Source organism: Natrix helvetica (assembly GCF_964273705.1).
Source record: "Natrix helvetica genome assembly, chromosome: 2".
NCBI lineage: Eukaryota > Metazoa > Chordata > Lepidosauria > Squamata > Natricidae > Natrix > Natrix helvetica.
In genome coordinates, this window is record NC_138552.1 from 129,222,698 (window position 1) to 129,284,864 (window position 62,167).

Here is a 62,167-nt window from a genome sequence, read left to right on the forward strand (position 1 = left end):
TGTCTAATGATGTTTCCCAATGCAGTGAATCATGCTCATCTGCTTCTTCTAATCTTTTAATCACTTACTTAAAATAATGCCTCCAAGATCCTGAAGAGCCACTTCTCATGTACTACTCGAGAACAGCACAGCCAGTTCTTGGTTTGTAAAACCTGATTCATCTACAAAATGGAGATGAACAGAGGAAAACATGAAATCCTACTTTATTAATCTTATTTTATGACTTTTGGGGTGTTATTTATCACCTTTAAGTTTAAAGGTGATCGATAACATTGTCATTGATCACCTTTAAACTTCTACAAATCATAGGATTGGTTTAGACTTGTGGGTCTGTCTTCTGCCGAGAACTTTTCCCACCTGCATGCAGTTCCATCTTTTAAACTTTGCTACCTTGTGGGATCTAGGAAGCAAGACTTCTCAGTGGCTGCCTCTATAGATCCTAACTCTACTTGTCTTTAATGAAGTCATAATGACCTGGATTTTCTCCCATGCTTTTGGGTCCAATTGATTGTTTGGTTGTTTGGTGGTCATTTTACATTTTACATTTTATATACATTTTTTAAAATGTTGAATGGTCATCTTGTTTGTTTACAGGTAGTGTTCAATCTACAGTTACTCTGTCAGCAACCGTTCCAAGCAGAGATGGGATCCTACTGATTTAACAAGCAATTCGCTGAGTGCACGCTTCATTTGCGCAATTTAGAGAATGCTTACCTTCCAGATTACTGTTTGGTAAGGAAAACAGCTGAGGCATGGCAATCAGGTAAAGCCTGGGGCGGGCAAGTGGGCCCTCTTGCCCACTGGGAACTGGTTCACTCCCAGCTGATCTTTGGAGCTACCAGTTTGCCTGAACCAGTCCAAACCAGTAGAATACCACCCCTGGTTCCAAGTTACAATGGTGCTGAACACATGGTGACATCAATCCTCCTGGGCGAACCAGCCAAGAAACTTGACTGGCTGAGCTTAATCTACTTTATTGTAACACTACATTAACAGAATCATGTAAAGATGAAATTACAAATTTCCTGCTTCCACTTTTAACCATTTGATTAATTAGGGTGGGTCCTTCCTAAGTTTGTTTCTCTGACCCTTAAGTCCTTGGAGGCTCCTCCCCCTCTTGTCTGATTGTTTCCTAGGCAGCATATCTTTCTTCCCCCAAAGTCAGCCACGCATTCCACTACAGGTGGTTGTTAACAGTCCTTGCAGTTCCAGCTGTCTCAGCACCCCTGAGGTCAAGGGATCATCATGATCTGGATGTTTACCAACTTAATCACACCTATGAACAGTTTCCAAGCTCCCCACCATCACATGATCACTATTTGCAACATTTTCTGCTCGCTCCCCCAGAAAGTCAATGAAGAAGCAGTAAGGTTGCTGGAACAAATCTCCTTTATCTGCACAGCCTCCACCAGCTCCTCTGTGCTCATGCTGTGCCAGCCACTCACACACGCTTTCACCCCTTCACCTCAAGCATCCCTCCTATCCTTGCACTCTCATGTACCTTCCCAGCCCACACCTCTTGCACGACACTTTATACCCTTGCACATCTCCTTGCACTGCACCTCTCATGCACCCTCCCTTACCTTGTCCTGTTCCCCCTCACTCCCTCTCTCCTTTGGTAGCAGCCACTTACCTGCCTGTGAGCCTAGGACTTTCAACTTCCTGTGGGTTTCTCCACTGACTTTGGTTATCTGAAGCCTGCAGGAAGTTGGCTAACCATAATGGGATTCAGTTAATGGCAGCAATGGGGATTTTAGAGATGGCCATTATTAAGCAATGCAATCATGCTCTGCAACCACATCATTTAGAGGTGAAAATTCCAGTCATAATTGCTGTCATAAGTCAAGGATTATCTGTATTCTATACTCAGGGTCACGTTGTTTGAGTTTAGTGGTGCTGTAAATCCATTAAATAAACAAACAAATACAGGTACAATTTTCATATGGGAGATTGTAATATTCCCTGGTTGTTGCCCTGATGAATAATGCAGTAACAGGGACCAGAGGACAAAGCCTCTTATATGAAGAATGCACAAATTTGGGGGGTAAATAGTAAGAAAGAGCCCTAGGAGGGGGGAAGTGATTCTATTAGAATAAAATTTAGCCCTATCCACCAGAATATTTTAAGTCGCCTACTCTCTGCTTAAATTTTGCTATGATTTTATTGGCACTTAGAATACTGTAAGTAAAGCTGGTTTTGACAATCCAGAATATATCAGGACTCGGTCAATTGATCTTCACAGAATGGGTTCAAATCAGTAAGATGGACCAAAGAAGTCTCCCAAAGGCTTTGCTTACACACACACACACACACACACATATATGCATATACATACATACATACATACATATGATTAAACAATTGTAAACTTTACATGTGTGTGTATGGATTTGCTACCTCTGATTTGGTTAGACATGTTTTCTGAGGACAGACTATAGTTCATTCTAGTAGGAAAGGCAAGCATCGGCTTCCCTTCTGAATTTGCAGTTGATAAGCATCTTCAAAGTTTATTTGTTCCCTCTTCTTGTGATTCTTCAATTTTAAAACTAGATTGGACTGAAAAGCTCTTAAAATGGAAGATTGTTTTCAGACAGTTATCATTCCCCTTGATTAGAATATTGTAGTACACTCTGCAGGGGGTTATCATTAAAGGCCCTTTAGAAACTAAAATGCAGCTGTGAACTGGAAGTGGGCTATACTTTATTTCAGTTGTTCTTATTTCAGCTTCAACTGGTTAATGGTTCTTTCCGAGTTCAGTTCAAGATGGCTTGGGATCAAATTCCATAAACAACAACCCCAGCCTCCATGAGTCTATTACAGGGTTGTTAAACTCACGGTCTGTGGGCCAGATGTGTCACCGCATTGGCCACACCCACGCCCAGTTTAGCGAAAGGGGGGGGGACTCACAATATGTCATGTGATGATGCTGTGACAACATGGGTTTGACCCCCCTGATCTATCAGATTCATAAGAATTGCTACAGAGGCATGACTTTAAATTTTCCTTCCTCTGAAGTGAAATGAGTGCCCCCCAAAAAACTTAGGGAAGGTCACTCCTGAGCTTCTTGCTCCTCCCACTGTGTTGCTTCAGGCTATGTTGTCTCTTATCTGACAATTCCCTAGATAGTATCACTTCAACCATCTCCAAAATGTTTCCTACATATCATCATAGGAGGAAAAAATCTTTGTTTTGGTCATCAGAGGTATGTTTTCGGAACACAAGAATGTATTTTTGGTCATTGTTCCCAACTTTTGAATTCTCTGTCAAGGCAAGTGTAGAGAAATGAGTGGCAGAATTTGGGGGCAAAGAGGAATCAGCTTAGAATCTCTATGTAGCTTGAATTCAGTTGACCCTTATCTAACTCCTAGCAGGTGCTATTAGTTGAGAATATTGCTGTGCATAGGCATGAACACCAATAAATCAGTTTAATTGGACTTTCAAGTGTAGACCAAATCTTTTGCACCTGACAGCAAGTCAAGCTACCCCCTCCCCCTTCTTGTTATTCTTCCACCAGCAGGCAAATATGTATGTATGTATGTGTGTGTGTGTGTGTGCGTGCGTGCGTGCGTGCATGCATGCATGCATGCATGTATGTATGTATGTATGTATGTATATTATTCTGGCAGTTCTTTATTAGATATGCTTGGTGGTTGTTGCTGCAGAGAGTTTGAGTTTGATCTGCTTTACTGATAACATCTCGGGAAACAGTTGCAACACTGTGGAAAGTATGCTTTGGGTTGTGTTTAAATAATTCAGGATTTTTGGTGGTGGTAGTGGATATTCTATGCTACCATTTATGGTTAGCCACCTTGGGCACCATCTTTTCATGGAAAGTGATGAGTGATGAATTTGCTAAATGAATAGTAAACACCCAACACCATTTACAACAGCTGCAGCTGCTACCTATTCACTGACCTGCTGGCAGTGCAAATGTGCCACTCTCCTTTCTTGAGGCTTGGTTCCTGTGGAGGAATCAAATGTTCGGAATTTAAAAGCTAAAGCCTGGTGGGGATGAACAAATGCCTATCAAAAGCATTAAGCTCTTGCCCTGTAATGTATTTGATTTCACATGGACTGATGATATTGGCCCTGAATGGATTACAGCAGGGGGCTGCCCATTGTCACATTCAACCACACAGGCGAAAGAATACTTTTGAGTCTAAAGCTGTTCTACGAGCATGTTGGCTAACAGATGAAACAACTACTCGACTTTTCTCTGCAAGAACTTTCAGTTACATCAAAGAAATACTGGATGGGATCTAATTTACAGTGCAAAGTTTATTTATGCAGAAAGGGGCATTCAGTTCTCTTCCTGCACTTGCTTTTTGCAATATAGAACGTTGCTTCTGACTTTGAAAAAGAGTGAATTGCTACTTTTGACTCTTGCACAGTTTAACAGTTGCTGGCATGTCTCTTCTCCAAGACCAGGCTGAACTTTTATAAACTTATGATCCTTTCCTGGGGAGAAAAGTGAACTAAAAGACAATTTTTTAAGCAAAAAAAATTAAACCATATTAACATAGGCATATTTTGCTTTTGAATTTATCTAATTTTGTTTATTTCTGAATATCTATTTAAAGTCAAATATCCTCAGATTTTCAAGGAATGATGCTGATCAACCTTATTTTAAAAATGTCCTTCCTAAGTTCCTACAGTATTCTTTGAACATCAACTTTTTCTCTTCTTGGTTATCCATTTACATTATGTTGTAAAACCATATCTTCTTCTATCATTTCCACGTCTACTTTACTTCAAAATAATTACATGTACACACACATACAGACGTACATACATTATATTGTTATTTTGTCCCATCTTTATACCCATTAAGTCAAAACAGCTTAACACAATGGAATGCTGGTACAGTTCTGAAACAACTCATTTCTGCTCAAAAATAATTTAAGACAAGCATTACTGGTCACAATTATATAGCACCTTCCCATGATGTTGTTGACTAGATTTCAGAAAATGGAAGAGATGAAGTAACATTTGGATTCATGATGTAACATGACCTAGAAATGTGGCTCCAAACATTTTCATAAACAGATATCTACATATATTTTAGTTCCCATTCATGACATCACCTCCAGAAATTATGAACAATTTTTAAAATAAACCTTAGACTCTGATGGTCAGTCAAATTCTCACAAAATAGTTTGAAAAAAGACAATATGATCATTTAATACTATGTCAGAAACAGCAATAGTTTCATTTTGAGTACCTCACTATTAGCAGTGAAGTCAACTATCAAGACAATGTATTTTAGATCAAAATACAAATAATTAAAATAATTCGTAAAAGAGGCTTACTACTTGAGTGTTTTCTATTTTAGGCTACAATGTATTGGACCCTCAGCTTAAGTGTGAAATTCCTCCGCAATCACCTTCCACCTTTATTCTTCATATATATGACTTCTACATATTTTCGTAGTTGAGGAATTCTGAAAAAATGGCTGATTACATCCAGAAATGTCTCCATGCTAGACCATGCTTTCTTCTTCATTCAAAAACTAAACAGATTCCTAAACAGAAAGCTACAAACAATTATAGGCACTGGAGCACATAACTAGAAGTAACCCAAGCGCTCTTTCACACAATTGATAAAACACAAGAAACTGCATTTTGATGCAAATGAAATTGCAAGCCCATGAGGGGTGTGTGTGTGTGTGTGTGTTCGTAGATTTTCACAGGTGTAGGTATGCTGGTCTTGTTGCATTCGGGTCTTTTCCCATGTAAGATTGAGATTGTCTTGGAAACGTTTCGGCAAGGTCTCACTCGCATCCTCAGGCTGGTGTTTTTGGCTTAAAGGGTGGCCAGAGCTGCCATCTTTCTATAAATCTTGGTGGGTGGGTGTGTGGAGTGCTGGCTTTGTTTCAGTAAGTGGTTGTGTGGTTGTATCATGATTGGTAGATTGGTGCTGATTCGTGCTGGCTGTGGGTCCATTGTTGTTTTGTGTTGTAACGGCCTGGGTGGTAGGTGGGGCTCATTTGTTTACCAGGGCTGGTTTCCAGATGTCTGGTAGGTGGGAGGTATCATCACATTTATGCATGTTGTGGGAGTGTTTTTCTATTTCGATAGCTTCCATAATTATTCTCTTGTTGAAGTGTTCAGTTCTGGAGATTAACCTAGTTCCTTCAAAATTAATTTCATGTCCTGTAGCATTAAGGTGCTGGAAAAGGGAGGACTTTTTTTTTCTTTTTTTCTTACTGCGTTCTTGTGTTCTGCGATGCGTGCATTTATTCTCCTGTTTGTTTGTCCTATGTATGTTGCAGGGCAGATTTTGCATGGTATTTCGTAGACTCCCTGGTTTTCTAGCTGGATTTTGTCTTTGGGGTTTCTTAAGATGTTGGCTATTTTCCAGAACCAAACGCCTAGCTGACAAAGACTACCTGAAACCTGAATTACACGGTCTCACAAATTTATTAATCTCCAACGGATTCCAAAGAAAAACAATTACCAACCTAATCAAAGGGAGAGTCCCCTCAAAAAACCGAGACACAGAACATGACAATGGCATCACCCTCTTCCCTTACATCAAAGGCACCACAGATAAAATCAGCAAAATTATCCACAAACACCATATCAAGACAGCCTTCAACACTGACCAAAAAATAGCCAACATCTTAAGAAACCCCTGACAAAATCCAGCTAGAAAACCAAAGAGTCTATGAAATACCATGCAAAATCTGCCCTGCAACATACATAGGACAAACGAACAGGAGAATAAATGCACACATCGTAGAACACAAGAACGCAGTAAGAAAAAAAGAAAAAAATTCCTCCCTTTAGTTAATTTTGAAGGAACCAGGTTAAGCTCCAAAACTGAACACTTCAACAAGAGAATAATTATGGAAGCTATCGAAATAGAGAAACACCCCCACAGCACGAATAAACGTTGTGTGTGTGTGTATATGTATATGTATATGTGTTACAACCCCTGGTATGCCCAAATATGGGAGGGAGCTCACTACTCCCCCTTTCTGTCCTTCGGCTCATTACAGAAAACCATCCAGGCAGAAAACCATATTTTTATTTTTAATGTTGCCTTTTTATATTTGTGTTGTATTTGTGCTGATAAATAAATAAAGGGAGACTAGTATAGATCTATTTCAAGCTATTTAGTCTCATCAGCTAGCCATACCCTTACTGGGATTTGAACCTAGGCTGTATTACATATTAGGCAGGAGTCTTAGCCACTAAGTCACAGGCTCTCTTCCTTATCAGCTGAGCCAGGGAAATAGGTATGTATTTGTGTTACAACCCCTGGTATGCCCAAATTTATTTATCAGCACAAATACAACACAAATATAAAAAGGCAACATTAAAAATAAAAATATGGTTTTCTGACTGGATGGTTTTCTGCAATGAGCCAAAGGACAGAAAGGGGGAGTAGTGAGCTCCCTCCCATATTTGGGCATTTAATTTGTAATGGTATTTTAAGAGTGAACAGGTACTGTGTAGGTGTATAAAAGTAAAACCAGAGTTCTGATGCTATATCCAATCACAGTAGGAGAAATCAGTCTTCCCCTCCCCAGCCATGAACATACCCAGACACATACTTTTTTTCATAGAGGGAGAATGTACGTATGTATTCATTTCAAGCTGATATAAAATAGGACACTGGTCAACACTTGCCCATTTATATATGCATTGATTTTTTTCAAAGCTTAACAGACTGATAGAATTAGAACTCACTTATTGCATATCAAGTCTTTCAGTGAAAATGTGAGATTAATGTGTAGTTGTCTAACAAACATTATCTCCAATGTCCTAGGGGTTGTAACTGTTAGTCTCTTTACTTCCTTAGTGATCTTGCTGCATAGTTATGTTCCCTTATCCTTTTTTGTTGCTTAGATACTTAATTGCATTTTAGAATTAAATTTCAAGTTTAAATACATTATTTATTACCATGGTTGTCTATGGAACCCTAGATAATAAGCTGGATATCAATGGCTCAAAATGGAGTTATTAACCACTTTACATATGTACTCCTAATCTTTTTGCTCCTCCTGAGGTTATTTTTGCACCTGGATTTTTTCTGGTAAGTAGATATTTTCTCTGAGTAATTATTTCCTTTTCAGATTATAGAGACTTTTAATACCAAAAGTACATATGACTCTGAGTTTCCCACCAGACCCAGAGAACAAAATTGGTAACTATTTTCAGTCCCCATTTCCCAATGTTTTCAATGAGAGATAGTATTTCAACAGGTTATAGAGGAACTATTTCCAACAATCTGACTTGTACAAGATTCTAAGAACCATGCCTCAAAAGCCTTGGCTATGCTGTATACTTTCAATTAACTCTCATCAACCTCTAGCCAGTACTGATACATTTGTAACAAAATCAAATTATCTATTGATTTCTCTAGTCATGTGCAATGAAGAATTTGAATCCAAAACCATGTCTTATTGGCTACTGATCCATCTTGAATGGTGAGTGTCTGAATTTGTAGCAAGGGAATTGGCTTTTAAGGTAGTTTTGCAAAGCTTTGGTTATTTGTAAATTTATTACAGCATCAGTCTTCTTCAAATCAAGCTTGATTCCTGGCAACTTTCTAGACACAGTCATGCCATTTTCTTGGCAACAGTATGGAAGGGTCCTAAGACTTGTGGATTCTATAATTCTGGAATTCATTATCAACAAATTTATCAACACTGGCTAGAGATTGATGATCACAGTTCATTTAAGTACTGCCTGAGGCTAGTCCTGCTCAACTTCTTTTGGACTAGGACTAGGCCTTTCCTAGCTCTCCTTAACTTCTGAGATACTTTTGAAATCTCACCTTGGCTATGAACCTCTTTAACAGGGACCCTTAGATAAAAACCTATTTATTTAATTTGGTCCACTAATGGCATTATGTGATGTGGCTGCAATGCAGTGCTTCAGATTCAGTTTGAAAGAAGGGTTTCTGAACAGGTAGAAGCAGAAACACAGTGCCTGTCTAAAGCAGAAGCATCTCATTTCAGGTTTGTGTGACTACAGCTAGAGCCTCCCAAGAACAGCCATATGGGTCTGGAAGAGAAAATGGAGCTTTAATTATCTGCCAACAATTTCTGTCTTCCAAAGCATATTTTTCACAAAGCATTACTAGCCTTAACGCACAATGGATAACAATGCCGTTCTTGGGAAGTTTATTGAAAAGGATTGCTAAAACGAAACATATGATGCTTCCTAGGAAAATCAAATGCAGTCATTTTAAGTTTGATGACAAAAGCAGAAGTACATATCCCCACACATCCAAACTATGGGTCAAGATTTGAACTGATTAAGTAGAGGGAGGCTTTTCACTCAGTGTAATAAAATCTACCTCTTAAAATACAATCCCCAAACTTTTTTTTTCAATATTTGGGCTATCCCAAAATACAGATGCATTGTTTTTAAAGGGGCTGGGGGGGAGAGAGATTATAGAGTTGAAGTAGCAAAACTCAGTTGAAGAATTCTTTCCTTAACTTTTTTTAAACATCGCTCTGGGATAAAACCTTTGATTTCATTATAGTTAGGATTGTCCCCTAAAACACACACTTTTTCTGGCCCCACCAGCAAGTGTGTAGCTCTGTCATAGGGGAGGGACTATAGGTCACCTTGAAATGTGCTGCAGTAGAGGGCAACCTTTATCATTTAAAGGCTTTTGTAGTGCCCCTTTGTCTTAAAAAGCCTATCTCAGTGAGAAGTTGAAAACTCTTTTCTCTCTCTTTTAAATCACTATGGAAAAGGTTAAGGAAGTGGCAAAGCTTTGCAGGTTGCCTACCCCACCTCCAGCCCCACTTCAGCTTCAGAGGCCAAGAAGAATATTGGAACTCATCAGAGGCCTGGTTGGATATAGAGAGTGTTAATTCTTCCATATCTAAGCCTCTTTGTAGAAATTCCCTTTGTCTCTTGCCCCAAGTCATTAAGCGCTAATCCCATCACTCTTCCTAATCCGCTGCAGTGGAGCCGGAGTTCAGTTTCCGAAACTGTCTTTGTTGCATCCCTAATAGACAGCTTGCTCTGGATTTCAGTGGATTCACTCACATTACAGCTTCCTTTTGCTGCTCTTTAATGAAGTGCCATTAATGAATCTTTTCCTCCTTCGTGCGGTGTCCAGGGGCATCACTTGGTTTCATGTTAAAGAGGGGTAGGTGCCTAGTCCTCTTAGCAGCCATTTAGCCAAAAAAGGTAGGGGGGGAGTGGAGGGAGAGAGGGGAAAGGACCGTCAAAGGCAAAACCTAGGAAACAGGCCCATTGAAGGCCGATACCACTGAAGTACTCATTTAATTACAGAGGATTTACAAAAGAAAATCTCTCCTTTGTGACTGACAAAAGACAACAAACTAAGAAGTGATAGGGAAGGGTTCTCCAGCAAATCATAGAAGAGGAAACATGGCTGAGGAAAGCTATCTCCAACAATGTCGTAAACTCTCTATAATTTGATGTGAGTTCTAAATATTAGTAAGCACTTAGTTGTTGAAATACCTAATTTTTGGTATTGGCAAGTGAGATAAGCAAGGCAGCTGGTTCTGGGGGAAGTCAAACCCACCCTCAGGAAAGTAATATAAGAGATAGTGTGCAATGCAAAATTATTTACTGGCCAATAAATGTATTGTGCCTAAAATGTTCTTTTTTGGTGTGAGTATATTTGCTTTTGCTTTAATGTAATTGCCTGCAGGCAATTTTTTTCTTATTTCTTTTGTTTCAGGGAATGCTGATGGGTATTTCATTCATCTGATCTTAATCAGATTGGAAACATTGACAGACCTGATTCAAGTAATGGATAAAAAAAAGTGTTGAAATATGTTACTAGAGATATTTTCAGCATAATCTGCTTAGTTTGTTGAAAGTTGAAACATGGCATTGTTAAACCCAGAAAGTGACTATGTTCCTAATTTATATTGTGCTTTGGTTTATACCATGCTGTCCAATCTCCAAAAATTATTTCGAGCTTAGAAGAAAGACAGTTAAACACTAACTTTAATTACAATTTATTCATTGTAACCGATGTTGATTGTGGCATGGTATGTCATCCAATCCTAGAATGTTAGCTTATGTTAAGCCTCATTAGACCTCCAGGAAATTAATGTCAAGTACAATCATTTCTGCAGTTGTGTCTCTATTATTCCATTTTAGTCTTTCTTCCCCTGTGAGTGCATCAAAGTTTTGTTCTGTAAATAAGGGCCAAGAGGAATGATTAGCCTTTGACCACTCTGTGCACAGTAATTCTGACATTGATCTCACAAGGAAGGGCTTTCCTTTGTTACAATTTTTAAAATTAACCAGCACAAGTGCCAGATAGTACAAAAGAGGCTGAGATATGAATTTGAAAGGAATAGCAAAACATGGTCCACTATGTTATTCAAGTTTTGTTCATCTGGATCGCCTGTTTTTTTTATTCCCTTCCCTCACTATCCCACATACACACTTAAAAAGAAAGATTTTAAATTCCAGTGAAGTAAACTGGGTTCCATTATCAGAGATTAACTGATTAACAAATAAAAACAGTGGGAAGAAATTAACAGCAGCTGAGTTAATTTCTGATATAAAAGCTAATTTAGAAATCAATTAAGAGCAACAACAAAAGGCCTGTAAGTAACAATTGCTACTTTTTCCTGTGCAGAATCTTGAGGTGAAACAACTGCAGTGATGAGTCATGTCCAGGGGTGGGTTCCTGCCAGTTCTAACTTCTTCTATAGAAGAGGTTCCACAAATCTACAGTGCCGTTTAGAACCGGTTCCAGCTCCCTCCCCCTGCCTGTCCGCACATCATCAAGATGAAGAGCGAGAGGAGGAATTCTGGGAGTTGAAGTCCACAAGTCTTAAAGCTGCCAAGTTTGAACACCCCTGGGGTTTTTTTTCTAAAGGGTTAGGGGTGCATGGGTCTTGTAACTTGACAGCTTTAAGACTTGCACACTTCAACGCCAGAGTTCCTGAGCCAACATGACTGGAGGAGGAATTCTGGGAGTTGAAGTCCATAAGTCTTAAAGCTGCCAAGTTTGAACACCCCTGGGTTTTTTTTCTAAAGGGTTAGGGATGCAAGGGTCTTGTAACTTGACAGCTTTAAGACTTGCGTGCTTCAAATGCCAGAGTTTCTTAACCAACATTTTGGTTGCTAAGCAAGAGCGTTGTTAAGTGAGTTTCCCCACATTTTACAAGTTTGCCACACCCAGTCACATGACTGCCAAGCCACTCCCACCCAGTCACATGACTGCCAAGCCACTCCCACTCAGTCACATGGCTGGCAAGCCACTCCCACCCTGTCACATGGCCAACAAGCCATTCCCACAAAGCAGGCAACACCTACAGAAGAGGTTGTAAAAAAATTTGAAACCCACCACTGGTCATGTCCTACTTTTTATCTAATAATATATATCACATAATATATTAGTAAATATGTGCTTCAGAAGTCACTTTCTACTTAGATTACAGGTGGTGATGTACAAAGTCACAGAAAGACTATACAATAAACCATAGCAATCAAAAGGTATAAGCAGCAGAACAATAATAATAATTTATTAAATGTATTATTTAATAAATTATTAAATTACTCCCAGCAACTCTGGACAGTAACACTGAAAATGAAAATATTAAATGGTAAAACCAATGGGAAACTATCACAAAGTTAACATCAGATAAATGGAGTTTTGGAAGGCTCCTGAAAATCCAGAATTCTTTGTGTGGGACTTGGACGGTTGCCAAGAAAGCCTATCTGGCAATAGTCCTTGACATATTGGACATCTTCAGTTGGTAGAATGACATGAAGAAGAACCTGTGATGACTCATATAACAATCCATCAGGTTTTGGAGGAAAACAAAAACATTCTCAATGGACATTTGCTAATAGTATAGTAACGTATGAGGAAGAGGACTGAAGGATTTTTTAATGTGTTGCTAAATGAAGTAATTGTCAGCTTATAAATCTCATTTATACTTTTAATTTACTTGTGGGCAAGCAAGACACAGATCAACATTATGAATAAGGATCTAATAAATAATCATTACCAAATGAGTTTCTACTGTTTCACCAGCTCTTCTAATAATGGTTTATTACCATTTTACACATGTATTTTATTGTACAGTATAATTATTTTAATGCAAGTCAGTTAAACATTGCTTTTAGTGAAAAACAATATATAGAATCCATAAATAATCAATAAATGTGATCACTTACAACAGGATGGGCATCTGATGATCTACAAACTGTATATATATTCCATAATAAACACTTTGGGAAAGTCTCCAGCCATTGCCCCCTCCCTCACTGCTACGGCCACCAAAGAACTGGGAACTACTACTGCAAGCAGTTGATTCCTGTATGATATGGACTGTTTGCTTTTAACTAGTAGGAAAAAATAAGCTACTTATCATCTTATCATGCAAAGAGAAGAAAAACATTATTAAAATTAAATCACTAAACAGAATCCCTAAATTAACACAGAGAACAATAGCAAAATAATAACATTTTAATACTAGCACAACTTGATGCAATTTCTCCTCTTTGATTGAATGATGTGCCATCAAATCATTTTCAGTTCCTAATTTCATTTTCTGCATGATGATTTGTCCTAAATCTAAGATACAAGTTTTGATACAATTTTCTCTCTAATCTCCTTTGATTTTGTGTGTACAAATAGATACCAATAAACTGTTGTTATATATAGCAAATGAACATCCAGTTTAATTTTCATTAAGCATTTCACACTAGTTTTATTCCTTTCCCTTTCCATTCAACTGTTATCCTGAATGAAAATCTTTCAACCCTCCAATGAAAACAAAAAGGAGCTCCATTTACAAATTGAATTGAATCAGAACAATTCATTTCCAAATGGAAGCAACAACCATTCTTTGTTGTTGTTGTTGTTTTAAAAAAGCAGCCGTGCAATTTGGCAACTATGGGTCCTTACAAATTTGTATGCAGATTTATAAAAAAGTTATGTGCAGATTTTTTTAAAAAAAATGCTTATATGCTTTATTTCTACTTCTTTTGATATAACTAGCTAACTAAAGATATAACTAACTTGTTATATCTTTCTTTGGGGATCTGAGAAGCTTTCAAATGTAATGATAATGTCTTTACAAGATCACGTCCATCTCCTAGAAACACTTCTATTTTAAAGATGCCATACCCATGCTCTAAAATCATCGTGCTCTTCTGTATGGGCCTTCCTGCCTTAAGTGAAGGAAGTGGCAACTCAAATATAGAATGCCTTCTTTTCACTGATGGTTTTGCTTGCATTCCTTTCTTGTAGAATAAAGCAAAAAAAATCCTTGACTGCAACAAATTTACCTGCATTTGAAGGACGGCAGAGAGGATATCCATCGATGGAAGACAGCTAGAGTTGTTATTCCATTTGGTCTGAAGGAGTCATATCATTCTCTCTCTCTCTCTCTCTCTCTCTCTCTCTCTCTCTCTCTCTCTCTCTCTCTCTCTCTCTCTCTCTCACACACACACACACACACACACACACACACACACACACATTCATTAATTCATTCTGACTTATTGTAGTGGGAAATAATATATAATTGTAGATCTATGTCTGGCGCAGAATACAGACGTTATGTGAAAGTAACAGCAGCCCGGGGCAAATCCCCATAGATGGTCAAAAAAAGCAAGATAGCAACAATGACTTTGAATTGAAGTCCTGACCCTTTTTATGTGTGTCATACTTCAATCATAGGATTGTGGCCATCTTCTTGACTTTTGGGTACATTCATGGAAATGCCCCAAAGATCTTAAGATGTGACATCACTCCATCTGTCTCCAGCATGATCCATGCATTCCTCATTTCCCTCTCCACTCCACTAGAACATTGGTGGCCAGGATATAAGACTACCTGTATCTCTTTGAACAGAACAATGCTAATTCTGACTTCTCACTAAAATTTGGCTGAATCCTTGTTGGTTTTAACATTTTATGATACATGTTATTGTGTATTCTCATTCCCTGCCTTTATTTGCAATTTGAAGCCTATCTAAGCTCCTCAAACAAATATTGTCCCTGTACGCTTTATATTCAAGTAGCTTATGGGTGACATGTTAGACACTTTGGAAGATTGCTGTATAGTCATTTCATGTCAATAGAAGCTTGGGAAAACAACTGTAAACCTACAAATGAAGTATAAAAGTGTCTCTACCATGTCTACCATTTTGTAAATAGCAACCTTACTTTTTATTATTTACTAGCTGATAACCTGGCATTGCCCAGGTATTTTTTTATAGGGGGAAAATGTCCAGACCAAACATAATTTCTAATGTTGGATTTTCCCCCTTACCAGAGGAAACCCCCTTGTAGAGTACTGTGAAACCATTACCATGGCAATTCCACTGTGCTGTACAATAGAAATCATTTTACGGCAGTACAGTAGAATCCATTTTAAGACACAACAGGCTGCATCTTTACAGAACACACGCCACGGGGGTTTTATCCCCACAATATTTTTTTCCAGAGAGTGAGTCATCTGTGTACCAAGTTTGGTTGATATTGTTTGAAGTGTTCCAGAGTTATGCTGGAGCATACATACATGTACACACACACACACTTTTAATTTCTGCCTTCACCCAATTAATTGTAGTAACTGCTTCTCACTTGAGGAACAAGAGATCTCAGGATCAGTTGCCAGACAAAGTGTTCAGTGGCAAAGCACATGACCAGGCAACATTCATCCTATGACTTCCTAGGTCAGAACATGCAAAGGCTTGATCTGCAATTCTATAACCTGTCATTTAATTATGCAGCCACCTAAAATGAAATAGAATGATGGTTATTATAAAGGAAAACATAGTCCTTAGTAAGGCGGTAATGGATATTAATGCAATAGCTGAATAACTAATAGTAAGCAAATGTTATTTGATAAGATACTAGATTTCAGAGTTGAAATCTATAGATTCTCTTCCTAAAAGCTATCCATGCTCTTGGTTTTCTCTGGAACAATCATCCGATGTTGACTGCATGCTTTTCTTTCCTGAGATACTTAATCAAAATTGACTATAGAAATTGGGACAATTTGGGATCCTCAGCAGAGGTGGGTTGCTCCCAGTTTTACTACCTGTTTGCTTTGCACATGCTTTGTGCCCTGCACACATGTGCACAAGTCAATTTAAATTGTTCTTTGTGCACGCGCAGAACAATTTATAGTGAACTGTGCATGCACGTGCACTATAGTGGTGGGTTGCAGGCGGTACGCCCCGGTACCAGCGTACTGGAGCCTGCCCAGAGCACCGGGTACCATTCCGGTATGGTGCTCCGGAGGGCCCACCCTTCCGCCTGAGCTCCTTACCTGTCCTTTAAGCCTTTGGTGCTTCTGCGCATGCACATGGCACGTACGATACCTGAACAATGCTCCCCCAAGCAGCTGGAGCATTGCAGAGGCTTGCGGAAGTGTCGCAGGCAAGTACTACACATGTGCACGTCACACATGTGCATGTGCGCTATGCGCATCCATGTGGGTGACGCCAGGGCCGTTCCAACTGTACCAGTTGGAATGGAATCCGGAACCCACTACTGGTGCACTACTAAACAACATGCCGGCAACATCAGCGATGACTGGGGAACCGGTTCAGGGGCATGGCCAACCTGGGTACCTGCCGGTTCTGCGACCCAGGCCCGAATACCACTACCGGTTTGCTCGAACCAGGCCGAACCAAGAGCAACCCACCTCTGGTCCTCAGTATAACTTTGTGCAGCATTAATATTAGATGTGAAGCCCAGAGTATCATAATAAGAGTAGCAAACGTCCATTACATAAGCCCCAAAGGTTGATTTTCAGCTCTGTGTGTCAATTCCAAATGCAAGTAATCCTTGGTTTGTTTAGTGACTGTTCGAAATTACGGTGACTGAAAAAAAGTGAACATTATGACGGTTGCAGGGCTTGCATACAATCAATCCAAATATTTTATATCAAAGTGATAATGATATTGGTCAATCTGAGAATTTATAAAGTTACAACAGCACTGGGGGAAAAATAGCATAACCATTTTTCACATTTACAACCACTGCAGCATGCCCAGGGTTGGTCATGTGATCAGAATTCAGATGCTTGGTAAGTGGCATGTATTTATGATGATTGCAATGCCCGGGGTTCATGTGATCATCTTTTGCGTCCATCTGATGAGCAAAGTCAATTGGGAAGCCAGATTCACTTAACAACCATGTCACTAACTTAAAAAAAACTGCAATGATTCACTTAACAACTGTGACAAGAAAGGTAGTAAAATGGAGCAAAACTCACTTAACAGATGTCTCACTTAACAACAGAAATGTTGGACTCAATTGTGGTCATAAGTCATGGAGTATGTGCAATTATCTTATTGAGTTAAACTGGAATTATTCCAGACAGACAGACAGACAGACAGACAGACAGACAGACAGACAGATAGATATACCATAGCTTTAATATTTTAAAGTAATGAATTTTAATTGTATTTGTTACCTCAAAAAGATTTAGCAAGAGCTTAATCTTCACCAATATGTTTTTCTTTCCCCACTCTCTGATTATTATTTTTTTCAGTCACACTGTCTTTCTATTTATAAAATATAGTATGTACGTATGTGAGCACCTGTATAAATGCCTGCAGTTTCCAAGGGAATTCACAAAACTTCAGTTTAATTACTTAAGATCCTGACATATTTCTTTGGAAATAAAGTTAAAGATTTGCGATTAAATTTGCCACAGAAGAACAGCTCCTTAAGTTTGGCTTTTGTGAAGATTGTAAAACCAATATGATTTAAAAAAAGAAATATTAAATATTATGATGTATGAAAAGATAGGCATTTGCACCTGTGTGAGTAGAGATCTATTAGGAACTATAAATCTTTGTCATGACAGATTTTCTTATGTTGGTTCAACTCTACAAATAATTTCTTAAGATGGTAATTCAGTTAAGTTCATGTCTATTGTGGGAAAATATGATAGAATTTTGGAGATGAGTTAGTCTTCCACAAATGTTTCCTGTAAAAAAAATTGTCCTAAATTGTTTCCCTATGTATATATGCTGACACCCATGAAGAATGATCGTTTTGGGGAGGGGGGAGGAAGGCAATTCTGCACACATGCCAGAGATAATTGAAGATTTACTAGATATATCTAGCTTCTGGATGTTTAAATATATAGATAAAAGTACGAAGAATGCCCATCTGATGATTTAAGAAGCAGATGCAATGAACTATTATTCGGATTTTGCTGCATGCACATTAGCACAAATACACACACAAGGTTTTGTATAATGTTGGTGGTGTGTGTATGATCCTTTACATTCCTGTTGAAACTTTTGCCTGGTTTCTGATGCAGCTTGTTGCCCAACATCTGGACTCCACTGAGCAACCCAGAAATGGCTGCATTTCATTGGTGAGATGATTCTGGTATGTATGCTATGGCTCTTGGAGAATCAATTGAATGTAACTTGTCAGGAATGTTCTGAATTGTTGGAGAGACAAAAAAATATGGTTTTATTAAATTGCTAACTGTTTTCTGCAGAATTCCATTGAAATGAATTGTTCATTCTCTAAGTTTTAACAATGAACTTCCCTGCATTCTGCACAGTTGAATTATTGGAAAGCAAGATATCAGAATCCAAGTAAACAGAGAATTCAGACAAACGTCAGCAGTCTCAGTAAATAAAACACCATCTCCCTATTCTGTTAACATAAGTAAGACAAGTTTATGAAACAGATATTTCTGATGCAGTGTCATAGCTGCCTAGTGTAAGCACTATAATGTCCTCTCTATCCGTGATAGGTTCTAATTAAAAGGGTTTGCAAATTCTGGGAGGCCCAGAAAAACATCCATCACTGAGACAAAAATCCTATATCTGCCATAAATGTATTTGTGTGCAGAGTTATGAATATGAAAAATATAAAAAGGTAGAGCTTGTGTTGTGATGTCACAATGCACATGACATCGTTGCATTAATGAATGACTATCTATGACCCCACTAGTGTGCAAAATTCTGCTGAAAATAATCACTGCAATCTATTCTAGTAGTATCAAAAATTTGGTATCATACATTGAATCAGTAGTGGGATGTCTTGTCCAGCTTGTGAAAATACTTTGATCCTGTAGTGAAAAATCTCTTTCACCCCCATGATTTTCTCCAAAATATGGAGAAGATATAAAAAGAACCTCAAGAATCAACCTCCAGAATAGGCTTTGGGATGGAAACAGTTTAATACATTTAACAGATTAACAGATCAACAAAGTTGGAAGGGACCTTGTAGGTCATCTAATCGAGGGGTGGGTTCCTATACTGGTCAGTACCAGTTCGGTGGCCATGTGTTGCTGGTGCATGTGCAGTTGACTTAATATTGTTCTGCACATGCGCAGAAACATGCCAGCAATGGCATAAGAGATCGGGGAAACGGTTCAGTGGAAGGGGTGGCGAGTCTGGGTCGCTGCCAGTTGTGTGACGCAGGCCACAATTCCAATATCGCTTCAGCCAAACTGGGGGCAACCCACATCTGATCTAGTCAAACCCCACACACAAGCAGGAGACCCTACACTATTTCTGATAAATGGCAGTCCAATACAGTCCTCCAGTGATGAAGCTCCCACAACTTCTGAAGGAAAGCTGTTCCATTGGTTGATTGTTCTCACTGTCAGAAAATTTCTCCTTATTTCTAGGTTGAATCTCTCCTTGATCAGTTTCCATCCATTATTCCTTGCCTGGCCTTTGGGTACTTCAGAAAATAACTTGACCCCCTCCTCTCTGTGGCAGCCCCTCAAATTTTGGCACACTGCTATCATGTCTCCCCTGGTCCTTCTCTTCACTAGACTAGCCATGCCCAGTTTCCAGGATGCAGACTCTGGGTCAATTCTCAAATAATCACACTTTATGTAAGATATTATATGGGGTCTGTGTTATGTTACAGACTGAACAATACACAGTTTCTCAGTCCCCACTTGGAGTGATCACTGAAGATCAGAGTGGGTGTTTCATAGCAAACAATTAAAGGTGTTTTTTTTAAACAGCACCTAATGAGCTTAGTTTCTACTTTCTTCAGTGTATCAAATCGTTAATGTTCAAACTTAGCAAAAGTCATGAGACATTCATTTGAAAACAGAAAGAACAACTACTTCTTTTGTGAAAACTTGATGCTAGGGTTCGAGTGTTCCAAGAAAATAAAATTAATAACACATAACATAACAATTATCAAGCTTTGATATGACCTACCAATTTCTAAGTTCTGAGCCTTCATTTTCAATTTATTTTTATGCCAGTATATACATAGTCTTACTCAATTCAGAGCACAGGTGGGAGAAGCTGAGGAAGATGTTATATTGTCTGTGTTGATATCTTTTTCTGTATTATGTGTAAAAGTGAGCATTCATGCTCCATATGTGTTTTTCTGGAAAGTGACTTCAAAAAGTTCTGCATACAGGGGAAAAAAGCTAATGAGAAACACCTGCTTCAAAGCACTTTGCCAAAAAACAAAATATTTGGAGGGCTTAGCCCATACAGATTCTGGATTAAGCTGTTAACAGGGAACCTCCCGACATAGCTACGTGTCTAAGAGCCGAGGTGGTGCAGTGGTTAGAATGCAGTACTGCAGACTAATTCTGCTGACTGCCAGCTGACTGCAATTTGGCAATTCAAATCCCACCAGGTTTAAGGTTGGGAAGGTTGACTCAGTCTTCCATCCTTCTGAGGTCGGTAAAATGAGGACCCAGATTGTTGGGGGCAATATGCTGACTCTGTAAACTGCTTAAGAGAGGGCTGTAAAGCACTGTGAAGTGGTATATAAGTCTAAGTGCTATTGCTATGTGTCAAGCTAGGGATCGGCCATTAGCTGCCCATTATTAAAGGCAGCTACCAATATATAAGTACATAACAGCATACCTTTTATTATAATGTACATGCTTGAAAGCAAAACATTTGGCTGATTGAAAACATTCTGAAGAATATAGGTGAAGAACATACAGACTTGGACAGCGAGAATGAAAAATTAAAATGAAAATCCATCATCTTAGGCATCCTTTGAGTGCTGGTATCTGATGTCTAGGCCAAGAATTTGGAAGTTATTTGTTCTCCAGAAGGACTGACTTACATCCAGTATTGCCTTAAAAGGATATGAGAGTGCCATTTTAACTCCACAGAATGCAGCTGTTTGAAAACTATGGGATCTCTGACTTGCCTAACCTTATGAATAAAGTAAGAGCTGCTGGGAAATTTCAACATCTCCAAGCAAGCTGTTGAAACTAGCCCAAAGTCCAACTTTGAAACTAATGGTTGAGAATTCTCTCTCTCTCTCTCTCTCTCTCTCTCTCTCTCTCTCTCTCTGTGTGTGTGTGTGTTTTCTATTGGAAGGGAAAGATATGGTATGTGTGTTCCTAAAAGCCCTGTCTGCCCTTACTTTGCTCTTCTAAAGCTGGATGGAACAAAGAAAGACTAAAGCAACTAGAAGAAAAGTGAGATCATATTTAATTAAAGGCACAGGGGGGAAATTTATTCCATTCACATTTTAATGCAAACTTATTTGATTCACACTCTGTGAACCCATATGCAAGCTGGAACATAGTAATATGCTAATGCATACAGTTTTGTAATGCTGCCCATAGCATTAGAATGTATACTGTAATGCTGCCCATAATGCATAGCATTATGCAACTACGATCTACATATACTGTACATATATATAGTTGATCCACTCTTATTAGAAGCAGCTTATATAAATATTACAGAAATGGGTATATACAATTAATTTAGGAAGGATGTGCATGGAAATGTACATGTTTCCATACTAATCTTTTAAATAAACAGAACTTAAAACTGGAAAAATGAAGCACTGAACATGATTTCCAATTCCTAAATGAAGGGGGGGAAATGTGGGAACATTACAAAAATATTTATAGAACTCCAAAGTTTAAATCAGAAGAAGTGTGGTTTTGAGCTACACCTCAATAGTATATGTGTATTTACTTCCTTGGTACTGATCTCTAGCTGGATTAGGCAAAGTATCTCTGTAGTTTATAACAGCAGTACTGGATCACAGCATTGGAATTAAAAAAAAAACCCTCAAATAAATTTAGTCTCTAGAGTGACTTGTCAAAGAGTGTGAGTGTCTTCTTTCAGCACAGAGGTATTAAAAAGAGACTGTGTATAGCTTTTTGGATTCAGATCTATAACTCATCTGTTCTCATATGGGCCTTTTGTTAAATAAGCAAAAGCCAAGAAATGCTTGAACTATTTGAATTAATGAGATCATCTAACTATGTTCACAGAGTTCTTCAGAGTAATTAGGCTTTAAATTCCATTGAAGATGGGTGCACTATTATTGCATCTCTACTCTTATGCAGAATCTTGTGACTTGTCTGCGATACTACAGTATAAGTGACAGCTTGGTATAATCGTGATGAAGTCTGGAGGTTATGAAGACACATACATTTCCATCAAAGCATATAAAATATATGGACTGGTTACGGACTGCAATATGGTTCTTGTCTTGTTTTATAAAAATATACGATATGCAATCCTTCTCTGCAGTCTGTAGGAAGGAATGTACATATACAATCCAGTGAAACTCTACTTTATAAAAGAGGCTGATGTGGCAAACCAGGAGTGTTATCCAACTGGTGTGGTCCTGTTCATGAAAACTAGTCGTTAAATGGTTGCACACATTACAACTAAGCCAAATTTCACATTTTTCCTCCTTATTCAGACAGAACAGGAAGGAACGTTTGGAGACAAATCAATCTTTCCATCCAAAGCCCTAACAAAAATCAAACTCTAGGCTTTGGGGGGGGGGGGATACTTGAATTTATATCTTAGTGATGATTGTACTGAAAATATTGGGATCCTAAGAATTAGTGAAGATTTTAACTTCCGTTGATTCTCTTTTAAAATACAATTTGATATACCTGACTGTGATTTAGGGAGGAAAGTTCTCATGAATGTATATATGTACATGTGCCAATACAGTTCAATAGGACTATAAGGCACAAAATTGGATTACATCAATCCAGTTCTAAACAGAACAATATGCCCATTTTTTTGAGGATTGCAGTTTAACTGGCAATTTTTAAAAGAGAAGGGAAAGAATTCAGAAATAAAAATCCCTTTAAGTGCTTATATTTTCCCCTATCTGCATTCAAAAATATGTTTTTTCCATGTCTTCGGTTCTTTAAGTAAAAAAGAGGCTCCTAAATTCTTCAACTTTTTAGTATCAAGAAACGCTTTTTTATTATTTGGATAGGACTGTTGAATTTATGATAAAAACATAATGCAAAGGGTCATTCAATGTTATTTAAAATGTTAATGTTTCCCAGCAGGACAAAAGTTGCATGCAAATCCCTATCTTATGGGCATTGTTGCTTTTTTTTTAATTATATCACTAGCTGTGTTTTATGTTTAATTATTTCACTTGAAATAATACAGCTCTTTAAAAATCATGGGAATTCTGATGACTAACTACTTTGATGAATTACTAATAATTTGAATTATTGTCAGAACCTAGTATTTCCTAATTTTGACAACAACTCTGGCAGACCAATACTATTTTGGTATGGGGACATAGAATTATTTGTGCTGGTTTAGATTAACATTGCAAATTTTGATCTATGGTTTATATTTTTATATGGACTCTGCGTTGATTATTGTTAAAATAATTAAATGAAGGGGGAAATAAAGGTCTTTGTTTACACTTTTCAGAGCCACATAATAATTAACAGACTTGCAAACTTTGCAGCTCGGTTTGTGTCAATCAAAGTCTCTCCTAAATTTCTCCAAGCAATGAGAATGTATTGTTGCATTATAAAATTATGGTCTTTGTCAAATGGGTGACTTTCTTAAGAAAAAGAAGAATTTCCCTGACTCACCTACACTGTTGGTGAAAATCACAGAGAAAAATTCTTAAAACTATGCAATTATAATAATAAATCAATTCTGTGTGTCATTTCTGCTTTTCACTATTAATAAATTAACCATGTAACATTGTTCAAAATTATGTCAGTTACGCATATAATCATCTTTTAAATTAATGAAGTGATGAAGCGGTTTGATGACACTCATGATTTACAGGGCTGCTTTTAGCTAATGTTAAAAGCCTTTCATTTAATAAATTGTCCCCTTGAGAAATTACCAAAAATGAATATTTTGTATGCTAAATGTTTCAAGGTTTATACTTTTGCAATATATTAACAAATGACAAGGGAAAGCATTTTTCAAAATAGATCCTCTTTTACATATATTTAATTGAAATTAATTAGTATATTACTTTAGAAGGAAATGATAAGTGAGAAGGGTACAGGGTCATTTATGAGAATTTCTTATGGCAATAAAACACAGTTTAAACAATGGAATTAATCATGTCCTTTACAATATTTTATGATAGATTAGGAATTACTTCAAGAGTTTTGATTAAACAGAAATATCTAAGGGTGTATGTGTATTTGTGTTTGTAGCAGAGATAGATGAGAGAAACCCCCTCCTAACTATTCTCCTGTAATTAATATTTCCCTCATTTAATTATGCTGGAATATGTTCCTGCTGAATATTTACAAAGCTTAAACAAAATTGGAAGTGCAGCTGATTAGTCATTATGCTTCGGCTTCTATGCAACGCTACTTGTGACTACTTAATTTTTCTCTACTTTCTGTATGTATAGTAATAAACTTTACTAGCTATTTCTTGGCCTCAAATAAGACCAATTGAGATTCAAGGTGTCATATACACAGTTATCACTTCCCCATTGTACTATTCTTTTCTTATTTCAGTTCACTAGTTAAATTCTAGGCAGGATTGCTTGGAGAAAAATTGTACTCCTTCCTGAGAAGCACCTTGGTACCTCTCCATCTCAAACAGCCAAATATGGGTATGAGTATTCTTCCTATACTAAGAAAATCTTTCAAGTGGATACTAAACAAAGCAGATGCATTGAAAAAGATTAAGAAATATCAACCATCTTAGAGGGTGTATAACTATAGTGACTATACATTCTTTTTTGCAAAGGACATTCCGTTATGTCAGGAAGTTGTCCTTTAGGTTTATTTATTTTTTCAAAAACTTTATTTTGTACTTCCTTTTAGCCATTTAATTTTTACTTTACAAATGCACAAACTTTCACATACACATTTACATTTCACATTGTGTGAAAAATAGGAACATTGCATTCTCTTTTTCAACTAAATTTATATATACGGTTTGATTTTAGATATTTATATCATAATATGTGTTTTTGTAAAGTTTTTCTTGGTTTTGCTCTTTAATTTTCCTTTGTAAAGTTAGAAACATAAAACAATTAAGATATTTTATCCTTAGAATAAAATATCCTTGGTCCCTTTTTCAGAGTTATTCTTCATTTTTTTCCAACAAAGTATAGTTCCATCCTAACCAGTTACCTCTTGCCCATTTATCTTTTTGAGAAGAAATTGACAAATCTAACATCCAAGGGAAGATATAATTTTGTTATGTGAATGTCAGTCCCCATGAGTTTCTTATTTAATGCTTTCTTTGTGATACTAGAAGGTGTTCTTGTGTCCCTATTATCAAAGGCTAGCATATATATACTATATATATTATGTATATATATATTACATACATACATACATACATACATACATACATACATACATACATACCACTGCACATTTTGAAATGTGCAGTGCTTTGTATGTGTATGTACACACTCTCCTAAATTGAGTAAAATGAGGCTAATAGCTTGAATGAACCAAGGGCCTATGTGTTTGTTATATTGTTGTTTGAGGGAAATAAATGGTTGTGATCAATGGGTGTTAGCATCTCATTCATTCCTTTTTAAGCAGGTGAATGATGAACAATCAATGTGCATTGTAAGTACCTCATGTAGCAGTTCATCAAAATGACAAATTTTCACAGCAGTTCATTCATAGATAATTTTTGTTCCTTAAATGAAATTAATTTGTTGATAGGGCATCCTAAGAAGAAACATTTGAAGTAAGAAAAATGAAAAATAAATGCAACATATATTAAACCTACTTGTGAGATTTGCATTTTTTTTTGGAAATGACACAGATGGATAGGCATGTGCTTTGAGAAAAATGATAGTCTAGTAACCCATGAAACATCATAAGATATTTGCTTTATTAATAATGTCTTTGTATGGTCCACTTTTGTTCTTATGCAGATTTGTAATCCAGTTGCTTTACAATTATTGCTGTATTAATTTTAATAAACAAACATCCACAACAAATCACCTGTGACTATTTTGACATCTGGGCACCTTATGTCAACCTTCACACACACACACACACACACACACACACACACACACACACAAACCACCTTCCATCACTACCACCACAGAAGGCAAGGATATTTCTTTTCAATGTTCTGTTGTTCCTTAAATGCATGTGCTTAGCTCAAAAACTGAACTTTGAGGACCTCAGGAATAATAATAGCCATATCTTTCTGTGAAAGCTTCCTAGAAAAGTGGCTATTCGATTTACCATAAATGTAATAAGATAAAAATGTCTTTTATTTTATTTTCTAGCTTATTCTTTATAAATAAATGTTAGGGAGGGGGACACCTTACTTTTTGACAAATACTTAACCAGATCAGAAAGCTTAACCTTTTTCTTCAAGGAAAGGCCTTAAAACTTAGATTCTAATATGAAAAACACCCATTTGGGTTTATTTTTCCCATTTCCTGTTGCCCTTGTTATAAAACAGTCATTATCCATAAGGTATCAATTAGCATGACTCCAAATTTCATCTTTGCTTCTTAATTGAAGATGCAATCTTAAAATGCCACAAATTTCACAGATTAAATATGTCAGAAGGTATGAAACCTTTCATGATTTGGCGATGTATTTATTGATGGGAGGAGGAGAATCTGGGCCATTCCATAACATTGCATGATAACATCTGAGGTCTAAACAGTTTACCTACCCAGTGGTGAAATTCAAAATTTTTTACTACCAGTTCTGTGGGTGTGGCTTGATGGCCATGGTTTGGTGGGCATGGCAGGGGAACGATACTGTAAAATCTCCATTCCCACCCTACTCTGGGGCCAGCCAGATGTGGCATTTGCCAGTTCTCCGAACAAATCAAAATTTCCACTACCAGTTTTCCAGAACGTGTCAGAACCTGCTAGATTTCACCCCTGTACCTACCCCATTATAAAGATGGAGCTGGCAGAATACTTACTCCCAATATTTAGAATTCTCAACATGTCCTTGTTTGTAAGTGGAGGAGATGCTAGAACCTCTTGTACAAGTCCAGTGTAAAATCTAGGACTCTAGTATGGTTTGTTCTGACAGGCTCTGGATTTCCACTTGTTAAGTCCTTCCTCTACAAAAAGGATATATGTTGGCATGCCCAGACTAAAATCTACTTTCCAGACAGATTTTCCTATGACACAGCCTTATATTAAACTCGCGTCATCATGGCATCATCACATGACACATTGTAACTTTTCCCCCTTCGCTAAAATAGGTGTGGGTGTGGCCAGTGCATGACGCATCTGGCCTGCTGGCCGTGAATTTGGCACCCCTGATCTAGTGGCATTTAATCCCTCATCCAAGGCATTGATTGGTCAGTCTGAAGTTTCTCCAATATCCTTTAAAAAAAAACCTCTGGATCAGTTTGCCTTGTCTTTGAGAGGATGGTGGAGAGGAAACTAGTCAAGGAGTCCAAGAAATTACTCCATAAATATAATCAAATAATTAATTTCCTAATAACTTCAAATAGCAATTTCCTAATAACTTCAAATAGCTAAGTCTGAAGAATTTGAATTAGTAATGGCTGTGGTTTGTTTTAATTTGAATTGCTGCTACTGATCTTTTTTTTTTATTCCTGTCAACTGGACAATTTAATAAATTTATTGATGTAGTTGAATTAATCTTTTTTTGCCTAGTCTACAGAGCAATTATATTCAAGTGGCAGACTTTCCTTAAGGACAGAAAAGAAATGCTCCCAAAAATAAATAAATCCTAAAGTATCAACTTTGGGCCTGGATTCTTACATTTCCAAACTGAAGTTTAGTCATTACTGTAAATCACAAACATGATTGCAGCATATCCTAAATGTATAAGAAAATGGTCCTGCCATTCTATTTTACAGGATTAGAAAGGCAGACGCCTCCCAGGGCAGTCATAATTACACAGGGAGCTTTTGGGATTGAAATGTTCCCACAGTAAGGATCTGACACAGAATCAAAATGACATTGGTTAACCAGAATTATTGCAAAGCAAGGGAGAAATTTCCACAAATACTGAAGTAGTGAGCCAGGTATAATGCTGTACTAATTGATGGCAAACCAAACACAAGAACATTAGAATATTAGTTCTTACACTAGATCCCTTAAAAGTGTAGCAGAATCAAATCAAAAGCTAAGAAATGAAACCATGAATTAAGGTGCATAAATCGATTAGTTATTTATTAAACAGTATGTTGCACATACCATAATTATTCCAGGATCATCAAAAAGGAGGTAGTGTCAAAGCTGTATTTTACATCATTTTCCATGAGTCTAAAAGCATTGGAAAGTATCTGACATTAGAAGGGCTACATTATTATTTAGACCAGCTTCACAATATTATTCTTGCCCCAGTTTTAAACATGGCCAGAGTAATTAACTCAGAGCTACTATTAATAATGTTTATGTTTGCACTGATTATAAACCTTATGAAGAGAGAAAACTGCAGTATATTGAAATAAAGAATGAAGAGGAGATAAAAAAAATCTCTTGGGATCATTCACTGTAGCGATTTAATGAAGAAATAAATTTAATTGCAACTTTCTAAATAACAAAAAAAATGAAGAGGGGTATATTTTTTTATTACAGCTTAAGACCTCCAAATGACATGAAATTTGGGGGCTGGAAAAGGATGAATTTGACAATGCACCATTTTGTTTCAATTAGATGCAGCATATTTTCTAAGCGTAAAAAAGCAAAGACATCGTATATCTTAAAAGTTCAGCAAACTCTGAGCTGCTGAGATATCACTAAATTGTCATGAGTTCAAAGCAACATAAAAGCAAAGAAACCACACAGCAGCCTTCTAGTGCCCTCCAGATGGGTTAAAACACAACTTTTAATATGCTCCCAGGATGAAAGTTGTCATCAGGGCAAGACCAAGACATTTGCTCCAGAAGTGAAGACTTGTTTTGTTCCCACATCTAAAGCCATCCAGACTGATAATTGAATCTTATTTCAAAAGTGGCAACAGTAGAACATCTTTCACCATATCTGCAGGCAAGAAAATAGTTTATCAGCCAGCCAGCCAATTCTGTCTTTTAAGACTTCACTGACACTCCATCTAGATACTGTACCTGATGTCTACTGTAGTGTATGAAGTGACTACCTCATTCTGCATAATAGACCAGCCCAGAGACCCCAAAGTGGGAAAACCTGTCATGTTTTGTTGCCTTAAGCTAATTTTGCACTCAGTAATTAGCTCTCATTATCTTGTTTTTTTTTATTTTGAAATCATTTTATCTGTGCTCTATTATGCCTAGGCATTACTCTTCAATGCTAAAATATTCACTATGGGAAATTGTAAATAAAGGTATGACGATGCACCAGGAGCAAGGTTTTGTGCAACTCTTTTAACAGTGGCATAGTTCACTCATCCATTGGTTTTGGTACCAGTGGTTCTGCTAAAATCTTTCAGCTCTGAATCAGTGTCAAGCTTTCTGTGAAGACCTAAATATGTAGAGAAAGAGAAACTGCAAACAAATTATATATATCTCTGAAACATGTTATGCTTTTTAAAAATATAATGAAGAAATATGGATATAGGAGTTTACAATTTTCTCTAAAAGTATCTTCCAATGTGATATGGGGGAAGAATCACAGAATGTTATTTTTCCTCCTGCAACTTTGACTGGGGGCATTGAATAATTGACTGTTGGCAAACACCTAAGCAATATTGAGGTATGCATCTATATTTCCTGTTTTCTTATTTATCTTTATTTTACAAGTTTAAAAGCAGTCAGATAAATATTCTTTTAAATAAAATATCTACAAGGATCACCTTATTTTCTTCTATCTCTTATGCAATAGAAAGCAGCAGGAATTGTAATATATTTTGTAGGCAATATGCTTGATGATAGGGCAAGTTCTATAGACTACCTGTTTTCTGTTGTATGTCTAAGGCTGTTGCCCAGCAAACATACTCAGCACTGAATTATGAAATGGCAGAGATCACTTGCAACCTACATAGCATATTTTTCAGATGTCAATCTATTTGTTCTTTTACTTCATTGTGTCAGATGATTACATTTAAAATGGCAAACAATCACATGGCATGATTCAGCCCCGTTGAACATTTAAAAGCCTCACTTGTTTTAGTGAAGAATAAAAGAATATTCAATTTTCACAAAGTAAGCTTTTTCAGATATTAAAGACCGATCAGACAGTTAATAAAGTTTTATCATTCAGTGTAATGTTCAAAATCCTGATGACCTTGAAGTTAAAAATTAGCTGCTGGTTGCCTTGTATCCATTTAGATGGCTATTGTCTAAGTGGGTTTTGAGACATAGGCAGGATTTACAAATCTAGCTTCGGTTCTGAACAATTACAAATATACATCCATGCATTTAAACAATAATATGCAATAAAGCATAGCGAGGCTATGTAACTGTGTTGGCGAACCTATGGCACATATGCCGGAAGTAGCACGCAGAGCCATCTCTCCAGATCGCCCGTTGCTCTTCCAGGTTCCAGCGCACCAGCCAGCTGGTCTTACGCACGTGGGAGTGCCGGAAACCAAAAGAGCAGCCGCCCGGTGCGCATGCACATGCTGGGTGGCTGATCTTCTGGTTTGTGGCGTGTGCATGCACACCAGCCAGCTGTATGCATGTACACCAGAAACTGGGAGACCAGGTGGCTGGTGTGCATATGCACGCGTGCGCACGCTCCCATTTTGGTGCTCGGTGCCGAAAAGGTTCACCAACACTGCTATATAATATACTTCAATGAGTTTGTGTTTTTCAACTGTTTTTTTTTAATTTTGGATATTGATGGATGGTCAGTTTGATGTAGTGCTAAGGCACTGTCCTAGAAACCAGGAGGCTGTAAGTTCTAGTCATGTTTAAGCATGAAAGCTGGTTGGGTGACTTTGGACTAGACACTGTCTCAGCCCAAGAATCTCATGTCTCTTTATTGTGAGGTGGGCTTTGATGTGGAGAAAAGAAGAGGAGGAAGGATTTTAGGCATGTTCATCACCTTGACTTACTTAGAAAGTAATAAATAACAAATATCTGAGATCAAATCTGATTTTCAGTCAACTGCAAATATTTAAAATTGGGATCATGTAAAAGTGATTCTGTTTGCAAAAAAAATGTATACTCTTCACAACAATTCATTCTAATACTGCTTTTTTTAATTGACTGAAGTTTGTGGAACTGCCTCTGTGTGGATATGGCACAGTAATCCATAACAATAGATGCATTCCTACCAAAATGAATCCCCAGAAGTGTATCTATAATACCAAAGAAGCTGGGATACTTGTTTTGGAAATTGCCAAGTCCCACATCCCATCTCATTTTATTTATTGTGGCTCTTTGCATTAAATATAAATAACCAGGAAGCCCACATGCTGCAAAGTGCCAGCTTCAAGCATAATTTTATTTCCAATAATGTTTTTGGCCCCTGAAGGCATTCTTAGAAAAATAAAAGTAGTGACTAGCTGTCAGAAGTATGTTCCAAAGAGGAGGAGGAGGAGGAGGAAGAGGAGGAGGGGGGAGGGGGAGGAGGAAGAGGTGGAGGGGAAGGTGGAAGACTGAAATGGTAAAGGAAAATCCTGTGAGGCAAGAAAAAAAAAACTCAGCAGTTTAACTCCTGGACATTTTTCTTCTTCTAACACATTTATCAGGTTAACCATTTTGTGGTGGGTATCAATAACATATTCTCAAAATTCCAAATATGCCCACTAGCCTCAAAGGTTTGGGATGTCTGCTTTATGCTAGTCATTTTTATTGTATGAGAAACCTTATACCAAGATCAACCACTACCAATGTACAACACTGATGTGATAGATGCAACTCACCCCACACACCACATCAATTGATTATTAATATTGATGGTTATATCAATGCATAGTTTTCACCACAGCATGAGTATAAAGCATTATGTCCCAGAAACCTGTTGGGCTTCCTTACCCTTCAGCCATAATATTTTGTACAAGGATGTCTGAACTAAATTTTTCATGGATAGGTTGGCTTTGCTTTTAGCATATAGCCCGTGTTTGAAAGCTAGTCTGTACATATCCCTTTTGATATACCTTATAGTGAATGATTGAGGCTTCAAAAACAAAGTTTAGTTTGTCATAATAGCCCAGAAAATCTTAATCTAAAACAGATGTACTATAGGATTTCAGTGCAGTATGTCACTCTGTGCTGGTAATATTAGCATGTGAGAAGTTGCATTTGCCAAGCAATACATCACATGAAGTTAATAAGCATCACTACAATGAATCCAACCTTTTCTTTCCCAACTACCAAACATCTTTTTGGAGAAAAAACAAGAGCAGACCTGTGTTGCCTTGAATTTGACTTTCCCCCGCTGTTGTATTTTATACCTGTATGCTAGAGTCACCTGGAATACATCCAATCAGGTCATTTCAGTAATTGACGGGTTATTCAAATGTCCTTCTCTAGCAATCATCTAGCTATTTTAAAATACCATATGTGAAAGAGAGAGATATCTTTAAATAATTTGGCAAACAGTCAAAACTTTGACATTTCTTCATGCCACAGTGGCTTCCCCACAAGCTATCCTGGCAGGAATTTCTTCAAGGTTCAAGAGATGCTAAGTATTAGATAATTAATCCTGGGTTTCACCGTGATTGGCTATTTCTGAACTTCTTTCTGCTTGAATTGTTAATAAGCAGACTCATCGGAAAAAACAGAATAAATTCTGTTCTTTGGGCTAGCTGCAGGATGATTTTAATCATGTACCAGACACTGGACCTACTTGCTTTTTAAGGGTTTGCAAATCAGACAAAATCCAAGATGAATTTGCAAGTTGAATTTGAAAGTTACTTTTTGGTTGGGATGATGACTTAATTTAAAAATAGTTATCTCTATAAAAAGCATAAACATGAAGATACAAAACTCCAATAAACCTTCAAATCAGTGCAAAGTTAGGCAATTTGATTAGATAGATACATTAAAACAATTTAAAAACTGATTTGAAGGAATGAGTCAAAATAATCGTCAGTGAATATAAGCTTTGCTGTTTTCTTATGTTTATCTCATTTTTAAGGAGTATAAAGGAGGCGTATAAAGGAGAGATCTGGACACAGTATAATAATCTGAGCTCATTAATTTTCAGAATTAAGAATTACGGATAAGTATAGATTGTGCAATGGAAACCTTATCAACTATACAACATGATTAACAATTTGGCCTATTTTATAAGTCCATTAGTCACAATCATAAACATGGAAAGAGAAGAAAAGTCTGGAAATCTCATTTTAAAGACCCTTCTGCTTTTGCAAAAAGCCAGGATGTATTGTAGACTCCCCACTGGAGATTCTTCTCTGTGCAAGTCTAGGTCTGTACTTAAATAGTAATATAAACACTGAGTTGCAACTAAACCATAGAGAAGGATGGATCTGATCCATTTGTCTCAAATTAGATAACATTCTGGCTATGCTATATCATTATTTACCAAGCCATATCTCTTTAAATAGCTTTGTTAAAAAGGGATTAGTTTTCTTAAAAAGCAATTCAGAAAATAAAAAGCCATAGATAAAATATGAAAGAAATGCAGTATAAAAAGCAAGCCCTCTCCACAAGCATGCCAAAAATGGAAAATGAGTAACAGGAGAAGATAAGTAAGCATGGAGGTAGGGGAATCAGAAGATATTATGGAAACATTTGAAATCCTTAATTACGAACTTGCGAAGTCATTTAATATGTACAACATTTGTGTCTTGTGAAATTCAGAAACTGAAAAACAGTATAAATAATAGAGGAATGATACATGATAACATGAACACCAATAACATGAAAGTAAACTTTTGTAGGCTTGTAAGAAAGGAAGTGCATTTCCAAATGATAGAATAAATTGGGTTTATTCTATTCAATAAAAAGAGGGGAGGGGAGGAGAGGAAAGACACGGGAATTTACAGATGACTGCCTAGACAGAAGGATGGGATAGAATATTTAATGCCAATCATGCTTCTCACTTTGGGGGTAAGCAATATTATGCAGAGCAGTAGCAAAATCTGACTATGGTACTACAGATAGTTCTTGACATACTATTACAATTGAGCCCAAAATTTCAGTTGCTAAGCAAAACAGTTTGCCTGATTTTATGTCCTTTCATGTGAAAGTTGTTAAGTGAATCATTGCAGTTGTTAAGCTGGTAACATGGCTGTTAAGTGAATCTGGCTTCCCCATTGACTTTGCTTGTCAGAAGGTCACAAAAGGAGATCACATGACCCCGGGACACTGCAACCATCATAAATACATGCCAGTTGCCAAGCATCTGAATTTAGATCATGTGACCATGGGAATGAGGCAATGGTCGTAAATGTGAAAAACAATCATAAGTCACTTTTTTCAGGGCTGTTATAATTTTGAACAATCACTGAACAAGTGGTGGTAAGTCAAGGATTATCTGCATCTTCATACATTCTCAGATGGAGCAACACCGCAGTAATGTCGTTATCACTTTTATTTGCCTTAAGATATAAAATATTTATATGGAGTAGCACGCGAGCCATTTATAAAGTTGCAATTAAGAATATCATTGTGGAGAGATGACTTCTGGTCCCCGAAGGTGACAGACGTTCACGTCCGCTGCTCGTCTTCTTGGTGGGCTCCCTTTAAGTTTAGGGGGAGCACAGGGAGCCTTGGAGGGGCTCCCTGCCGTAGGGCAGCTTGTTGGGACCCCCTGGATCGGCGGCGGCCACAAGGGGGTCTCCAGCTTTGCCCCCCTGGAAGGAAACAACTAATCGGACGTTACAGCTGAAATGCGATGAGGTGGGAAGCTTCCCTCAATCTCCTTTTTAACTACTTAATCGATGAACAGCAGTCTTTCTTAAACTATGCTTTCAATCTTTTGAAGTGTTAAGACTGGAGGGGGGGGGTTTCACCCCCCCTCGGAAAAGCGGCAATTGGAAAATCCCTCTCTCTCAGAAGAGAGAGAGAGGGAGTTAAAAGTTACTTTCTCTTCCTTCAAGCAATGGGAGGATGATTTCTTGCTACAACTGCAAAGGAGGACTGCTGAGTTTATTCTTTTAAACTATTTTATGGAAACTTTGGACGTTGCTTTCTGATCTCCTGTGAAGGCGGAGCCAAGATGGCCAAATTCCTCCTTCTTCTTGCACTTATGAATGAAGTTTCCCTTTTGAAAGAATTTCTGGCTTTGTATTATATTACACCCTAGAGATCTCCAGGAGCCTCTCCTTGCACGTATCTCCCTTGGATTTGAAACACTTGATTTATATCACCTGGCTTGGAGCTGTATAGAGACCAACGCTCTCCTCTGGACTTGCTTGCCTTATGACTTCTCCCAGTTGTGTCTTTCCACAGACGCCATTTCTTTGTGCAGACTTTTGCTATCTCTGAACTTAATATGGGTCCTAAAAAATTACCGCCTGGTAAGCCGTCTTCGGCCCCAACATCTTCTACGTTCAGCCCGGTCATCCAAAAGACACCATTGGCTTCATTTTTACAACCTAAAGCGACTGAAGAGAGCTCAAAGGAACTATCAGTTGAGCAAATGTTTCAAACTATTATAAAGGGACAGGATGAACTGAAAAAACAACTGGCAGATTTAACTGATGAGCTCAGAGAAATGCAACAACAAACAACACAAAATAAACAGAGAATAGGTGTGCTGGAGGAGTGCGTAACTGGGCTGAGGGAAGAGGTTAAGACAATCCAGAAGGGGAATGTAGAATTTGAAAATCATATGATAAAGGTGGAATTTGAGAGAATGTCTTTTTTTTTCTTAGATTTCAAAACTTGCCAGAAACAGAGAATGAAGATCTCAAGGAGATCATGACCACAATCTTAGCAGAATATATTAAAAGAGATAAACAACAGCTATGGTGGGATATTGATTTGATCTATAGGATTAACTCAGCATACGCTAGAACACAAAACGTGTCAAGGGAAATACATGTTAAATTTCTTAGAAAGACTACAAGAGATGAGGTCTTAAGAGCTCAAAGGGTGGGACCACTAAAATATAAAGACAAAGAAATAACCATTCTTAAACAGATTCCAAAGAAAGTAAGAGATAAGAGGAAGAAATATTCCTCTTTAGCAAAGAAATTATATAATAATGGAATCTGGTTCAGATGGTTAATGCTGATTTTCTGGGAGGGCAGCAGAATTAGAATCAACACAGTTGTGGAGGCGGAGGCCTTTATTAAGAAACATAGTGCCCTCCTAGATGAAACAGGGGACAGTACACAAGATATGAAGGAGGGAGGGGCCACGGCTCTGCCAGCAGACAGGGGGGAGGATGCAACACTCAGAAGACTCAGGTCACAAAAATGAGTTGAAACATTATTGCAATTGTTGTTATAATGTAATTCTTGGAAGTGATACAAAAGATGATTGAATATATTGATGATTGAATGTAAAAAAAAAGTTGCCAATGTTTATTCAAATTTTGATGTTTTCTTTTTCTTTTTTGTAAAAGTTGTGAGATTTGGGGGGATTTCTACCTTCCACATGATGTAGCTGTCAAAATTTTCTATACCTATTTACCCTTTTCCTCAAAACATTTGTAAAAACCAATAAAAATGTTACAATATAAAGAATATCATTGTGATATGTGTAAAATGAAACACTCACCTGCACTATAGACACCGAGGATCGAAGATCAGAAGATGTGACAGGATTTGCCCAACAACTTCATAATCATTCTTTTTGCACTCTCATCTACTGTATGAATACCAGGTTATAGTCTCAAAGAGCAGAGGTGAATTCTGGGCAGTTCTGTTGATGGGGAAAGACTCATTTTCCTGTATATGAATATGTAACATAGTGGGGAGAGGAGAGGCATTGAATCTCACCTTGCCTCCAGTATGCTAACTTTCCATAGGCAGAGATGACTTTGATGCAGGCTACATTCAAAGAAATATATTTGGAGTAGCTCTCCAGTTTTAAAATATGCTTATGGGCACAAAATATGTAAAGCTGCCTTGGCCAATTTCATTACAGTCACACCATGCAATTAAGTGAGCTCGGTTGCAAATTGCAATAGAGATGGAAGGTAGAATAGAGAGATAGGCCCAATAAATATTTCCCCTGTCTTAATTTCTACTGTCCTTCTCTCCCAATACGCTGATAGAACTCGGTGCATAGGAAGCATACATGTAAACTAAATTAGAAGCATATATTGATGTACATATTTATTGACTTAGTACAGGGGTGAGTTGCTGCCGGCATTACTGTCGGTTCGGCACACACAAAAATTTTGTGCACTTGTGTGCATGCCAAACACACATTCTGCGCGCATGCACATTTGCAGCTAAAAAGGTCCGTGCATGCGCAAAACATTAAAAGGGGGGGGTTATATTTATGCAATGCAAATTGTTCTGCGATGCGCAGAATTGAAAATCAAGATGGTGGTGCTGTAGGAGAACCGGTTTGGGAGCATGGCAGGCCTGGGTTGCTGGTGGCTCCAGCGACCCAGGCCGCCAAACCACTACTGGTTCGGCCAAACCGGTAGGAACCGGTAGGAACCCACCTCTGACTCAGTGGCTAATTCTATTCCCTCCAACCACATGGAGGCATGAAGAACAGGATCCAAAATAGGTGCTTTCTGAGTAATCCCTTACACAAACACATTGCTACTTTGATAAGGTGACCAACTTTTTTACAATGAAAAGGAGGACAAATAAATTGGGAAAAAAATATCGTAAATAAAAGAAATATTTTATTCATTGCAACAATAATACACTAAAATATGATATATGCATAATAAAAACATTTGCAACATTTTATATTGTAATTATGCTTACATGCCTGTTAATTATTATTTAAATGAGTACTTTTCCATTGAATTAATATTTCTTGTCAATGTATCATCTTCTAACAATATATTGGAAATATCTGAACAAGAAATATCCTTCATATTGAATTTTACGGCAAGTGCTGCAGCTAGAGTATCAACATTCAATCTCAATCTCAGTCTACTGCATGTGTATGTGCCGTGTCGTGTTTCGGTAAGAAGTAAACAAAGCCACTTGCACGTGACGCTCTCTCTCAAGGTCTCTCATGCGAAGCGCATGCATCTCATAATCGCATCTTATACTGCACTATACCGAGCCTTGACGAATTGTCATGTCAAATACAAATACGTCACATAACGCGCAACAGGTTAGTCTTCAAATATCGAAAAGGAGGACATGTAGGAGGACACTTTTTGAGGGAGGACAAAACTTACAAAAGAAGGACTGTCCTCCCTAAGGAGGACGGTTGGTCACCTTAACTTTGAGGCAATAAGTGTGCTGGTCCCTTATGCCAGGGCTCACCAACCTTTTGGTCCTCAGGAACTGCTAAATTCATAATTTCAAATCCTGCGGACAACTAATATGATTTTTTAAAAAGATAAATAGCATTTAATGCAATATAAAAAATGCAAATAATTTTTCTGCGGACCACCAAAATTTTCTTGCGGACAACCAGTGGTCCACAGACCACTGGCTGGTGACCACTGCCTTACAAAGCTTGTGAAACAACAGAACAAAACCTCAAAGATAGCAACTTTAGTTGAGAATGGGAAAGCAGGCCTGCAAAAAAAAACCAAGCAAACAACCAAATAAACAAACAAAAGAAGCTAATGTGTAAGGATAACAATCTCCAGGGATAACAATTCTTGCAGCCACACTGGAAATTCTGACCTTTTCTGTAGGGCACAAAGCAACAGGTTAATATTTGGAAGTTTCAGTCGGTCAGATGACAGGGCAGGGCAACCTATCAAAATAAGAACAGAGAAAGTTATGCTTGGAAAAGAAAGTGCATAGTAAGTGTACAGTGACCCACAACATGGGATTTATTAGGGCAACAAACTATCAGTTCAGATCAGGTCTTGCTGTATTTTCAAGGAGGACCTTTGGGATAAAACAGAAATAAGTATATGTGAACACTAAATATTCTAGGCACTGGAGTAATAACTTTAGTCCATGTTTCCTAATTAAGTGTAATTGAAAAATAAGATGCACTGATCATCTAATGACAGTTTTCAAGTTTAGTATTTACATTTAGTAAAGTGAACATAGAAAGATAGTTTCGTGTAATAGTTTAAAGCAGTAGGGTGTAAATCAGAATTATGAGTTCTAGTCCCAATTTAACAGAAATTAGCTTACCTGGCTAACCTTGGGCCAGTCACTCTCTCTCTCTCAGTCCTAGGATGGCAACAATGGCAAGTTGTTCAAAAAACTTGCTAGGAAAATTGCACAGACTGGTCCAGCCTCTTGACAGAAAACATCTCTCTCTCTCTCTCTCTCTCTCTCTCTCTCTCTCTCTCTCTCTCTCTCTCTCTCTCTCTCTCTCTCTCTCTCCCTCCCTCCCTCCCTCCCTCCCTCCCTCTCTCCCTCCCTCCCTCTGCATGTGTACTTTAATATACAACCTTTTGAATAGTAAATTTTATTAAATTACACATACATTAGTGTGTCATTTAATAAAATTTGCTATTCAAAAGGTTGTATGTTAAGTTTATGCATTAAAGAAGAATTATATCTTATAATAGAACTACTATAGTAGTTCTTTAACGTAGGCTTTGGAGTCACCCATAATCTCCACTGCTCTGATGAATTAATCAAGTCCTACTGAAGTCTAAGTGGGAGAAAGGGCAGCAGAACTTAGTACCACAGAATTGTACCCATAACCATTAATGAAAATGCAGATGGCCACCAGATTCAATTATTAAAAATAGATATAATGTTTAAAATAATGGGAGGCTAGAACATTGGAAGGCATGTTGCAACTTCAGGTATGAACTTTATTTCACTTGACTTAAAAGCTAGTGGAATTTGTAGAAAACAAGCGATGAGTGACTGTAGCCAAGTACTTTGAGATAATGTTAAAATAGGAATAGTAAAGTATGCTGGTAGATTACAATATATTTTGAGAATATTTTTATCAGTTTGTCTTCTGATAAGTATTTTTGTATGATCTTGAATACAGCAAATACCATGTATAAATAAATACATTCTCCTCTTCATGTAAATCATTTTTTTTCATAATGTATTACTGAAAGTTTAAATAAGTCCAAAATAGCTGATAACGTATCATTTAAAATGACTAAATAATGTGCACCAGGTAATGTATTTGAAAGTAATATGAATTTCTTATTTTATATACTGTTCATTGAGTCCACTGGCACAATTCTAAAACACAGATTTGTTTCTCTATCCATTGGGTTCCAGTTACATTTTGTTTGAAATTTATATAAATATTATTTAAGGAATGTAATCATTTTAAAAAATAAAAGGATATATATGTGTACTTTATTTATTTTATTTCTTGGATTTCTAAACCGCCCCCTCTCCCAAAAAGGGACTCAGGGCGGTGTACAGTCAAATAAAATGCAGATAAAATACAATAATATAAAACAATTAAATACTAAACATTTGGATGGAGGAGATAAGACTGTACAAGAAATAAATATACTATAGAAACCCTAAAAAACATCCCCAATTAAAATACCCAAACCCAATTGAAATATCCCCGGGAGACAAAATTAAGAGAGTGCCAGGCCAGCTGATTGAAACAGGTGAGTCTTTAATTTTTGACGGAAGGAGCGGAGGTCGGTGGTAGTTCGGATGTCGGGGAGGAGGTCATTCCAGAGGGTTGGGCCCATCACAGAGAAGGACCTACTCCTAGGTGTCGCCCGCTGGCATTGCCTAGCGGACGGCACCAGGAGGAGTCCCTCCCTGTGTGAGCGGATTGGTCGTAGGGACGTGTGTGGTAGGATGCGATCCTGCAGATAACTAGGTCCTATGCCATGGAGCGCTTTAAAGATGGTAATCAATACCTTGAAACGCACCCGAAAGGCCACAGGTAGCCAGTGCAGCTCACGCAGGAGGGGTGTTACGTGGGAGTATCTTGTACTCCCCATGATAACCCGCGCGGCTGCGTTCTGAACTAGCTGCAGTCTCCGGATGCGTCCCAAGGGAAGCCCCATGTAGAGGGCATTGCAGTAGTCCAGGCGAGACGTCACCAGCGCATGAGTGACCATGCGCAGGGCACTCCGGTCCAGTAGGGGGCGCAATTGGCGCACCAGGCGAACCTGGTGGAACGCCCCCCTTGCCACGGCTGCCACATGGTCCTCCATTGACAGCCGGGCATCAAGGAGGACGCCCAAATTGCGCGCCCGTTCCACAGGGGACAGTTGTTCTCCCCCTATGGCCAGCGATGGTGTCAGCTGGCTGAACCGAGGTGCCGGCATCCACAGCCACTCGGTCTTGGAGGGGTTGAGTTTGAGTCTGTTGTCCCCCATCCAGACCCCGACGGCTTCCAAACACCGGGACATCACTTCGACAGCCTCGTTGGGGTGGTTTGGGGTTGAAATGTACAGCTGAGTGTCATCAGCGTACAGGTGGTACTCAACCCCAAAACCACGGATGATCTCACCCAGCGGCTTCACATATGCATTGAACAGGAGAGGCGAGAGGACCGACCCCTGTGGCACCCCACAAGTGAGTGGCCTCAGGGACGACCTCTGCCCCCCTGTCAACACACATTGCTTCCGGTCGGAGAGGTAGGAGCCGAACCACTGCAAAACGGTGCCTCCGACTCCCATCCCCTCCAACCGGCGCAATAGGATACCATGGTCGATGGTATCAAAAGCCGCCGAGAGGTCTAATAGGACCAGGACAGAGGAACAACCCCTATCTCTGGCCCTCCAGGGATCATCGACCAACGCGACCAAGGCTGTCTCTGTGCTGTGCCCGGGTCGGAAGCCGGACTGGCGTGGGTCTAGATAGTCGGATTCGTCCAGGTGTCGTGGGAACTGCTGCGCCACCACATTCTCAACAACCTTCGCCAAAAAGGGGAGGTTGGAGACTGGACGGTAATTAGCTAGCTCCATTGGGTCGAGCGAAGGTCTCTTGAGCAAGGGTCTCACCACCGCCTCTTTCAAGGCGGTTGGTAAGTATCCCTCACCCAATGAGGCATTCACCAGGCCCAGAAGCCAGCCTCGTGTCACCTCCCAGGCTGCCAGTACCAGCCAGGAGGGACACGGGTCCATTGAACATGTGGTGGGCCGCAGCCGTCCACGCAACCTGTCCAAATCCTCGGGGGTAACAGAGTCAAACTCCTCCCAGAATGGTCTCTCAAGACTCGCTGTTGACGGCTCGTCTGGTCCACTGACGGAGGTCCATCCGCTCCGGATCTGATCAATTTTGTCCTGAAGATATTCCCCAAACTCCTCTGCTCTTCCCTGTAAGGGTGTCTCCCGCGTCCCCTGCGATAAAAGGGAGCGGGTCACCCGAAACAGGGCGGCAGGGCGGTTATCTGTGGACGCAATAAGGGCGGCACAATGCCTACGCTTGGCCGCTCTTATTGCCACAAGGTAAATCTGCAAACAGGCTCTTACCTGTGTTCGGTCAGATTCGGAGCGTGAGGACCTCCACCTGCTCTCTAGACGTCTCCTGTGGCGCTTCATCACCCTTAGCTCCTCAGTAAACCAAGGAGCCCGGGTGGGTCGATGCCGCAGGAGAGGTCGCAAAGGCGCAACCCGGTCCAAGGCCCCAGTCGTCGCCCTATTCCAGGCAGTCACTAGGTCCTCGGAGCGGGAGCGGGACAGGGCTACAGGTATTGGCCCAAGCTCCGTCTGGAATCTGTCCGGTTCCATCAGGTGCCTGGGGCGGTACCAGCTTGTAGAATCTGGCTCCGCCTCCTCGCGGTGGGGGATAGCGCCAGGGAAGTCCAGCCGGAGGGATGAGTGATCTGACCATGACAGGGGCGTGATGACTAAGTCCCCTATTCCCAGATCACTCGTCCACTGTTCAGATACAAAAATGAGGTCCAGTGTGTGGCCCCCTTCGTGAGTGGGGCCCTGAACTAATTGGGTCAGGTCCATGGCCGTCATGGAGGCCATGAACTCCCGAGCCACCTCAGAAGCCGCTCCCGTCGATGGCAAGTTGAAGTCCCCCATGACCAAAAGTCTGGGAGTCTCAACTGCCGTCGCTGAGATTAGCTCGAGGAGCTCGGGCAGGGCTGCTGATGCATAGCGAGGAGCCAAGTATACAATCAGCAAGCCCCACTGCCTCCCTGGGCCCCAGTTCACACCAAGGGACTCACACCCGGGTATCTGAGGGACAGTGAACTCCCTCGGCTCTAAACATTCCCGAATAACCACCGCCACCCCACCACCCTTACCCAGGGCCCGGGGCTGATGGAATGCCCAGAAACCTGGTGGGCACATTTCCATGAGGGGTAAACCACCCTCGTGGCCCAACCAGGTCTCCGTTATCCCTGCAAGGTCTAGCTCCCCCTCTGAGATCAACTCATTAATGAGGGGGGCCTTGTTGGTAACAGACCTTGCATTGCAGAGCATCAGCCGCAGGCCCTCGCTCTGTAGTTCCTGTCCACCTAGACTGCAGGGGTTGGTACAAACGACCGGGCGTAACCAGCAGCCACGGTCTCCCAACCGACCTTGGGATCTTATCCTGTCCTCGCATCCCCTCCTCCCCATGACCGTTGTAATAGGACAACCCTCTGCTCGAGTGACCTTTGTTTTCCCCCCCTCCACCGCATCCCCGTCCTTCCTGGACTCACCTGTTTGTCTGGCACTGGCTCTCCTCCCGGTCTGATTGGCCCTCCCCCCCACCCTGGAACCCCCTAAAAAAGATAAAAAACATTTTACTAAAAATCCCCTTAACTTCCGGTTCCTGCACCTACAACTGCCTTTGTAAACCTGAGAAAATATAAATATAACACATTTTTTAAGGGCTGAAGAATTGGATAATATATAGCCTATTGTAAATATAAGGTTGAGTAATAGCACTTCTTTATGTTACAAGTAAATAGTACATAGATTGTAATTCATGGGCTGGCTGTAGTCCAACAGAAAAGTTTTTTAAGTCCTGAAAAAGGTGAATAGTGCTGATTTTTAAACAAGGGAAGGAAACATCCTAAAAAGTGTTGTTCATTGTTTTCATGGTAGAAGTCATTTTATGTCTTATAAAACATATATCTGGATGGAATAAATAATCCTGAACAATGAGTTAGTTTTAATTCCGTTTTCTTTAAGACCTCATGTTTAAAGTAATCTCAATGTCTGCTAGACATTTGTTTCTTATTAAAAGCTCTGAGACAACACATCGCGGGTTTTTGAAGTTTCTCTGACTTGATACGCAAATCATATTACAAAAGTCTATCTGAACTCTTTTAACCAGAGACACTGCATAAATTAAGAGTCTGAAATGTTGAATTCTGCTTTCAAATGTACATCATGTAATTTGAGTCAAACAATATTATAAAATGTAGTTGTTGCATGTGAGACAATGCATTGTTCTGTCATTAGGTGTGCTCTTGATAGGGAATCCTTGCCAAACCCAGCTTCTTCATGAATATAAATGGCTCGTTTCAGATGTATTGAACTGAATACAGAGCAATCCCATTGCAAAATTTCTCTAGAAATAACAAAGAAAAACTAGTGGGATCTGGCAGCGCATTGAAAATATTTTTTCAATAAATTATTTTTCAAATTGCCACTAAGGAGCTGCACAGACCTGTTGCAACCCGATATTTCATAGAGGCAGTTACCGCCACAGGATTACATTGCATGTTAAAGTACAGCACACATGCCCTATCTATAAGGCAAGCATGTGTGAGACTGAGTGATGCATTTCAAAATGATACATTAAATGGCTATAATCATGGAGTAACAAAAATCATTTCATGTCTCTATAAGCAGAACAATATAAGAATGAACAACTTTTTTTTTCAACCTCCCTGTTTCAATGTAGTGCCTTAGTCTAGTTTATTTGCAAAATACCAGTTTCTTTACAGCCTCCCTCCCTGGGCATCTTGGAAGGAATGCGTGGGGAGAAATTGTGGGTTGGATTCACTCCATCTTCCCTATATTGATGCAAAAGAATGTAACTACATGAGTTACAATATCCCACATGGTTATAAAACCATGCTTTGGTAGGATTTCTGATCATATGGAATAGAGTAAGCAGGAGATGGATAGTGTGTTCCTACTTCTCCCCCATCTTTTCTTTCGTCTTTCCTGAAAGGAGTGACTATGTTATGGATATTCCAGCAGTGAACATGCTTCATAGGTGGCATTCCATAAATTGAACATACCATTGCAGGAGTAACGCTCCCATGATGGTACAGATAAAAGAGCAATGTGCTTTTATTTTTACACTCACATTCAGATCTACAGCTCAGGCGAATGTATTCCAGAAGAACAACTTATAAATGTTTAAGTCAAATCAAATTAATAAATAGCAAACATTCTGGCTTGGCTGTCATATATAAGCAGTAAGATTACAAATTATAATTATGAATATGTCAAAATGGGTGGCTACAAATACTAATAATAATAACCCAAAGCCTCTGGAGCATAACCTGAATGCCATCAGCATTGATAACATCACCATCAGTCAATTGCAAAAGGCAGCTTTACTCAGAACAGTTTATGTACTTTAAAGACCATCCAACAACTACATCTCTTTATCTCAGGTCCTGGGAAGGACTTGATAGGTGGATAAAAATGTGAAATCCAGTCTAAACATCAGGATAACTGTGTGATGAAACATAATAGTAATAATGGAGGCATTCATATTTGTGGTCATTATGATGAATCCCCCACACTTGTCCATTTACTTAACTGTCAATTACTATACGGACACTTCCACACCCCCTCCTTTCCACCTTTCAGTCCCTTACAAAAACTGGAACTTGATTTACAGTCAACCTTCACTGACTGCAGAGGGGTTGGCTTCAAAACACAGAGATATCTCTGCTGATGAGCAGGAGAGTGCAAAAGCTGCAGCTCAATCAGGCTCAACTTTCCTGTCTGGAATAAGGGGAAGAAAACCTTACCTCCACTATACCCCAAAGGTTACAAAGCAAATTGCTCTGCCTCCCCACTTCCCCGACTTTCAATGCATGTATTTATGTAAGTCTGGTGGTTTATTTATTTAATTAATTAATTCAGTGTTGAGGCCGCCTGGCTCTGGGTGACTTGCAAATAAAAGAAAGAAGATATATCAAACAGAATGCAACTGACAGGAAGACCAATTATGTAACTCAAATAAACCAAAACCCAAAGGGACTTGGCCACCATGCTATTCCAAGGCCTGGGAGAACAGCCAAGTTTTTAACAGTTTACAGAAGGTCCATAAGGTGGGAGCAGCAGGGCTCTCTTGGGGGATGCCATTCCAGAGGACATGAGCTACTATTGAGAAAGTACTTTCCTGGGTTCCACATTGTTTAATTGACAGGACCCAGAGCTTTTCCCCTTCTTCTTGACCTCACTGGGTGAGCAGAAATATACAGAGGCAGATGGTCGTTCAGGCAGCCAGGCCCTTTGCCATAAAGGTCTTTATAGATGGTAACCAGCACCTTGAATTGCACCTAAAAGCCAGCTGGTTTCTAGCTAAGCTTGTGAAGCAGTGAGGACATGTGCGCATAGCAGAGCAAGTCAACAAATGCCTCCTGATTGTCTAAGAAAAGAATCTAACAGTTGTTAGACTGCCCCCCCCCCCAAAAAAAAAACCTTGTAAAAAGTAAGCAAAAGCAGTGAAATCTCCCAAAGGATTTCTTGCTTCCGTGTTGCACTTTCTACAGGGAATTAAAGAGCCGCTTTCACTTATGAAGAGGAAATGATAAAATGTCAGCCCCAGTGAAACTGAGCCTTGTCAACCAGTTGCTGTGATCCCTGTTAAACGTTGCCACAATGCTACCTGGGGAAGATGGAGGGATTAAGTTCTAGGCAAAGCAGGGAAAGGACCCAGAAATTCAGGCTGGCTTGAGCCCAGGAGCAGAGAGGTGAAGGGGAGATAATTCCCTCTGATTGAAAGGTAGATCATCCCAAGGGCTGCAGGTATGCAATAATTCCAAAGGGAGAAAAGAAAAATTCAACTCAGCTCTTAAAACAGATCATGCTACAAGATCAGCCAAGTGTGGAACTAAATCCCCTGTTCAGCAAAATAGTAAAACGGCAATACACAAACGACTCCAAAGCATCATGAGAGTGGAGGCATTGCCATGCCAAATATTAACTTTCTGAACCAGAACTAAGTTAGGTGGGGCGGGGGTGGGGGAGAATAGGCAATGCTTGCCAAATGTTTCTTTCTACTCCTGTTGGTGACTTTATATAATCCTTTCTCACCCACCCAAAGATTTAAGGAGATTATTAATATCTTAATTGCAGTGAGGCGAATGTTATGATTGTTTCCTGAATCACAAACAAGATCAACTAGTTCTGCCTGCTTTTGCTGTTGAGCGCTGGATTCCCCATGGGCAGAGCTGACCCCCTGTGGAGCAGCAAGAAGATTACATGGGCCTGCATGGGCAACTTTCCCTATCCTGACACCCTCAAGATGTCCTGGGCTATTATCCCCAGGATCGCCTCTTCTTTATCATCTAGTAATAGTTGCATGCCAGGCAAAACTTCCACAAGTGTTGAATTCTCAATATTATAACCGCTGCTTGGGAAGAGTAGATTTCTGCTTATAAAGAGTTAATACACTAAATTCCTTTAAGGACATCTCGAAATGCTTAGCATGCTACCAGACTCAGGAGATGATAGTCTTGGGGGGAAAAACACAGCAGCACATATTCAAATTCCACCAGAAAGCTGCTACTCTTTTATGGGGGGGGAGGGAGGGAGAGAGAGGGGGGGCTGATAGGCACTTTTTAACAGCAGCCTAACAGGCAAATGTTCAAATTCATAGCTTTCTTCAGCCTGGAGGTTCAGCTCCAGAATGGTCCAGAGATCCATGATGGAAAAGAGATCCATTCGAGGGTGAGATTCTACTGGTTTAAACCAGTTGGAGTAAACTGGTAGCTCCAATCATCAGCTGGAAGTGAACCAGTTCGCTCCAACAATGAAGTGGTTGAAGACCCTCCCCTGTGTTTAACTCACTATATCTTCTCAGCTGAAAGTTGTGGCAGAGTGGATTGCACTAATGCGGAATATACTTTTTATCAAAACTCTGCACCCAAAGCGTGCAATCACCAAACCAGTTGTTCAATCCGTAGGATCCCACCATTGCCTTCACATCTGGAGAAAGTTACCGAACTCCTCCAGGGACTTGAAGAAGTGGCGGAGGGGCACACCCTTCCAGATCTGAAGCAGATGAATGGAACAGCTTGGCTGGAGTGGCAGGAAAAGATGCTATTTGCTGAACTGTCACTTCAGCTATGGAAGAAAGAAAAAACCCCACACAAAGTGAGATGCAAGAGAGCCTCATGCAGCCATTCTGACCCTCTTTTTACTTTTTATTTATTGCATTTATTTATTCAACCACCTTCCCAAAATGAAGGTTACTGACACAGAAACTAACCAACACATCAGATCGTGCGAGTGCATACTATTTTAGGGGTTAGCTCCTCTATCATCAGAAAAAAAAATATTGTTAGTGAATAGGGGTTGGGAATTGTCCTCCTAACACTGTTATTTCTGAATTTTTGGATTCAGGAGAAGTGGACAAGTTTGTACTATCTCATTTTAGGAACTTAGGCCAGGCATAATAAATGTACAGTTGGAGTGCAGTGAAGGGCTCCACAAATGAACAGGAGGAAAAAAGGAGGGCCAGGAAAGAATTGTATGTTATAATTTTCTTTATACTTCTGTAAGGTGCAGGACTAACAGACCTGGAATGTAAACAGCCAAGTGAGCCAGAATCCTTTGTACACCTATGCTTTAGTCTAATGATGCTCTAGATTCTCGCAGACTAGATCTACTCTACCAGGTTTTACTGATGACAAGTATATTCTTCTAAGTAGATAGGCATATGACCATGAAGTAATAATCCAATATTTTAAATAACCTGATCCTAGGGGTAAGCATACCAGTGGTTGGTTCCAGATGCCGTTGCAACCGGTATGGTGCAATGGGGCCTAGCGTCCCCCACATGCACATGCATCGCGAGCCTGTGTCCTTACCTCCGTGACGCCTCTGCAATGCTCCAGCTGCTCAGCGGAGCGTTGCGCAGGCACTGAATACTCCTTGCGCGGAAGCGCTGAAGAGCTCAAATACAGGTAAAGAGCTCGGGTGGGCGGGCAGGCCCTCCAGAGCACTCTACCGGAACAGTACCCAGTGCTCTCAGCAGGCACTGGTACGCCCGTACTGGTGCGTACCGCCTGCAACCCACCACTGAAGCATACCCAAAATGAAATTCCATTTAAATTCCAAATAGACATTTATATAATTGCTATGTATATTATACAGTGCACAACTGGCCATTTTGAAGTGACAGGGTGCTTGCTTCAAAAGGTTAATAATATAACAAAGGAGATTTAGCTCTTTGCCCCCAATGTATGACATTCAGGCTTTATTTTGCCTTCAAGAGATAAAATGTTCCTTGTTTTCATTTTCACAACTTGGTTATAAATACATCTGGCTGATGGCGCAATGACTGTTCGCCTAGTAAAGAATGGGAAATAGCAAACATTTGTTGTCCCAGCACAGGTAAAACACCTCCTTGTAGGTGGAATTTTCTTAAATTAAGGTGGCAACTGAACTAATATGCACTTTGGATGTCTTTCAATAGTTTGTGTGTGCACAAATGCAAATATGTATATTAGAAATGTTCTATACACTTATGTTTCCTCTGCCAGTATGTTATATATTACAAAGGATGACTTTATAATAGAGATGTTGGGCTTGTAGTTTAATTTTCTACTATGGGCAAAGTCTTTTGCTTCTGGGAAATCATGGAAGATAATTTTCCAGAAATATATAGAAAACAAAATATTCTATGCTTTTGTTGAAACAACCAATGCTTTAATCTTTCCCAGCCAATGTCATTACAAATTGTAGACTTATTTTTTATCCATAGAAAGTTTGGCACGAGGGGGGAAAAGATACACACAAAGGAAACAAGCAAAATGTTACAAAGTTTTGGTATTTATGTAGTTACTTACCAAGCACATCTAAATTATATTAAAGTAACCAAACTATCTTTACAATCCTCAAGGCATGTCACAACTTTTGAGCACCCACTAATGTTTGGAAATTGAAAGTTGAAAAATTTAACAAGTCCTAACTGCACATACACAGTCTTATAAACTTTTTAGCACTTTTTCTCTGAAATCTCAAAATTATAGATATTATAGTGTTAATTTGTTCTGGGCATGCTCAGTTTCTACTTCCTGCATGGCCAGGAAGCTATTGAGTCCATCACTATATCTCAGTCTAAACTACCTCACAGGATTGTTGTAAAGAAAGAAGTGAGGAAACCATGTTTAATGCCTTACAGAAAAGGTAGGACATTTGTATATTATATATATATAATATATACTTCTTTCTCACTTTTCCCTCATTCAGCAATTAGAGTGTGAGGGTGATTGCCAGTCGCTTGATTTCTGTCTATCTTCCAGTTGAAAGTATTAAGCACTAAGTTGTGGAAAAAAAGAAAAAGGTCTACTATTCATAAATATCACCATGGATTTTTCTTTCTTTCCAGCCTATAATCATCTATAGTATAAGAGATTCTCAGATGGAAAGCAAAGAAAAGGCAGGAATTGCAAAGCTTATTTGTAATAAAACCCACTGACTTCAACAATACTGATGGATTTGTAATGTGTTTAAGTCTGCAGATGTCCTGCCTAAGGATTAGCAATCAAACCTGTCTGGGTTCTCATCAAATACAGGCTAGTCATTCAGATTAGTAATGTAGGAATGCAGGTGGTCCTCAATTTACAACAGTTCATTTAGTGACCATTCAAAGTTACAGTGGCACTAAAAAAAGTGACATGACCATTTTTCACAGTTACAACCTTTGCAGCATCCCAATGATCGTGTCATCACGATTCAGATGCTTAGCAACTGGTTCATATTTATGTCGGTCACAGTATCCCGGGATCATGTGATCCCCTTTTGCAACCTTCTGATAAGCAAAGTCAATGGGGAAGCCGGATTCACTTAACAGCCAGGTGACCAACTAATCAACTGCACTGCTTCAATAACACCTGTGGCAGGAAAGGTCATAAAATGGGGCAAAACTCACTTAACAAATGTCTCATTTAACAACAGAAATGTTGGGCTCAATTGTGGTCGTAAGCTGAGGACTACCTGTATCTACATATCTGGCTAAGATGCTCCTCGGCTACATGTCAATTCAGACGATATATAGATGAACACATTGCTATATAGTCAGGCTACCACATCTGAGCTGTCAAAATCTGGACAACCATCAGATGGCCACAAATAATGTTTTGGCCAAATCTGGTAGCTGTGCTACACAGAGAACTAGTATGCAGTTAATAGTGTTGGATTTTAACTATTATGTTAAAGTAGTAGTTTAATTACTTTAAAGTAGTGGTAGTATAACTACTTTAACTACTGTTCTTCAAATGTTATTTACTGTGTTCACTATGCTGTCAGCTAGAGATTGTCAAAATTTGCCAAAAACCCAGTAAAGCTTTTGGTAAAATTTATTTAATAAATTCTATAGCTAGAGATGCAATGCTTTGGGGGAATTGGGTCAATCCTCTCCATTGGCTCTCATCCTAACTTATACCAGGGTAACAGTCAACTTTTGCTTTTAAGGGTAGCGATATAAGTCCAGTTGCAACAAGCAGCAGGATCAATCTTGTAACACCTTGACACAAGCAAAGGTCGTTATTATCAGCTTTGTTTCTTTACTGTTCCAGCAAGTTCATTGGGAACTTTAGTCTAGAACTGACACTAACCCAACGGACAGATGTTTTAGAGTTGTTTGCCACAGCCACAGGCTCTTTGCGCAACTTTTCACTTAATTTACCATTTGAGCAACTTTATTTAGAATTTTGTGGAGGAGGGGGGTGTGTGTGAGAGAGAGAGAGGGAGAGAGGGAGAGAGGGAGAGAGAGAATGTGTATGTGTGTTAGAGATAGAACGAGTATGAGGAGAGAGAGAGAGAGAGAGAGAGAGAGAGAGAGAGAGAGAGAGAGAGAGAGAGAGAGAGAGAGAGAGAGAGAGAGAGAGAGAGAGAGAGAGAGAGAGAGAGAGAGAGAGAGAGAGAGAATACGGCTGCCCCCACAACCTCACAGCCCTTCGCGTGGCAGCGGGGTTGTTTGCGGATGAGAAGAAAGATCGATGTTCAAATAACTGGGTGGCTCCGTTTGCTAAAGTCAATATGCAATTATGCAAAAGGCTTTGGTAATGCGGTGACCGCACAGAGCACGGTACCCGCCTTTGAGAGCGGACCTGCGCCTCCGGTTTGCTTCAGGGCCCCCATCTCGGCGCGCTTGATCACGGCCATTTGTTGGCTCCAACGAGCCCTCTGCTGAAGGCTGCGCTCTCCATCTCCCTCTGCCTTTGAAGATCGTGAGCTCTTTCACACCCAGACACTTGGCCCTTCTCTTCTTCCTCCCTCCAGTCGTCCCCCCTCCCTCCGCTCCCTAGACCCTGCTTTCCGGACGGGGGCTTCTTCTCCTTTTTTTTTAAAAGTCTCACTTCGGTTCTGGCTCGTCCGACGGCACTGGCTTTTCGCATCCCTCCGCCTCGCGGCTGCTGAAACCGGTCCTTCATTCTGAATATCTGGATCTGGGACACATGGAAATGTTATCTAGATGTGTGTGTAAGCAAAACTCAGCTGGGGAAATAGGGCGGGGGGATGTGTGTGTGTGTGTGTGTGTGTATGTGTGTGTACCGTGCTGGTACCTGCACGACAAAATCCTGCGCGCCCTCACATTTTTTCACACGCCTCTAATCCCATTAGCACACCTGAAATAATAGCCTCGGTGGGTGACAAACACCGCCTCCTTTTCTTCCTTTTGCCGCTTAGTGGAATAAAAGTGAGGATTTCTCAAAGCGGCTGCCTGGGTGTTTTGTTTTTCCTTACATAGGAAAAGGAATTCAGACCCAGGATCAAAGGTTGGGGTACTCACCACATTTTTCTTGAAAGTTAGTCCTACTGAACTCATCGCAGCGTCCACCCAGGGTGTCCTCTATTGATATGCAATGAAGAGGAGGAGGAGGGAAGGCGATTGGGAATCTCACCCCCACCCCTGGTTCTCCTCTCCCAACTTAGCAGAAAGCCAGCATCGCTTTCCTATGCTTGTTTATTCCAAGTTAACTCCCGCTGTGTTCCAGTAGGGTTTACTCCTGGGAAAATGATGTATAGGGTTGCTTCCTGGATCTTTCTTCCCATTAGTAAAATATTACTTGGAAACAGAGACACTGCCTTGGAATTTACCTCCCAGGCTGCATATTTGAGATGAACCACCTTCTATTTGAGCTGGCTGATTTTATCTGAAAGATATTTCCTGGTGCAGAAGGCCCACTGACTTCAGTGAGACTGGCTGAATTGGCCTTAATTAATATACTGCCCGAGGTGATCCCATCATACTTATCTCTGATAATGGCTTGATCTGCAAACCAGTTAAGGGACTGTTCTCCTAAACATTAATTTAGGAATAAACCTGTCAAAGTTCACTGAGCAGCTCTGTAATCTCCAGGACCCTGCATTATTTGGGCTTTGTTAGACAAGAGTGCAACTAAAGTGTTGCATTTTTTTTAAATCACGGTTTAAAATAACATTCTGCCTTGTTGGCTTCTTCTTCTTTATCTCCAAAAGACTTTATCTCATATCCATCAAGGGACTCCCAAGCCCCATTTGATGTGCAAGGACCTGGCTTTTAAGTGGCTCTGCTTATTTGTGGCAACAAAGAATCAAACTTTGCTGCAGTTAAGAAATCGTTTTAAGGGTTCTCTAAATATATAATCTGAAGGTTTAGAAAATAATTTCTACCAGATTAAATGAAATGGATTTATGAGAAGGCCTGCTTATTATGATGCCCCCCAAACCTCTTGGGGCCTTTTTCCTGAATGAGTTTTATGGAATGTTGTGGTTTGAGTTTCTGAAAATCAGGATTTCTCTGTCTACACACATCCCCTTCCTACAATATTCTTCTACCTCTTTTTACTTTGCTAAATCAGTAACAACTGAAGAAACTTTTCTACCTCTGAGGAAGCAAAGAGACAAACAACGGGGGAAATTGTTACAAGCCTTTTTAGCAATGGCAGAGAAACCTATCTGATTCAGTAGGGCTGGTTCAGCCATTTGGGATCAACAAACATGTTGAAAAAAAGTGTTAAAATGACCACAGGATTGCTGGGAAACAAATTAAAATCGATGGATGTTACTCTGCCTGTGATTGAACTATTTTCATTGAAACTCCCAATTCCAGCCCTTCCTTCTATAGCTATTTCCAAAGCCACTGCATCTTCCCCAGTCAATTTCTCCAATGTCCCATTCCAGAATGTTATCTTATGACACTTCTTTGAGTTTCTCCAGCTAGATGAAGCAATCTCTTCCACAAATCAAGAAATAAATAGGGTAAGGTAAGAGGAGTAGAAGGAATATTAGAAATAAGATGATTCTGAATTGATTCCTGGAGGTGGGAAACAGATATAAATTCTTGCCCATATTCAGTGGTATAGCCCCTAAGAAGGAGGCTTATAGGCAATGATTTTGAGATGGTCTGAATCAGAGACCACCATGGGGGTAATAGTAACTGCTAGTTTGGATAAGTAAACAATGTAATCAGTCATTATTGTTTTTCTTGACCCTGCCCTTCTACAGTGGACAATTTCATTGGAAGAACAGTGACTTTTCATACACCAGGAAAAGGTAGAGCAAAGCAAATTTGCTGTGGCTATTTACCTCTCTCTAAATCCCAAGGAACATTCCTCCCCAGTCACAACCCTTAGGCATATCAGTTTGTGTGCCCGGAGGAGGGGTGGCTGGGTGCATCAATGGTAAGCCACCCAGACTTACTTCTGCCCCATCCCATCAAAAAAATAAGTGAAGCGAATTGGCATTTCCATGGAGAAAGTGGGGGAGGAAGTTGCAGTGTCTGTGAGACTTGCCCTGTTAGTAGATGTTTAGGACCGACAATGAGAAGAAAAGAACATATCGATCTTCACCCCTTACCTTTAAATTAACATGCTGCCTTAAGTCTCATTCTTGTGATTGATGCCTAGGGTTCAATGTTGCTGTAGAGTAACTTCTAAACAGACCCTGGCACTAATGAAATTTTAGCCTCCCCCATCCCTATCAGATCATAAAATAAATAATGTTATCAGACAATATATGACTGACTGAACAAAAAAATAACAATATATTGGACTGGATATATTCAAATCAAAAGTGGTAATATTTCAGAGGTTTTTTTCCTTATTGAACCCAACAGACCCTACTTCTGAGTTTAGGGGCATGGAAGATTCTGAGGAGTTAGAAAATTAAAGTTCCTTGTTGATGGGTAACACACACACACACACACACACACACACACACACACACACCACGAGTCCATAGATTATCCCCAAAGCATCTTTGTATATCCAATACCTAAAACCTTTAAAAAGAATTTGCATTGGTTGTTCTGCACTGGTAGTTACAAATTACAGCTGATTAAATACTTTCATTTTTAAAAAGGCACTTGAGATGGATTAAATCCAGAGAGATATTAGTGACTCTGAGATTACTCTCTCTGTGTGTGTGTATATATGTACAAATGTCTAAGAATTTATAGAATTGAAATTTCATTGAATTTTAAAAAATACAATAACCCAAGTTCAAATATATTGAGATATTGTGAATTGCTCACACAATTATTACAACTTCAAATTCCCTTATCTGGAAGTGAAGTCTTACAGAATGGAAAGAAGGTTCATCTACCAGGCTGAAGTATAAATGCTTGACGTTGGGTTTTGTTTTTTAAAGAATAGTTTACTTTCTCTTTAAAGCTGTTTTGTAATGTAGGTTAGCACAAGAATAAATTTAAGTAACTTTCCCCCTTTTTAATTAAAAAAAACTGTAGGGAAACATTCCTCCCCCTATGAATACAGTGTATTAACCAACATAATTTATTTGGTGGAAGGGCACATTTGAAAACATATTAAGTTTCTGCTTCATTGTAGGGGAAATTTTTCACTTTGTCCTGGGCAGGTGAAATTATTTGGAGAGAAGAGAGGCCCCATGGAGAGTATCATTTTTAATCTCACCCTTTTCCTTTCTCCCCCAAAGTCACCTTTGAATGTTTCATAATTTCCCAGAATGTATTTCAAGTGATCAGCTTTTTTCCCTTATTTAAACTGAATAGATGCATTTCAGGAAGTAATAGGCTGATGTTGTATTAAATTACGGCAGATAACTCCAGCTTTAATATATCTTGTCTGCTTCTGGCTTGTTTTAATATAAAGAGGCTACCGTCTCCATCATATTTTCACTACTGATTTCCCAGTAAGAGCAACCCTTCCTATTCTTCAAAGGCCACTAAAAATATACAAGATCCCTCCACCCACCCCGGCATGTCTCCCAACATATATGAAGATATAATGCCATTGAATAATAATATGCTCTTGCTGGTGCCCACTTTGAAAAAGCAAACACAAAATACACACTGAGTTCAGCAAGATTTCAACCTAAAGATGTAGTTATTCGTGAACATAAAGGGCACTCCAACTTTCATCTAGGAAACATGAACTCACACAAGTAAATTTCCAAATGCCTTTTTCCCTTTTATAATAATTAGTTTCATCACACTCAGTTTCTTTCTCGGTTTTATTCTTTTTTTATTTTTATATTTAATATGTATATATTCCTTAGGATACAATTCTCTACTAATTGGTGTGTGTGTGTGTTACATCTTGTTGAATTCAGAGAAGATAGGACGTGGGTTGTGAATTACCCTGCCAGGTTTGTCCATAAACTCCAAAAGCAATAATCTTAATTGTTTCCATGTTATAATTTCCAGCACACCAGTATATTCTTTGGCTTCAGTAATTCTACCTTTCTTTTTTTAAAAAAAGAAAGATACATATTATAAATGAAGCTTGGGTGGCTGATTACTCAGAATACCCCTTAAACAGTATCTCTGGCTTTCACTGACTATTCATATGTTTCGTTCAGCCACGTTCTAAGTAAAAATGTCCTCTCTACCTTCCCTCCCCACCCAACCCAAAAAGTTTTGTCAATGGCTGTTGTAGTTTTACCATCGTCCAGTAGACGGCGTAAACGCTCAAGCCTTCAAATAAACATGCGATCCAGCGGGTTTTGTTTTAAATAATGGAGACAGCCGCATTTTAATTCCAGAAAGTATTATTATTATTATTATTATTATTATTATTATTATTATTATTATTATTATTATTATTATTATTATTATTATTATTATTATTATTATTATTATTATTATTATTATTATTATTATTATTATTATTATTATTATTATTATTATTATTATTATTATTATTATTATTATTATCCATTAATATAATTGATGCCACTGCTTGGAAATATCAATATTGTATAAAAAGTAGAGGGGATGCTCCAACCACCACATATTATAAACTAGATGAATCTTCAGTCATATTTAGCCCTCCGGTTAAACTAAAGCACACCCTCCCAAGACGGTATCCTCAAAACCTCCGAAAAGAAGAACTTCAAGAGATGGAAGTGGTTTAGAGCTGTGTTGTATTATCGCCTCTTTATGCGGTCATAGAATTTTCTCTTGTAAAAAAAAAAAGTTAAATGTTGTCCCTGAAATTTAAATCTATCAAGAAGCTGATCAACGGTCAGATAATTTCCAATAAGTCATAACGGCTTTCTATAATTCTGTTTGAACTGGGAGGGGGCGGGGGGGAGGGAAGATAAACTATCAGGATTTTTTTCTATATGTAAAAATCAGGAAACTTAACATCTGTGCCTTCCTCTCAACTTTCTTCGAACTGCAATTTCCAATCCCATGTCACATTTCCAGAAATTAAAGGAAAACAACAAACAGCAAAAGCAACAAACAACAGAACAACAACCTGCAATCTCTCCAATTTGACTTGAGGGCAACTCTCTCGGGGGTTGCATATTGTCTTCACCAGCACCCCAAGTGACAAACGTCCAGGCCAGTAATAATAGTAACTCATTCCCCAGTTGGGGGCGGCGAAGGGGGGGAGGAGGTTGTTGTTTAAGTGTAAATTATACCAGTAGGGTTCAAAAAGTTTTTAGATGGGGAGTAACATTTTTTTAAAGAAATGTTTTATGAAGTCCTCCATTAATTAATAAAAGACGGTCTATAACTCCTGAAAAATGGCAGACCTGGTCATTAAATTGAAGAGCCTTTTATTGCTTTTTCTGTTTAGTCATTCACACGAGCGCGCGCCCGCGCGCGGTCCGTCCGTGTGCCCCCCCCCCCCACTGTCTGCCTTTTCCATCAGTCAGCCCCCCCCCCGCGCCGCATTCGCTCCTTGGCGGAGGGGGAGAGAGATTCAGACATTTTAAAGCCCTAGAAAGAAAACGTACTTTTGCAAAGTATTGCAAAAAAAAAAAAATCTTTATCGGGTCCCGCTTCTTCAGTCAGAGTGTTTACTAAATTCAGTGGCCTGAGCATTTCGCCTCCCTCACTGTCCCGAATGGCCAGCCTGACCTCTGATTGACTCCTGAACTGGACTAGGGCTCTTTGTTTTCCCAAGTCGGAATCCAGTAAACAAACCATCTCTAACCCTCCGAGTCCCGTCTTTGCTTCGCAAACGGCCACTCGCTTCATCTTCACTTAATCTCCTCTCCACCCCCGCTGAACCTCCCTTCTTTTTCACCTCCAGTTTTGCCCTCTAATGGATCTTTAAATAGTTTTCTCTCGCGCGCTCTGCCATTCATTCAGGGTTTTCTGGCTTTGCTTTTTTTCTTTTCTTTTTTGGGTCAGGTCCCTGCTATCGCTCCAAGTCTTATCTCAGCATTCCTTCATTATCTTTATGCCCTGTTTAAAATCTGTTTTCTTCTGTTTGTTTTTCCACGTTTCGTGCCCTAAAATCTAAACACCGAAGGATCGGAGAAACGGAGCGGATGGCCCACGAGGGGCATTTAAAGGGGGGGGGGCAAAAGCCACTAGGCTACCGGAGCGAGGGGGGGGAGGCTGTGCGGTCCCAGCGGGCCACCCCACATCGTAGGGAAGCATGTTTTGACTCCCACTCGAAGTCATGGATGGTCGCATGAAAAGAACATCTTTGGGGAAGTTGGAAGTCAGGGGCGCCCATCGTTTGACTGAGTTTTTTTGGAAATTAGGGTGATTCCTCCAGAGCAGAATCTGAACGAGCCGCTTCGGGCTGTTGCCTCCGACAGAAGCAGCTGGAATCCGAAGCACACTCATTGGGAGCAAGCTCAACTCCCCTCCTTTTGAAAACCTCCTCTCTGCCGCCACCCCCACCTACCATACCTCGGGACTGAAGCCCTCGCGGGACAACGGGGCCTTTCTTTTCCTCCGGGGGAGGCCTGCGGAGTGCTGGCAGCATTGAGAGACTCCGAAGAATTCCCCCTGGGAGGGCCGCGCCCCCTGGACCATCTCCTTGCAAAGTGGGACAGAGAACGGCTAGGGTTGCCCTTCGCCCAAAAGTGTGCCAGCGCCTGGGAAGCAGGCTAAACTGGGCTTCGTGGAGGCTTCGGCCGGCATCCACTTGCTCGCCTTCAAATGGCCGAGAGGCTTTTCAGCCCTTTCCCACGTGCGGGGGTGGGGGAAGGGAGAGGGGGCCGTGGGCCGAGTTCCAACTCCGGATCCTCCAAAAGAGCCATTTCGTGGTTCCCGGGCCTCAGGTCTGGGGTTGGATGGGGTCACAGCCGGCAGGGGAGCGGGAGGCCGAGGGCCCTCCTAGCTGCATTTCCTAAAAAGGCCATCTAGTCGAAAAGCTTGGGTCGCTGGGGTGGAAAAGTAAAAAGGTCGCAGAATTGTCTCCGGGAGGTTATGGAGCTAGCGAGGAGCTGCCCGTTTCTTTTCCCGCCCTTTAATAGATGATTAATTGCTTGCCCGGCTTAGTCTTTTTATGGCCAGTATATTGCAACTCGAGACGGCTACGGCGCAATTGCTCACAGCAAGCCTCAACAGTGGGGGCTGTTTGCTAATTGTAAAAAAAAAAAAAAAGCCCTTATCCAGAAGGAGCTTTGTGCAAACAATTTGTCGTCCTACTGTAATTACACTGTAAAAGTGCTTTCACCTCAATTGGGGCACTTTCGTCTGGGAACTTTGACAGGGTAAAGGGAGCAACAGCATCTCGCCCCCCCCCCTCTGCCTTGTGCAGAAGGAGGGCATGGTTTGGGATTTAGTCACCTAAACTCAACCAGGGCAGCCCCGTTCTGGGTAACGAAAGCAAGCAGGGCAGTGACAGCTGTGGTCCAGTTATTCAGGATGGGAGGATTCACACAACCTTACCTGGGGAGCCTTGGCGATGATGATGATGATGATGATGATGATGATGATGATGATGATGATGATGATGATGATGATGATGATGATGATGAAAATTGCATTGGCCGCAGGCGGTTCGGAAAACTATTGTATTTTCCCGGGACATGAGCCGGAGGGATATACGGGCCGGTTTTTTTCGGAAGGAAGCTTAAAACTCACGGACAATAAAATTTGCCAGTAAAAACAGCAGCGGGGTCGCTTTCTCTTCTGTCACGGCTATAGGGGAATCCTTTACACACACACACCCAAGACATCCCCTACCCAGGAATTCCTCCTGAGTCACTTTCAAGCCCAGGTCTACAGTGGTCTGACCCCCAAGAATAGATCAGTGACTGCTGGATTTTGCGGTATGCCCTCCACCTCTTGGAGTGATCTTGTCCATGCCAGGTCCTGGTTTTCTTTCCCCGAAAAGCCTAACTTGGCGATGGTTGTCATTTGCTCTCTGGTTGCCTTGCCAAGGAGCCCTTTATATTCTAGAGAAAGTGATAGGCAATCTCTCTATCAAATACCAAACCTTATTATGAGCAAAGAAAACAAGTTTATTAGGTATCTTTATCACCAGCTAATACAAGGGTAATAATTTGTTGCCGTTACACATCGCATCCTTTCACTTGGGGGGGGGGGGGAATCGTGATCTCCCACCTCAGCCTTAAAACCCACATTTTATGGCAAAAAAAAATCATAAATCGCAGCAAGCAAGAGAGATAAGCTTAAATTAGAGAATGCTCTTGCTGCTACCGCGGATTCTTTCTGTAGAGGTTACACTTTCAGTCTAAAATAGGTTTGGCCCAAACTGTCGGGGATTACCTTCTGTTTGAATCTATTGACAGAGCATAAGTGCCCCCTAACTTTACTATAGTTCCCAGGATACAGATTTTTCTTAATTCTAGCTCGAGTAAAGTATTGGAACAATAATAGCAAAACAAAACTCAGGCCGGGGATTGCTTCGTGATATCTCCACTGGCTAACAGCCCGTTTGACGTTGGAAACTCCTTGCCAGATTGCTGGTTTTAATACTCTTCGCTCAAGAAGGCCTCGGGCAGACCTGAGTGCGATACCCACAGTCCCGCAGGCTGCTTCATTGGAACTACTCGGCGCCATAGGAAATCTCTTTATAAAAAGTAAGAGAAAGGCCAGAAGTGAAAAGTGAGAGTATGTGTGATTTTCTCTCTCTTCGTGAAGGGATATGAAGCCAGACTCCACGCGTTAAACCTGTTAAAGAGTTAAATAAAAGAGAAACTTTTATACAATTCTTCTCCTTCTGTTTTCCTTGGGCGAAAACAGGGTGACATCACCGTGCTCATCATTAACTATTAATTATTAGTATTATTTATCTCGCTGAGTAAGTTCTAACGCGCGACCACAAATGAACAATTCCGCTGCCTTCTCCAGCTTCGGCCCTCTTGGACGAGGCTGGGAAAGATTGGCCGCGCGAGGACTTTCCCCGCAGATCGAAGCCCCCTGCTGATCGATTATTTGATAATTGATTTCTCCCTCAACTAATGCTCGCCTGGCTTTCGCAGAAAAGATCCTGATTGGACTACGGCTCCTCCACTGCTGCCTGCTGAGGTTTGGGTGAGCTCATTTTCTAACATTCGGAGGGGGAGCTTTTTTTCTCTCCCTCCCCTTCTGTGGGGTTTTAAAAGCTTAGGAAGAGAACCGAGCAGAGTCTGTTGGGGGCGGGGAAAAATTCGGTCTCACAGAGATCTCTGTTCGGGGGGGGGGGGAGAGATGTTGCAGTTTCGAGACAACTCCTTGTGTAAACGTCTGGCTGTGGACCACAGAATCGCAAGGCAAGCCAATCAGCCCAGACCCATCCCCTTAATAGGGCTTTTTGTCCTATTAACTGATCTCCCTTCTGTATAGGGGCAAAGAAAACAGTGCCGAAGAAAGCAAAGCG

The 62,167-nt window shown here is 39.8% G+C and overlaps 1 long non-coding RNA gene across 1 annotated transcript; it reads right to left on the minus strand.

Annotated features, from left to right (window-relative positions):
• Positions 1 to 28,357: 28,357 nt before the first annotated feature.
• LOC309387230 lies at positions 28,358 to 60,712 on the minus strand. The gene is made up of 4 exons (XR_014174563.1): positions 60,232 to 60,712; positions 38,761 to 38,833; positions 36,707 to 36,850; positions 28,358 to 29,132 (listed from the first exon to the last, which is right to left on the minus strand). It is a non-coding gene; the product is annotated as an uncharacterized lncRNA (long non-coding RNA).
• Positions 60,713 to 62,167: the final 1,455 nt, after the last annotated feature.